Here is a 72,089-nt window from a genome sequence, read left to right on the forward strand (position 1 = left end):
TTTCTTTTTCACATTTAATCAAGAAGAGGGTGGAGAGCACTGAAAATCGCTAAAATGAATGACACGTTGTAGAAAAAATTCGATAAATAATGAACACATAAAATATGTAAATAGTAATTTTAGGGCTCAAATTTTTTGTTTGTGCAACATGGATGTAATTTTTAATGTAAAGGATAGAGTTGGAATTTAAAAAAATTAAAAACCAGATAAGGTGTGTTATTAATATTTTTTAGGTGTTTCTAAAAAAAAATTAGGCGTGCAAAAAGCAACCCCTATATTTTATAGGTAAGTTCTAATATTAAAAGATTATATAACATATGCAAGATTCTTTTCCGTTTTGTTTCTATCCTTTTAGCTCTTATTTTTTCTTGTTTTTATTATGGCTCTGTGTGGCATCTGTTTCTTTGTTGCTTCTAATAGCTTATTTGTAGTTGTTTGTTTGTAGATTTTATCTGTTGTTGTTGTTTTCTTGACTACTATTGGGCTGATGCCTCTATTTTATATATATATATAGAGAGAGTATTTAGTGAGAGGAGGGTTTTTTATGTGAGAGTGAGAGGAATGATTTTTAGCCTTTAGATTAAAATCAACCGTTAGGATTTAAAAATTGGTAAAAAACCCTCACGTGACTCCTTCCTTTGCATTTTCACAAACCTCTGTTCCCTTTCTCCGTTTTTGACTTTTTTCACAGGACACGTTCTCCACTACCCCACCGACGACAACGAAGCACCTCCATTGATGCCAGCATCATCGTCAAAATAAATTTGTAAATTAACCAAAAAAAAAAACATATTTAAGATTTGTGTTTGGGTGGCGAGTGCAATCATGATAAATTATATTTTTGTGAATTAATGTGATTGAAAATAAATTAACCCAATATAATTCACATAGCATATCACAATGCGGTAGATTATATGACATATTTTTAAACTAGAGGTTAGAACACAATGTTAATTTTCATTTTTTTCATACATCGAAAAACTAAGGCTTAATACATCAGAAGGCCCCTGAAATTGTAAAGGGAGTCAGTTCCAGGGCCTGTAAAATTTTCGCATCAAATTGGGTCCCTATGAATTTTTTTTTAATTCAATTAAGGCCAAATGGTGTTAGACCTCAATTTTGTCCTAGTCATCAATTACACGTGGCTTTTATAATTTTTTTAATTAAAAAATTAAAAAAAAATTAATTTCAACTCAATTATTTAATCAGAAAAAAAAAAACTTAATAAAAACCTAATCTAATAATCCCTTAACTAAACAATCTAATAATCTAAATAATAATCTAATTATAACCAATCCCTAATTAAACCCTTTCATCCCCAAATTGAACTCAATTACAAATAGGCTTAATTGCACTTTTGATCCCCCACCTTATTCAATCGTGTGATTTTGGTCCTTAACAAAAATAATTAGCACTTTGCGTCCCCCAAGTTAACTTCTTTTTGCACTTTTAGTTTTCCGTCAACTTACATCAAAAAACTAACAGAATATTCCTTAAAAAATTAATTAAAAAATAAATTTAAAACCTTTTCGTAATCTTCATCTTCTTTCTTCATCCAAAGAAAACAAATCCGGATTCTCCACACCTTTCTACAGAAAATAAAAGCCAAACCTTTATCCTTTCAATTTTCCATACACTATCATCTTTTCATTCTCATTCTCTTTACTCTCGATGCCACCACCCCTTCCTCTCTCCACGTTGGTGCCAAGATTCTGCTTGTCTGATCATGGAGAATGGAAGATCTAGGGTTTTGGGTTTTTTGCTTCTCTAATCCTTCTCCGATCTGGATTCATGGAGAAGGGACAATCTGGATCGTAGATCCAACCATACCCTTCGAAACCCTTCAATCTGGATCGCAGAGCCAACCAAAGCCTCCTCCACCGCATCTTTTTCAAGCTCGACAAGCTCCTGATGTGAAATGGATGGAGATGAGAAAGAGATGGAAGAGAAAGGTTTCATTTTTAGGGTTAAGATAAGGGTGATGACAGATTAACAGAGAGAAGAGAGATTTATGGTTGAAGATATGGGTTTGCCGGATTTATGGTTGTGTTGTGGGTTATTGGGGTTTGAAGATATGGGTTTGCTGGAATTGTAAGTGTGTTATGTTCTTATGATTTGAAGATGATGGGGTTGTGTTGGAATGAACCTTAATTTGGGGCTGAAGGCCAATGAATTTCGGAATGAGTTTTAGAAAGAATACATGGTTTGCTGGATTTGAATCCTAATCATGGCTGCTCATCTTGCAATACAAATGACTACGTATTAGAATGATAGTAAGTAGGATCTTGTGCATAGGTAGGGGTGGGATAATTCGTGGTGGGATTTGGATGATGATAATGTTGTTGGTCATTCAAGGCTTCTGATTGGAAATTAGAGATAAAAGATTTATTTTTTGAATTTTTCTGGATTTTGGGTTTGAAGATGATAGAGGAAGAAGATGAAGATCATATTTTTATTAGTTTTTTACTTTTAATTAATTTTTTAAAGATTAAAAGTTAGTTTTTAAACAGAAGTTGGACGGAAAACCAAAAGTGCAACCGAAAGTTAACGTGGGGGACGCAAAGTGCTAATTATTTTTGTTAAGGACCAAAATCACACGATTGAATAAAGTGGGGGACCAAAAGTGCAATTAAGCCTTACAAATATATCTTCCCCATCCCCAAATTGAACTGTGACAAGAAATCAAACTCTCCTTCTTCCTCCATCACCAAGAACAACAACCAATATCAAAGATTCCCTAAATCAACATATGATCACTAGCATGCTTCACTTCATCTCCAAGATTCCCTTTTGCCATCAACATGAGAGTATATGCAGCTTCTTGCATAAGCGAATCAAACCCTCAAAATGGCTTCTGGGTTAGCGTTTTGACGAACGCCACCGCTGGCATCGAAACAAGGTCATCGTTGACATCAACCGTCGCTGCGGCGGCAGCAAGACCCTTGGCGCTCGTCCTATTGGCAATGACGGTGGCGGAATCCACAACCATCTTCTTCTTCTTCAACCCCTCGTCGTGCGAGATCCCAACAACAGCCGGCGGCGACCTGTTCCCGTCATCGAGATGAAGAATCTCCTGGAGAATCAAATCGAACGGCGTCTGGAGCGATAGCGGCGGTGGCGCGGTGGAATCATTGACGGAATCGAGGGTTTCCTTTAGGGAGGATCTGATGCGGTTGAGGAAGGTGAGGGTTTGTGATTTGGTGTGGCGGTGGTCGAAGATGGCGAAGTAGATGAAGGGAGGGTCGATGAGGAAGGTGTAGGTGCGGTTGTTGACGGTGTGGGAGAAGAGGGAGTGGGTTGAACCTTTTGAACCTTTTTTTGGATAAGCCATAGTTAATAAATAAAGCACAAGAGGTGCTGCTCAAACAGGTACCAGTTACAAGAGAAATAAAAAACAAAGACAGGGGAAAATGAAACAGGGGAAAAGATAGACAAAATTCAAATCAAAATAAAAAGATGTGCAGGTTCACGCAGCAGCATAACAAGCAGCAAGTTTAGCATATCAGTAGGCACAGGTTTGCAGGAGAGCAAAAGCAAATCAACCCCCCATGGTCGTTTGAACCTGAACCATGGTGTGCGAGGATGGTGCTTGATCTTGCATTAGTGATTATTAGATTAGGTTTCTATTTAGATTATAGATTTTATTAATTTTTATTTTTTATTTATGCTTCAATATATGAGTTGGTATTACAAAATAAAGTTTTAGAAATTTTCAGGTAAAAAATAATTCCAAATGCCACGTGGAAAAGCTGAGTAGGCTAAAATTGAAGCCACTTCAGCATCAGACACACTTTGTCCTTAATTGAATTAAAAAAAAATTCTTAGGGACCCAATTTGATGCGAAAATTTTACAGGCCCTGGAACTGATTCCCTTTACAATTTCAGGGGCCTTCTGATGTATTAAGCCAAAAACTAATGTTAATTTTCTTTTAACTTGGTTAGTTATAAATAGAGGAGGTGTAGTAAAAATGTGCATTTAAATTTTAAATATTTAGTTAATAAATTTTATTTTTAAATGACTACATTGACAAACATATGCATTTATATTAGAGACTAAAATAAGGTTTTACTTTAAATAACTTAAAATGAATTAAGTTAAGTGATGATTCTTTTTATTAATTATGTTATATAGGTACTGGACTGGGCGAGACCTCCATCCCTTAAAGGGACTCACCTAGGGACAAAGAAGATCGAATAAAGCGGAACCGTCAGTGGTGAAGGAAAAGACTTAGGTAGATTAGGGTTTCACCTAGGGAGATCACTAGCGGCGGTCGAGATGTGTAAGGGAATTGGGCCAAGAGCAATATTAAGGCTCAACTAGCCCCGTTAGTGAAAGAATTAGGGCGCTCCATGTAACCTCCCTATAAAAGGGAACTTTGACATCATTGTAGAGGACTTTCTGGCATTTTTATCTAAAAAGATTAGGTTATTTCCTCATTTCTCTGCTAGGGTTTGGGGCCTATACCTTTCTTGAGTGTTCATTTCGGAACGAATACTAACGTGTAATTTATTGTAGAAACACTAAAAAATGTGATCTAACTCATTTACAGAAAAACAAACTGTATTGACCCAAGCTACCAATAAAGCTCATGGTCCACTTTCTTCTATTGATGATTAATCCAAGACTTGAATGAGCATTTCAACTCCGAAAAACACTGCATCAAAGATTTGAACGAAATGTTCAAAATGAATGAAAGCGAAGTGGAAAATGAGGATTTGTTAGAAAGTTGTTTGTTAAAATTTCTACTCAAATGAATTTGATTACATTTAATTAAGCTTTTTGATGCCGCAATACATGCTTAACAGTTAACATATTTGCTTGTGCTTTCCACTTGTAGCCTGTGTATTGCTTTTATTTTGTCCTGTTTCTTTGTTTATTTCTTCCCCTTTGTTTTTCTTGCCAGTGACTCAACTGGGAGAGCCTGTTCCCAGTATTTTCTTACTTTCATTAATAGAGATTCATTTTGCTGTAAAAAAAAAATACATACATAACATCAATAAACTAAGATATCATCCTCAATATAATAAAAATATATACCTACAAATATAATCAGTTACCATTCAAGTGAAGATATAAAAAATGTTATATATATGCATATATATATTTATTTGATTACATTTGGAATATATATGAACAATGTTTTAAACTTAATGAATTCTATTAAATTGTAGTCAAATAATGTAATTAATATTAACAATGTTTTAAATTTATACATTCTCACACATTATATTATGATCTATATAATAAGCATAAATTCCTAAGTTTGATCATGAGTAAAATCTTAAAGAGCTTCAACACAAAAGAAAAGAGAAGAGAAGTAAGGTGTGTTGAATGTGACAACCAAATTCTCTCTCTATATAGATCGGCGAATTTAACCGTTGGGCAAACTTTTGATAACATATGAAAAGGATAATTTACTAATGGTTTAAATCGTCTTTAATTGGGTGGTGCCATAATGGCATTGATTGATTACTTTACCAACGACTGAACCCATAGGAAAATGGTCGGTGGTAAACTCATGACGACTTTGACACTATGTTTGGTGGAAGAGACATAGGCAAGAGAGAGATAGAGGAGAGAGATAGGGGAGAGATAGGGTAAACACCCTTGTTTGGTGGAAGGGAAGAGGGAGATAGAGGGTGAAAAAATGGTGGGACCCATCACTTTTTTGGGTCTCTCCAAATTGGAGAGAGATTGGGTTGATGCTTGTTTTTTATTTTTTTTTCCAGATTTTCGTACTTTTCTGGGGTCTGAAACCGTTATAAACTTCTCAAAAACCACCGGTATTCGTTCATTTTGGCCTGTCATTTTTTTTATATTTTTATTAGTTTACTGGCGGTCTGACACCCCCAGAAATGTGTCAAAAACCGCCAGAAATGCACCACAAATAAAATAAAAGTATTTTTAAATAAATAAGGTATATCTCTCTCTTCTCTATCACTTTTCTCTTTTTATCATACCAAACAACCTCTAAATCTACTCTATTTCTCACATATTTCTCTCTACTCAACTTCTCTTTTCTCTACTTTAATTTATCTTTCCTATCTCTCTCCTCTCTACCAAACAGAGTGTAACCTTCGGAAAAGGACGTCGGTAACCCCACCTTCCAAATGTTCCCACCATTGACCTCCAAGCCTTCTTGCTACGTACTGACGACACTAACATCACTATTGTTTTTTTTTTATTTTTCATGAGGAAACAGGTCGTACCGCTGGTTAGGTTGTCCGTATTAACGAGGGTTGTCGATAGATTTCTGATGATATGTAATAAGCCGTCTGTAATAGCCAATATTATTGTAGTGTTAGAATTAGAGATATCAAAATTACTAATGCACGCATATACCCGCGGATACAAACTTGTGGTCGGTAAAATCAGTCGCTATTTGTGATTGAAATAGTTCGGTCACTAAATTCGTCGCTAAAGAGCAAATTTCTGGTAGTGCCTGTAAATTTATTTAATGGATATTTTCTCTACTATGTTATATTCTTACCCACGGGTACCTGGTACCTTATATAGTTATATATGATATGCTCCTAAATATACATAACGATTTTTCATAATTTCAATTTTTATATGTACTAATTAATAATTAAATAAATAGGTATATAAGTTAAACAATCAAGAAAATTAATAAATTTGTGTTTGGACTTAACATTATGACATTGTTGTAATTTAAAAAAATTATTTATGTAAAATTTAATTTTAATTTACTTTTTCTTAATAACTATTCACAAATATATAATCTCAGGTAAACATGGATATTCATAAATATTTTAGAACCCATTAAAAATTTACTTAATGAATATCCATGCACGTGAGTAAATAGCGGCTATGTTTGTGGATTTTTACTTACAGAACTGATGATATTTATGCACTATTTATACCCACTTGGACCCATTAACATCTTTAGTTAGGATTCATCAATATAACTTGCCATAAAATAATTAAGTTTGAATTTAAAAGCATATAAATTGAAAATAAAGTGATATGCATGGTTCAATGCATGTGTAAAACTCTTTACAATATGTAAATTAATTTTTCAACTAGTTTTATCAAATATTTTTAATTTAATAACAATTTTAATACATTTACACGCACTAACTCTTTTGTCTCACTTGCACTTAATTTTTTTTATCTCTCATTTTTGTGTCACATCGATCACTCATCATATTTCTTAGTATTTCTTATTTCTGTTCGATCCCTCTTCTATTTTTATCTATTTCATACGAATGTGGGTGGAATGGTGTGAACTCCTCATTTCTCGTTCAATAAGCTTAATTTTAATTTCTATAAGCGACTATATCAAACTAATTAATTAGTGCAGAACATGACAGATTGGGAGTTTTAATTTTAATATATATTGAAAAAATTGCCTCTCACTCATTTCAGCCACATTGAAGACTCCTCATTTCATCAACTATTGGAGTATTAATCTGATTCTAGATTAGTTAGTTTGTTAAGTTAACTGATAATTAGTTTTACTTAATTTGTTATAGTCAGTTAGATACAGCTGGCATGAGCTGTTAGGTAGTTAGTCAGTTAGATACAGCTGGCATGAGCTGTTAGGTTCAGTTTTGATAGTTACTTTATCTGTATAAATAGCATAGTTGTACATTGAATAAGATAAGAAATTCATTCTACAATTCTCTGATTCAATATGGTATCAAGAGCACTCTGAATTTTCTTCCGCTTCGTCTCTGTTTTCATCGCTCTTTTTGAGCGTTTTTCTTCATCTTCTTCGTGCTTGCCTCTGCAACACGAGCTTCAGGATCATGGAGAATTCCTCCAATCCGTTTTTTCTGCACCATTCTGATAACCCTGGCTTGATTCTTGTGTCTCAACCTCTCAATGGCGAGAATTACAATTCCTGGAATCGTTCTATGATGATCGCTCTCAGTGTGAAGAACAAGCTTGGTTTCATCAATGGTGATTTTCCACGACCTGCAGATGATGATCCGCTTCTCCAGTCTTGGATTCGTAATGATCATGTGGTCATGTCTTGGATCCTCAACTGTGTATCCAAGGACATCGTCTCTAGTGTCATCTGTTGTCGATCTGCAAAGGAGATCTGGCAAGATCTTCAAGATCGTTTTCATCAACCTAATGGTACTCGGATCTATCAGTTGAAGAAGGATTTGCTGAATCTTCAACAGGAATCGCTCACTGTGACTCAGTTCTACACCAAACATAAGGCGATTTGGGATGAATTGCAAGATTATCTTCCTCAACGAAGCTGTGTTTGTGGTGAAAATCGAGTTCTGCTCGATTATTTTCAACAAGAACAGATCATGCACTTTCTGATGAGCCTTAGTGATTCGTATAATCAGATTAAGAGTCATGTTTTGCTGATGAATCCTTTGCCTCCTATGAATCGCGTTTTCTCGATGGTCCTGCAAGAGGAGAAACAACGCGAGATTGCTGCCAGATCTGCTGATCTGAATTCTGCTTTTGCTGCTCAGGCCACAAACTCTGGGAAATCTGGAAAGAAGGATCGTGACAGGCCTCTTTGTAGCTATTGTGGAAAGCTTGGTCACTCAGTTGATCGTTGTTTCAAGAAGCATGGTTATCCGCCAGGTCTCAATTTCAAGAACAAGTCTTCTGCAGTTCATCATGTTGATTCATCTGAAGTTTCTGGATCATCAGTGCCTCAGGATCCTCCTATTACATCAAGTCAGTATCAACAATTACTGTCTCTGCTGACTGCACAACTTGCAACTTCCCCGATGCCTTCTTCGTCCACTTCTGAGCCTCTGCAGATTCCTTCACCAACTGATCTTAAAGGTTTTGTTTTCTCTGCTTCTTCTGATTTTTCTCACAAAACTTCTGTTTGGATTCTAGATTCTGGTGCTAGTTGTCATGTTTGTTTTCACCTTTCTAGTTTTGAGTCATATCATTCTGTTCGTTCACATACCATTTCTTTGCCTGATAATACAAAAGCTCGAGTCACTCACATTGGTACAGTCAAATTAGGGAATTCTCTAATTCTTCACAATGTTTGTTATGTGCCTACATTCACTGTCAATTTGTTGTCTGTTAGTGCTTTGTTAGAAAATCCAAAGTATTCAATTCATTTTTTCCACAAAACTTTTGTGATACAGGAAAACAAATTGAAGACGATTGGCAGGGGTGACACCCACAATGGTCTTTACTACTTGCACGCATCTTCCAACAATGTTTTTAGTGCATCAACCTCACCTTTATCTGTTTTGAATTCTCTTTGTAATCAATCTGTTTTTCCTTCTCATTGTAACAAATCCACTTGTACTGCTGCATTATGGCATGCACGCCTAGGGCACCCTTCCTATAATAGGCTAAGTTTGTTGTCTTCTACTATTCATGGTAAGATTCCATCTTCTATTAATGAAAATGTTTGTCCTGTTTGTCCTCTTGCAAAGCAAAAACGATTGCCTTTTGTTTCTGAAAATCATTTTGCTAATCATTCTTTTGATTTAATTCATTGTGATGTTTGGGGACCTTTTCATGTTCCCACTCATGTTGGCCATCGTTTTTTCCTGACCATTGTTGATGATCACTCGAGGTTTACTTGGACTTTTCTCATCAAGCATAAATCTGAGGCACCACTTGCAATTATGGCTTTTTTCAAGATGGTGCAAACACAATTTGGGAAGGTCATCAAGATGGTTCGCACTGACAATGCTAAAGAGTTGCAGTTGACAGCTTTTCTTGAGAAACAGGGCACTTTACATCAGTTTTCTTGTGTGGAACGGCCACAACAGAATTCTGTAGTGGAGAGGAGACATCAGCAGTTGTTAAATGTTGCACGATCATTGCTTTTTCAGTCGCATATGCCGCTTGTTTTCTGGGGGGAATGCATATCCACAGCTACACATCTCATCAATTTGATTCCAACACCGAATTTGCATAACAAGTCACCTTCCACATTGTTGTATCAACAAGATCCGTCTTATGACCATTTACGAGTTTTTGGGTGTCTTTGCTTTTCATCTACATTACCCTCCACAAGGCATAAATTTTCTCCTCGGGCTGTCCCTTGTGTGCTGGTTGGGTACAAGCAAGGATACAAAGGGTACAAATTATACAATTTGACCACTAAGACTTTCCATATCTCTCGCGATGTGGTGTTCAACGAGAGCATTTTTCCTTTCCAAAATACACGGCCATATGTGTATTCTCAGGATCCTTTTTTGGTTCCACTTCCATAAGTAGGCCTTTCAGTACCACCATATGATGTTCCACAACCTGAATCTGTACCAGTCCCTTCAGCAGATCACATTCCTGCAACTCCTTTAGTTTCTGAAATAGTGGCACCTTCTCCTGATGCAATAGTCCCACCCCTTGCGGTCCGCAGGTCCACTCGTGTGAGACATCCACCAGGGTATTTGGCTGATTATGATTGTCCACAACAGACAACACCTCATCCACTTTCCACATACTACTCTTATGACAAGCTTACACCTTCTTACAAGGTCTATTCTGTCAAAGTTGCATCCCACTATGAGCCAACTTATTTTCATCAAGCAATTCAGTATCCTGAGTGGCAGCAAGCCATGCGTACCGAATTAGCTGCTATGGAAGCAAATCAGACATGGGATGTTGTCTCTCTACCTCCTGGCAAACATGAGATTGGAAGTAAATGGGTTTACAAGCTCAAACTTCATCCTGATGGTTCCATTGACCGACACAAAGCTCGCCTTGTAGCTAAAGGCTACACCCAGCAGAATGGAATTGATTACATGGATACCTTTTCCCCTGTTGCGAAGATCACTACTGTTCGCATGTTACTTGCCTTAGCTGCTATGTACAAGTGGGAACTATTTCAGCTAGACATTAACAACGCTTTTTTGAATGGTGATCTATTTGAAGAAGTATACATGAAGATCCCTCAAGGATATGATGTCAAGGGGGAGAATCTGACATGTAGATTGAAGAAATCAATCTATGGCTTGAAGCAAGCTTCACGCCAGTGGTTCGCAAAGTTCTCTTCTGTTCTTACTCAACATGGTTTTCAGCATTCTTATCATGATTACTCATTATTTACCAAAGGGTCTGGAGACACTTTTGTTGTTTTACTGGTGTATGTCGATGACATTATTGTCTCGGGTCCTAATGCCACAGAAATAGACTCAGTCAAGCAATTGCTTAAATCCGCTTTCAAGCTGAAAGATTTAGGCAAACTGAAGTTTTTCCTTGGCCTGGAAATAGCATATTCTGCTACTGGGATTTCTTTATCTCAACGGGCATATGCTTTGAGTCTTTTGCACGACACTGGATTCACCGATTGCAGGCCGACATCTTTACCAATGGATCCTAACCTCAAGTTGTCTTCGGATACCAGACCTGAACTGGCTGACTCATCTCAATATCGCAGGCTCATTGGACGCCTTTTATATCTTACCATTTCAAGGCCTGATATAGCATTCACTGTGAACAAGTTGAGCCAGTTTCTTTCTAAACCAACAACAACACATTTGGATGCCTTGCATCACTTGCTGCGGTATTTGAAAACAACCCCTGGCCAAGGCTTTTTTTTTCTCGGGCAGCAACCCCCTCTCTCACAGCTTACACCGATGCTGATTGGGGTAATTGTGTTGATACTCGTCGCTCCACAACAGGCTTCTGCATATTTTTTGGTTCATCCCTCATCTCATGGAAATCCAAGAAGCAAGCCACGGTGTCTCGTTCTTCTGCCGAAGCAGAATATCGGGCACTTGCAGCCGTGTCTAGTGAACTGAAGTGGCTCCAAGGCTTGTTACGTGATTTCCAGGTCCCATGTTCTTCAGCCATGGTGTTATGTGACAGCCAGTCTGCCATCCATATTGCGTCTAATCCCACATTTCACGAAAGAACCAAACATATCGACATTGACTGTCATTTTGTCCGCGAGCTGGTACAACAAGGTGTGCTCAAGTTGATTCATGTCAGATCCAAACAGCAGCTTGCAGATGTCTTAACTAAGCCTCTGCCCTTGTCACCTTTTCAACCTCTTCTCTGCAAGATGGGTTTGCTTAACATCTACACTCCATCTTGAGGGGGAGTATTGGAGTATTAATCTGATTCTAGATTAGTTAGTTTGTTAAGTTAACTGATAATTAGTTTTACTTAATTTGTTATAGTCAGTTAGATACAGCTGGCATGAGCTGTTAGGTAGTTAGTCAGTTAGATACAGCTGACATGAGCTGTTAGGTTCAGTTTTGATAGTTACTTTATGGCTTAATTGCACTTTTGCTCCCTGATCTTTCACCTTTGTGCGATTTACCTCCCTCATCTTTAAAATGAGCGAATTCCCTCCCTCTTCTATTAATATGTGCGATTTAGGCCCTTCCGTTAGTTAGCCGTCCAATTACTAACGGCGGTTGCTATTTTCACCCTCCCTTTTACTAACCACACCCCCATATCAGAAATAAAAATAAAAATAAAAATAAAAAAGGAGGTAAATTGCACAAAGGTGAAAGATCAGGGGGCAAAAGTACAATTAAGCTAAAAAATAAAAAAATAAATGAAATAAATTAAATAAATTAAATACAATTAATAGAAAATAAAAAAAAAACTGAAAAAAAATATTTTTATAAAAATCAAAGAAAAAATAATAAAATAAATGAAATAAGTTAAATACAAATAATAGAAAATGAAAAAACATTTTTATAAAATAAAAAAAAAAGCTGAAAAAAATATTTTTATAAAAATCAAAGAAAAAATGTTTTTATAAATTCAAAGAAAATAAAATATTTTTTTTAATTGAAGATAGAAATTTAAAAATAAAATAAAAGAATAATTATTTTTAATTTAGTGTAGGTGGTGCAAATAGAAACAAATTCTTCTTTTATTTTATTTTTAAATTTCTATCTTCAATTAAAAAAAATATGTTATTTTCTTTGACTTTATAAAAACATTTTTTTCTTTGATTTTTATAAAAAAAAATTCAGTTTTTTCTTTGATTTTATAAAAATATTTTTTCATTTTCTATTAATTGTATTTAACTTATTTCATTTATTTTATTATTTTTTCTTTGATTTTTATAAAAATATTTTTTCAGTTTTTTTTAATTTATAGTTTTTTTATTTTCTATTAATTTTATTTAATTTATTTAATTTATTTTTTAATTTTTTATTTTTATTTCTGATAAGGGGGTGTGGTTAGTAAAAGGGGGGTGAAAATAGCAACCACCGTTAGCAATTGGACGGCTAACTAACGGAAGGGCCTAAATCACACATATTAATAGAAGAGGGAGGGAATTCGCTCATTTTAAAGATGAGAGAGGTAAATCGCACAAAGGTGAAAGATCAGGGAGCAAAAGTGCAATTAAGCCTTACTTTATCTGTATAAATAGCATAGTTGTACATTGAATAAGATAAGAAATTCATTCTACAATTCTCGGATTCAATATCAACTTCCGGATCCTCCACCCTGGTTTAATATTGGTTCATCTCCAGCATGTTAATTCCACGATGAGATATTCCACCTGCTCCACCAACCACCACCTCCGCAAATTAATTTCTAAGATCTCAATGCCCTAGAGATCTACTCCGTTATTATTTCCGTTATTCTAGAAGTTTACATACACCTTAGATCACTAAATTATTGGATCTCGTGCTCCATGATTTCAACTAAAAAACAGGGTGATGCTAATCACTACTCTCTCCATCTCATAAAAAATGTTGTTTAAAATGATGACAAAGAAAGTAAGTTTTTTTTTATAGTCAAATGTTAGTTGTGAGAAATGTTAGTAAATTAATATATCTCTCCTTCGGGTTTGAATCTGGGACCCTTCACCTCACCCAACTCTTATGTCTCTAACTGTTACCACTTGAGCTATCCTTCGGGGACACAGAAAGTAAGATAATAATTATTAATTACAGTGTTATTAAAATACATGTATTTAATTTTACTAGTAACATATGCAACTATTAAATTCTATCTTGGATAAAGAAGAATGCAGTTGATAAAAAAGAGTTGTGATTGTTTAATATAAAAGTGTAAGTGAGATAAAATTTATTAAATGAGAATTTAGATAGAAAAATTATTTCCTCCGTTTCACAAAGATTGTTGTTGTTTGTCTCTCTTTATATTTTCCAAAATGTCTCTCTTTATATTTTCCAAAATGTTTATTGTTTTATAAACTGAAGACATTTTTTTTTTGTTTTTACCAATTATATTATCATTTAATAAATTTTTTCTCACTTATCACCTTTAATATCAACCAACCACAACTCTCTTTTCAAAAAAAGCAAAAACCAACCACAACTCTCATCTATCAAATATTACTCTCTCAGTTTCTATATATCTATCACTATTCTAATACTTTTTTTGGCTTAATATCACTTTTGGTCCTTCACGTATCACGATTTGACAGTTATGGTCCCTCATGAAATTTATTAGCCTACAATGTCCCTAATGTTTACTAATTCTTGCAATTTTGGTTTCCCATCAACTTACATCCAATTTCTGACGGTTTTTGATTAAAAAATCAATTAAAATACTAGAAGTCATTGATTTTTTAATTAAAAACCTTTAAATATTGGATGAAAGTTGACAAAAAACCAAAACTGCAACAGTTGGTAAACGTGAGGGACGTTGTGGGCTAATAAATTCCTTAAGGGACCAGAACAGTCAAATCGTGATAAGCCAAGGACCAAAAATGTTATTAAGCCTACTATTTTTGTTCCTATTTATTTGTCACTTGTACAATTCCAAGAGAGTAGTAATCATGTATTACCCATTTTACCCTTAACTTAATTTTTTTTGAAAGCAGAAAATTTATATATACTATATATGAAATGTTGAGAAACAACCACTCTCAACATGGGTATAGTACCTAGCTAGCATAAAGCCCGACAAAACCCAACCACTAGCAGAAGAACCTCATAAAGAACCTCTAAAAGCCTCACACGCACAAGAGAGTGCTACAATACCTAGCAAAATCTCGAGAGACTAACCCCTTTAGATAGATCTCAACTAAAATCGAAAAGTAGAGACAAGTTCAACTGAAAACGGAACATGTCTAACCGCTCGATACCTGCAAACAGAGGCCCAACCAATAAGAACAGACCAAAACCCCACCAGAAAAACAACTATTGCTATAATCAATGACCAACGACGACATCAATCAACAACTTCAACAACACCACGAAAGCTGCCTCGGCGACATCTTTAGGCCTACAACCGCACCAATCAAAGACCTCCAGGAAAAAAAAACTCCATCAACATAGCTAGAAAATCCTCTTTATTTTGGATTAGAGAGTAGGTCGATCTCAATGCTACACGGAAGGAGGAACCCCAGGACATACCAAAACCTTAAAGACCACTTCGAAGAACAAGAATCGATGATGCAGGCAATGAGGCCGGAGAGGAGCGAAGCAAGGGACCACCAAACGGGCTTGAAAGACTCGCCAGCACCAGAACAGGATCAGGAAACGCCGTGAACGACTCTGGCTTCAAAGTGAAGCTCATACATAAAAACCACCATGTTAGTCTGCAACAACGTAAAACTGGTTATGCTTCAGTGAACTCTATTGGGAAAAGCTTGTTTCTTAGTGCTAAGGAATGGCCAAATTACATGTTAGTTCAAAAATAACTTTTGATTATGCTCCATGGTATGTGAATCGAAAGTTATTTTTTTTTATCAATTTATTCTTCAATGACTTCAGCAGTACTAAGTCCCTCAAATTCTTTCCGGAAAGAAGAAAAAATGATCAGAAAAAGTACCACCTCATAGTTCGTGAAATATTGAGATTCTTACATAAAAACATTCGGGACGAACTCAACAATACACATATGCTTGATGCACCGGGATATGACGCCATGTTGTAGGAAGCAAGGCTTGGAATTATTGAGTTCATAAATATAGGAGCAAGAAGAAAACAAAAGAAAATAGTACAAGAATACCCTAACTTGATGGGAACAAAACCCCACCGCAACACCAACCACGCCTCAACTCCGACTTGCAAGACCTTCCCCAGACATCATGGCTCCTCGAACCGGCTCAAAGCCAAACTCCTAGATCAAAACCCTCGAACACAGAATTGCGGAACCCTGCGACCATAGAGAGAAGCCAAACGACGGACGAGAACAACACAAAGCCCAGAGTGAAAATGTCGGCGGAGGAAGGAGCAGAAAGTTAGGAGGCGAGCACAACCTAGATCGGAAAATCCAAAGCTTCGCCATCGTGACAAGAAGGGAAATCAATAAGGGTGGCCCGCCACTGTAGTGAAATCAAAAGGGTCCAGCACCGCGAAAAGGCAAGGATACTCGGTCTTAGAAAGGTCAGGAGGAAACGAATGGTATGAAGACGACAGGGGTTGCCGCCGCGCACCGTGGCGGCGCGACGACCACCCAAGGAGGCTAGGTAAAACATGAAACAGAGTAGAGGAGGCAGAGCTGCTAGGTCAAGTTTGTGGAATTATCTTGGTGTTATCTATTCTAATCAAGATTCTGTTTCTCTTTCTCTTCCGGTCGCTACCCCTTGTTTGAATATGGATATGGAAGGTGTGATTGAGTTTGACTTAATGGTGGTAGATAAGTTTGAATAGCCACAATTAATAAGAGAAATAAATAATATATTAGTAAATTAAATAACAATTTTAATAAAAAAATAACATTTTAAAATTATATTATCTTGAAAAAAAAAATCTTGAGATAGATTAAAAAAGAATATTTGAAGATTATAGTATTAAATATAAGGCTTAAATATGTTTTAGGTCCCTATAAATTCATGACACATTTGCTTCCGTTAAGTGATTCAGCACTTAATGGGTGGAAGGTAGGACAAAAAGCTCAGTATTATGTTCCAAATATGATCAGTGTGTTCCAAAAAACAATTGAGGGGCTTAAGCCAAAGACCCTTAAGTTTTTAGGGATCGAAAACACATTTAAGCCTAAATATAATTAACAATTAAATAATAATAGTTTTTTAAAATATATATCTTCTTGCTTTAAAAAAATTAATGTAATTTTTTTACAAATTAAATTTTTAAATACTTAATATCATAGTATATCATGATTTACTTAGAATTTGGGTTACGCCAAAAAGTCTTATATTTTTTAGAAAGCAAACTAAACAATATTATTGATATTGAGTACAAAATGCACCAAAAAAAATACATCACAAAAGTTGCTGGCTGGATTTTGCTTCACTGCTTGCACTGATTTTGGAGCGGTGGTGGCTCCTTCTGGCAGAGGATATGGGCGAGGGGGTTTGGGTGGTGGCTTCGTATCTCAACCAACTACCACTATTCCACCCTTCTCTTATTTGCTCGGAGTTTCCCTATATCTCCCTCGACCTTTCCTATGAGATCTTGCTTCAATCTTTGTTTGCACGCGGCTCCGATATCTTCTACTGCGCTCTTGAGATGGGATCGCCCCTCCTTCACGCCGCCAATTAAATCCTCTTGCAATCGCGCTTCCCTCCACGTTTCCCTCCTCGACCTCTCTCGCGACCTCGTCACCAAGGCTCCGAGAGGTTTCTTTTTATGGATATGATGATTGGGTTTCTTTCAACGATTTGGAGGTTTGCTCGGCTGAGAATGGTCTCTCTTTTGGAGGTCATACTACAGCTAGATAGGAACTCATTTAGTTGAACAAGTTGATGTATTTCAAACCCAAGAGGTTGTGGTCATTGGTGTGCGTGTGATTTGTTGCGATGGCGTTCAAACGACCTACTCCTTGTGGCGTCAAGAATTTAAGGAAGTTATGGCTATGTTTTGTTTTTGTTTGGTGTTGTAGGTTTGTTTCCGGAGATCTTTCTAAGGGTCGCGACAACAGATCTATAGGCGGTTTGGAGGTTTTGATAACGAAACTATCAATTATTGGTTGTTGTTTGCTTGTCGGACCTTTTCGTTTTTTAGTTTTTATTTATTTTTGACTGGTTATGTTTGTTTAGGATCTTGGTCTTAGCGCTTTGACATTATGTTGATTGTTTTGGTCTTTTGGTATACATGGCTGGATTGAGTCCTTGTTTTGGCAGGTTTCTTGCGGCTTGATATGATCTCGCTTTGGTTGACCCTGTCGTTGTTTTTCGATTTCATACGGAGACCTCTCCTAATAGGGCTTGGTGTTCGTTTTGGGGTTTTTTTATGATACAAGGGGTGGTTTGTTTGTGGTTAAAATATGTTTATGCTTGTGGGGTTTGTTATTGAGATTTTAGTGAGTTTTTTATGTAGAAGTTGGATTTTTGCTAATTTATTTTGTTGACTGTACTTATTTTATTGAGAGAAGTTTTGAAGTGGATCACTATTAAAAAAGCTATTATATTGTTTCATGGTCAAAAAAAAAAATTATTGAGAGAAGTTTTTTATATTTTTTTATATATTTCAATATATTTTTGTCGCAACCAGGGTCGCGGCGGGACGGCGAATAAGAGTTTTGAGATCAAAAGAGTCACCACCAATATTATTAACATGGAAAACATTGGAAAATCCATAAAAGTTTGGTCTTTGAAACTAGTTTGGATCCGGGAGCCGATTACGCGTGGGGAAGGTATTAGCACCCCACAGTGTCCGTTTATAAAAAATGGTGCCTCTAGTTAATTGTGCAAAATATTATAGCTTTGAAAATATTTGTTTCACCCCACAAATTATTTTGGTATTTTTTATTATTTAAGTAATATTAACTAATTTGCTAATTAAATACCCTTTTCAATATTTTTGCTGATTCAAGAAACATGATAAGGAAAGAGTATTGGAACTAAGAAAAGAATTTCTACTGTGCGTGACAAACCTGGCTCACTTTGTTCTTTTTTGTTTTTTGTTTTTAACAATATATAACAACTAAAAGATATCAAGTAAAAATCTATCAAATAAAAGGAAATAACTAAAACCTATACTAATATAACTAAAGAAATATCTAGAAGAAGAGAAATTTAAATTAAGAGGGGGGCAGCGTTCAGGGAGAAAAGAAGAAAGGAGAAGGGCCTTCTTATTTATGCTCAAAATTTTTAGTCACAAGGGCCGCATATTGAGATTAAAATCACAAAGATACATAAATGAATTTGCAGTGTTACATTAATTTGTGCAAAAGATGAGATAAAAGAATGAAGAAAGACAACAATTACTTGATGATAGAACCAGTTTGTAATTGTTTTCTTTCCACTGGATCTGTGACAAAGCTCTCTTCTTCCGCACTGTCTATTTCACTCTCAACACTCTATGTTCTTAAATTTTTTCTCCATGTTCTCACTGTCCCCCTTTTTCACTTGATGACTACTGCTGATATAGAAGAAGGAGTTCAGAAAATTGCCAAAATAGCAAACGGTGCATTTAATTCTTAGCTTGATTTCCTTGACTTTCATTTTCTTGATCTGGCTATGCTGCAAGTTTTGACAATGAAGCACCTTGAAGCAGCAAACTTGGACATTTAGCGCACTGAATTGAGATAGTGGATTTGGACTCCATGTCAGACTATTTTTCTTCTCCTTTGTTACCGAGCATTCTTCATTTTCTATTGTTGAAATGCTTCCAAGATGACCAGCAAGTGGTTTTGAGAGCATTTAATGGGATGCAATTTTTCAACAAGATATCTTCAACTTCACTTGATGTTTTCAGCAGCAAATCTCTAGGCCTCAAAGCTAGTAGATAGCCTGCAAGAAAAATGGTGCGCATGCACCAAAAGTTCCTTTTTTTTTTTTGTATAATTAAGACTAGAATAAGAAAAGAATAAAAAAGGTAGGATAAAATTAGGTATTCACAGTTGCCCCTCTTTACTTATTATTTTACATGAAAATATGGGAAATAAGTGTTTCCGTATTGCCATGGTAAAATAAAAGTAAAGACATGAACTCTAATCTTATCCAATAGCAAAGAAGGAATATATGTCCAAAAGAAGATTAAACCTGGAAGGGGCACGAGGCCCTGTTGCCAAACCTGTAGGGGCACGAGGCCCGGCTGAAAAATAAACTTGTAGGGACACGAGGCCAAACTACAAAATAAACCTAGAGGGGCATGACGCCCAACTGCAAAATAAACTTGGAGAGGCACGGTGCCGAACTGAAAAATAAACCCGGAGGAGCACAGAGCCCAAATGAAAAATAAACCTGGATGGGTACGGAGCCCAACTGAAAAATAAACCTGGAGGGGCACGGGGCCCTGCTGAAAATAAAACCTGGAGGGGCATGGAGCCCGGCTGAAAATTAAACCTGGAGGGGCGTGGAGCCCTACTGAAAAATAAACCTGGAGGGGCGTGGAGCCCTGCCGAAAAATAAACCTGGAATGGCACAGAGCCCAACTGAAAAATAAACCTGGAGGGGCACGAGGCCCTGCTGAAAATTAAACCTGGAGGGGCATGGAGCCCTACTGAAAAATAAACCTGGAGGGGCGTGGAGCCCTACCGAAAAATAAACCTGGAAGGGCATTGAGCCCAACTGAAAAATAAACCTGGAGGGGCCCGCGGCCCTGGTGAAAATTAAACCTGGACGGGCATGGAGCCCTGCTGAAAAATAAACCTGGAGGGGCGCAGAGCCCAACTGAAAAATAAACCTGGAAGGGCATGGAGCCCTGATTGAAAAATAAACCTAGAGGGGCACGGGGCCCTGCTGAAAATTAAACCTGGAGAGGCATGGAGCCCTGCTGAAAATTAAACCTGGAGGGGCGTGGAGCCTTGCTGAAAAATAAACCTGGAGGGGCATGTAGCCCAGTTGAAGAAAAATTACCTGGAAGGGCACGAGGCCCAATTGAAAATAAGCCTGGAGAGGTGTGTAGCCCAAAAGGATTTGGAGGGGCACATGGCCCAAATGTATTGGAAGATGTTGTTCTGACTGGATGCAATGATTCAAAACTTGTGGATTTGGAACTCAAGAATTTTCATTTTGTCGCAATAAAAACTTTTGATTTGATTCCTTGGAAAACTTGAAGTCCATTAAGAACACATGTGGTTCCAAATTCAGGCAAACTCAAGTTGCTTGATCTCGACTTCTGCGAATAGATGTGCATCTTGCATCCTTTGCAAAACTTTTGCCTCTGAAACTTGACAAAGTAGGGTGAGCCCCTTGCCTTTTTTAATGCATGTTTATCTGAGCTGACTTACTGCTGGCATAGACATTTCCTAGCTGAACTTGATCTCTAGGAATGTTGCTTTGTGTTTTCAGCCAATTTGGAGTGGATTGAGAGCTCTTTGGCCTAACAAGTTAGTTCAGAGATTGAGTTGTTAAGTCATGTTTTTTAACTCATGCTATCTCGCTTTGAAGCATTATCTAATTAACATGCATGGCATTGGATGAAACATGATGAGATTAGAGGAAAGAGGATCACCCAATTATTGATTGGGGTAAAAGGAGAGAATACATGAAAGACACAAAGACTACCCCAATTTAGGAATGGTGACAAGTAATGAAAAACGAGCATCATGAAGCAAGTGATTGCTCTAGTTTGAAAGAACTTGATGATAAGAAAATTGATTATTAGTGTTTGATTATCAGAGAACAAATGATTGCCTTTATTTTGACTTTGACTAATGAGAACGAGACAACAAATGATTGAACTTTGAATGAGGAGCAGGGAGAAATAAATGATTGCCCCAGTCTCCAGTCTGGCGTGGATATGAGATGGAATAAGACTGTCCTGGTTTGGACTTGACTGATGAGCATGTTGCAATAGATGCTTGCCCCAGTTTGGCTAGGGATATGAGAGCCAAGACTATATGATTGGCTCGACTTAGGGAGCAATGAGTATTGGAATGAGCAACTGCCCAGTTACGACTCGATTGATAGGAAGAATTCGCAAGAACAAGCTGCTCTAATGAGAAGATGAATGAGTACATGCCTCAGATCAGGGTACAAATGAAGAGTCCTAAGGATAAGTTATTGTCCTAGTCTTAGAAAGGTGAGGTACAAAAAGGATAGGAGGCGAAGCTTAGATTATTCCCTAGTCTGATATGGGTGAAGAGAAATGGCTTGAGTAGTTGTCCCAGTTATGACATTGAGAGATATAGGAGAGATCAGACAATGGGCCAAACCTTAGGGGAAGCGACAAGCAATGAGCTGAGAAGTTGCTTCAGTTTAGGCAATGAATGGTAATCAAGTGATTTTTTTAATTGATCTTGGTTCTTATTTGAGATTTCCATGGACATGGGAAGAATCTTTTCTTGATTTTCTTCTGGCTGATTGGGCTTTGCCACAGCGTCCATCCTTGAAACACCTTTGTTTAGGCGAGCAATCAACAAGCATCCCTCACTTTTATCTTACCTTCTCATTTTTTTTAGGAGCTAATGAATCAGGTCATTTTGTCCTAGCATTAAGTTTGAGAAAATGTGGACAACCAATCATTGATCATATTGGATTTTACCAGGGTTGTAATTTGGCCAAGGGTTAGGGTTGTGAAAGGAATGGTATTGAAGGCCCAAATAAGTGTTTGAGGGTTAATGAAGACAAAGGATCATTAGGGCTCTGATCGCTTTTTAGCACTAATTATTGGGAGGATAGTGCTCTTCTTATGGTAGACCAAGACTTGCTTATGATTTTCCAACTTTGATATCTTCTTGCCTCTTTTTTTTTTGTTTTTGGCACTTTCTATTTTTCTTTGAATTTTCTCTTTTCTTGAAATGGAAATCTTAAGCAAGCTTGGTATTATTTTGCACTAACCCTACTATGGGGTGATCCTCGTCTGAGGTTAATATGAAGGAATTTTTTTGGCTCAAATAGGGTAGCAAGGGATAATGTTATGTGGCAAGGGAGGAGAAAAAGGGTCAAACTTCATCTCAAGTCATGATTGATCATTTTAAGGAGTTTAAGTCTTAGGACAAACTTGATTAACTTGATTCACTTGCTCATTCTTAGTTTTTTTTTTTCATTTTTTTGCCCTAACTTTTGCTTAGATCGCCCTTGCGGGTTTTCAACCTAACGGGCTTTTTATTTTTTTATTTTTTTTACAAATTGAGGGATGTCACTTGTGCTTGCCTGCCTAAAAGCTCCTATGGTGAAATATTTTTTCTTAGAAATGGACCAGTTTCTCACAAGGATTGTTTGCCCCGAGCATAACAAAATGTTTCATAGTGTTTCTTATCTCCTTCCATGTCTACCCATGTCCTTAAAAATCAAGCAAATAGGTTCTTCTGCACTTGAGACACTAGCTGGTACGGGACACTAGAAATGATTTGTGTGTGGTGGAAGAGAATAATGGGAGAATGAGATTGAGTGACAAAGACAACGAATGAAACAAACAATTGAAGACAATCAAAAAATGTCATGCAAGTTCCTTAGACAGTGTTTCAAAGAAAGCCAACAAGAATTCAAGCCGCTCAAGATCTTATTACAAGCTACCATGACAAAACAATTGGTTCATTCAAATCACATCAACTAACATATTAGACCATTAAGCTCAGATGCTCAAGTGGCATATGTTGTCTCCTCTACCTCCTTGAGTGAGTTGCATTCTCCAGTGAAGGATCCATGGGATTTTTTTTTTTGAGACTTCTTGATCAAGTGATTATGATGCTAGAATTCATCCTTCGAACTTGACAACCAGAGGGGTCGCGATTGTTTCAACTTAAGAGTAAAAACCGCTTCAACCTAGAAGGAGAGGGTTAAGTAAAGGTCAATGTGGTCGAATGGCAGCGGAGACGGTAACTTGATAGGATGAACATGTTTTGGAAACAGGGTTAGGCCATACAGATGTGATTAGGTTAAGATGAGATAATGAGATGATTCAAAGGAAGTTGATTGGAAAAAAGAGTATTGAGGTAAGATTTATGGATTGAGTGGGTAAGGATTGAGGGATTGGGCCAAACCAAACCTGGTTCATTTCCCTACTTGTTTGTGTTAGCCATGAAATTTTGGGTTTGAGTTGGGTTATGTTGAGGAGATAAAAATTTGAGTGATTGTGGTGGAGTTGGTTGGGTTATGGTGTATGGGGGTATTGGGTGATGAAGTTGCGGGTAAGTGGATGCAACAATGTATGGGTAAGGGATTTGAGGTGTGTTGGGTGTTTGGTAGAAGTGAGTAGGCCTTTGGTCGGTTTTCCACTTAGAATATCCTCTTTGATGAGCGATAACAACATTGGTTTCTCCAAACCCTGCGGAAGGTTCTTTCATGTTGCTTGTTGTGGAAGAATCTGCAGCGATCCTTCTAGTTCTCATGCCATTCTCCACTCTTTCCCCTATGATGACCATGTCAGAAAAGTTAGATGACACGCTTCCAACCATTCTATCAAAAAAGGGTGATTAGAGAGTGTCAATAAACATTGACGCAGTCTCTTTTTCAGACAAAGGAGGTTAGGCTTGAGAAGCCAACTCTCTCCATCGTTGGGCATACTCCTTGAAAGTCTCATTATCCTTCTTCACCATGTTTTGAAGTTGCATCCTAGTAGGGACCATGCCAGCATTGTACTTGTACTGCTTCAAGAATGCATCAGCCAAGTCTCTCCAACAACGTATGCGTGAACCATCCAAATGCATGTACCAGTTTAGGGCTCCTCCAGTCAAACTGTCTTGGAAGAAGTGAATCAACAACTTGTCATCATGGGCGCATGCAACCATCTTTCTACAGTACATGGTGAGATGACTTTTTGGGCATGTGGTTCCTGCGTATTTATCAAACTCCGGAGCCTTAAACTTAGAGGGAATCACAACATTTGGGACCAGACATAATTTCGCTGCATCACTAAAATCATGATTGCCACCCTCCATGGCTCGCATCCTTTCTTCCAGTATGTGCAGCCTTTCTTCGGATTGACCATCTTCGGAAAAGTGGTTTGGTGGAAAAGTGGCATGAGGTGTTGGCGGATTGCCTTGGGCATTGAGGTTGAGGGTATGTGGTGGAGGATCTTTAGTGAGTTGCGAGGGAGATATGCCTGGGATACATCTTGCCGATAAGTGTCCAAAGGTGGTAAATTGCTTGGCACATCAGCATGTGGAGGCGCAAATGGGAAAGGTACGTGGACTTGTGGCACTTCGGTGGTGCTGACTGATGGGCCTTGAGACTGGGCAGGGCTTACTTGAGTGGTGGTTGGTGGATTATTGTCTGTTTGATTGAGAACAACATGGGGTGTATAACCAGGAGGGAGGCTCTAAGGCAGGAATTCGACCTCGTGAGGCTGGGAGGTTTGCTGGAAGGGCATGTTGGGGTACACTGTTAGAGGCATAACTATCCCTTGCGGATGGACCCCTTGAGAATGCACATGTAAAGGAAAGAAGCCAGGTGGAAACTCGGGAGTGGATGATGGTCCTTTACTCCTTCCTTAGTGCTCCTCTTCTCTATCTCTTCTGATCGCTTCCTTGATAGCTTCCATGAACTCAGACATTTGCTCCTTGATTTGATTCATGTCGTCCCTCAGCTCTGCATTGATTTGAATTTGCTCATCCATGATCCTGGCTTGTGACCTAATCCTGGAAGGATGCCGAGGATACAACTTGCATGAACAGATGATTACCAAGCACAATAAGAGATAGAAGTATGTTCCCTTTGTGCTTAAACAGGGTTACACCACTAAAGTTGAGTATTTTCTAAGGCCATAAACCCTAATACAGGTGGCAAGCCAAGGTCGTACTACAAGAGTGAATTCAAGGATAAGTCTAGGCTCCCTGTAAAGGTCCCCAGATTGTCCTTATCTTAGAAAATAATAGCCTAACATTAGGACCAACCACAGGAACCATTGAGAAATGGTCACAAGATAGTAGTATCATAATGCCAGTAACAATCTGAGTGGAGAATCAATGACTATCAGGGAAGTCCCATATAGGAACCCCACAAGACAACATCGAGACCCCTTTAATCCTATAGCTTTCCAAGACTCGGGTATAGAGCCTAAAGTGTGTGCGAAGCATGTATTAGTGGAGGTGTGTGTAAGGAGCAAGGAGAAACCCTCCTAAAAAAGAAAAAGAACTACCCCATCTACAATAAAAAACAAATACATATATACAACATGCAGTTCATCCCAGTAGTCATCTACCCTAGTGCTTCATGCCACATCAAATATTTAAAAGACAAATAATGACTATATATATATAGACAAGAAAATAAATATGAAGCAAAAAGAAAGGGGTGAAACTAATAAAGATAAAACTTAAAGAATTGCACAATTAATCATGTTAGGCTTGACTCTCGAAAAAGTCCCCAGCAGAGTCGCCATCTGTCGCAACCAGGGTCGCGGCAGGACGACGAATAAGAGTTTTGAGATCAGAAGAGTCGCCACCAATATTATTAACATGGAAAACATTGGAAAATCCATAAAAGTTTGGTCCTCGAAACCAGTTTGGATCCGAGAGCCGATTACGCATGGGGAAGGTATTAGCACCCCACAGTGTCCGTTTATAAAAAACGGTGCCTCTAATTAATTGTGTAAAATATTATAGCTTTGAAAATATTTGTTTCACCCCACAAATTATTTTGGTATTTTTTATTATTTAAGTAATATTAACTAATTTTCTAATTAAATACCCTTTTCAATATTTTTGCTGATTCAAGAAACATGATAAGGAAAGAATATTGGAACTAAGAAAAGAATTTCTACTGTGCGTGACTTACCTGGCTCACTTTGTTCTTTTTTGTTTTTAACAATATATAACAACTAAAAGATATCAAGTAAAAATCTATCAAATAAAAGGAAATAACTAAAACCTATACTAATATAACTAAAGAAATATCTAGAAGAAGAAGAGAAATTTAAATTAAGAGGGAGGCAGCGTTCAAGGAGAAAAGAAGAAAGGAGAAGGGCCTTCTTATTTATGCTCAAAATTTTTAGTCACAAGGGCCGCATATTGAGATTAAAATCACAGAGATACATAAATGAATTTGCAGTGTTACATTAATTTGTGCAAAAGATGAGATAAAAGAATGAAGAAAGACAACAATTACTTGATGATAGAACCAGTTTGTAATTGTTTTCTTTCCACTGGATCTGTGACAAAGCTCTCTTCTTCCGCACTGTCTATTTCACTCTCAACACTCTATGTTCTTAAATTTTTTCTCCATGTTCTCACTGTCCCCCTTTTTCACTTGATGACTACTGCTTATATAGAAGAAGGAGTTCAGAAAATTGCCAAAATAGCAAACGGTGCATTTAATTCTTAGCTTGATTTCCTTGACTTTCATTTTCTTGATCTGGCTATGCTGCAAGTTTTGACAATGAAGCACCTTGAAGCAGCAAACTTGGACATTTAGCGCACTGAATTGAGATAGTGGATTTGGACTCCATGTCAGACTATTTTTCTTCTCCTTTGTTACCGAGCATTCTTCATTTTCTATTGTTGAAATGCTTCCAAGATGACCAGCAAGTGGTTTTGAGAGCATTTAATGGGATGCAATTTTTCAACAAGATATCTTCAACTTCACTTGATGTTTTCAGCAGCAAATCTCTAGGCCCCAAAGCTAGTAGATAGCCTGCAAGAAAAATGGTGCGCATGCACCAAAAGTTCTTTTTTTTTTTTGTATAATTAAGACTAGAATAAGAAAAGAATAAAAAAGGTAGGATAAAATTAGGTGTTCACAATTTTCATTCTAAAAAAAACTAGCTCAGTTATAAACCTTATTTTTGTAACTAACATTTGATACACATTATTTCTTTTTTGGTAAACAAAAGCCTAAAGAAAAATACAAAGAACCATAAGCTAGAAGTTACCTTCTCAAAAACACAGAGCCCGATAATCATCCGACAGAAGGGGGACGAAGGTCATCCAAGGGAAGCTCATGCACCAGCATACTCCGACCACCCACCGTCTCGTATCAGGTTGCAGGTAGCTGCGGATCATGCAGATTATGGAAGTATTATTTACAGTGTGCAAGAAAAATCTTTTTAACTTTCCATAATAGAAAAAGGCCTATAAAAGCTTTTAATGCATGTCAGAACAAAATAAAGCTTTTAATGCATGTTAGATAAGAAGAGTGGGATGAAAGACACCACAATTTAATAGTGGGTACGGATTTACTCACATTTATCTCTGTTATCTTTTTGAATCTAGACAATATCAACGCTACACTTTTTTCCTATATATTTTTTTTCTTGTGAATCTACGTAGATGATGTTAAAAAGAGTCTATATTTTTACTATTAATTACTTAATATTTAATATATCTTATTTATAATGTGGATAAAACTAATTTAGAAAAAAAAACGTTATTTTAATTTATAATTTATATTTCTTTTATGCAAATAAATTTTGTACATATAACATATATAGTGCTAGCCGTAATTTAGACATATGAATCATGGGTAGTCTTGAACTGTCAGCGTATCCACCACCATGTATATATAAATGGGCCTCCATGTTTTTTTATCTAAGAACTTTCGCAAGTTGCAGTACTCATTATTTTAAAATGAAATACACGGTAATATATAATATGTTTAAAAGCAACTCTTTTCAATAAGGATAATGTAACTTAATTAGCCATTACGGTAACAATCTCCAAAAATCTCGATAAAACCACCAGCACACAAGAGTGCTTTAGACCCTACGCACTTACCCTCTAGAATAGTTCTCATTAAAGTCAAAAAACAATGACATATCAAACCGCTCAACACCTCCATAATAGGAATTCAAACAAGCCAAGCAAACTAAAACCCTACCAACAGAAATCGACCAAAGCGCCATAGAGCTTGGAACAACCTAAGGGAAACAACACTAGACAAGAAACAAAACAAGAAACATAAAACAGTCAACAACCAACAACTTTTGGCCACACCACCAGAGACTCCACACAACCTCCACTTCTGCAACCGTAATGGACATGGATCCCCAGGAAGAACCCTACCAACATAGCTAGAGCCTTCTCCATAACTTAGTGTCACAAAGAGCAGGCTGATTGAAACCCTAACGCAAGAAAATGGATAATCTCTGCCGCGACAGCTCCAAAACCTAAAAAACATACCTAGAGAGAAAAGCACGGCGACGCGAATGCAAGCCCCAAGAGGAGAACAGGTAAAACACACCATCATAAACTAGAAACGACCCCGATCAGCACACGGACAACCCAAAACCTTCACCGTCAACCTCAAACAACACTCTAGAAGCCCATAACCATAGCGCCCGAAATATATTTGTGACAACAAACAACACAGTGCCTTCAGCTAGCCATAACTCCACCATGCTACACCCCATGAACATAGCTGGAAGAAGCACCAGATATGCGTCGACACCAAAGTTGCAAAAAGGCGGAGGAGAAAAAACAACATTCAGCACTCCGAGGGCACCAGATCCGAAACAAAACCCAAAAACAAGGTGTAGGAAGCATCAACTCTGGAGCATCAAGAAGAGAGGGAGGTGCCATTGAAAAAAAGAAGACGTAGACCATAAAAAACAAGAAGACCGCCGCTACGCAACCAAAACGAATCCCTGGCTGCGGAGTCAGATATGGGAAGGAGAAAAAACGATGAGTGGCGGCGCAATGGAGGGGCCGAGTCAGGCGAGAGAGAGAGAGAGAGAGAGAGAGAGAGAGAGAGAGAAATGAGGTTGGGATAAGGAAAGGAAGGGGAGAAAACGAAAAGGAGGAACCGAGGAAATGTTGTCGTCGCGCCAGAAGGGGGAGCAACGCGACGAGCACCCAAGTAGAATGCTTCACTAAGAGGGTTTAGAGGGAGAAAGTTTTAGATTGGCTCATTAGAGTTGCAATAATCTTAACTTATATTACATCCGTTTCTTATTAACTTTCCACATTGAATAAAAAAGTTTGTTCATATATTTATGTCCCCTTTGCATTTCAATGTAACATTAAATGATGTTTTTCCAAATAATATCCTTGTGGGTGTAATAAATGATAAAGGACAAAATACATTTCAGATGGTAAAATAGGAAAAAAAATTGTTGCGATTGGCTCATTATCTTATCAGTTATTTGAATTTGATTTAAGGGAATTGTGATATGGGTGTTGAGGGATTCTATTTTATCTTATGAGTTTAGATAAGACTCTATCTTATCTTATGGGTTTAGATAAGATTCTATCTTATCAGTTTAGATTATTATAATACTAGAGCCTTAACCCTAAAAGTCTCCTAGTGTGCATCACATCAGGTGTGTGCGGAGTGCGCCGCAATTTTACGGTGTGCGAGAGTACACAACAATAGAAACTTCTATTGTAAACACAACTGATTATTGAGAGAATCAATAAAGGGAGTTATACATACTCTATTGACGAAGAGGTAGGCTCAATTGGCCGAACTGCGTGACCAAAGTTTTCTATGTGGTTTATTCGTGCTTTCTCGCTCTATCGTACTATCTGAATCAAGATATCATTTTTCCAAAAAAGTGGTATCAGAGCGCCTGGTTCGCGGGACCGAGGCTGGTGTGCTGAAAGTATCACTTGACGGTGTGGTCAGGTGGAGTGTTTCGTTTCTCTTGGTAGAGCGAACGACGGTGCAAGGTTGGATATATTCCGCAGCGGATAAAGGTCATGAGGATTGCAGAAGTCACTGAGAGGAGAAACTGACAGATCTAACAGACACAGAACATGGTGTTGAGCAAGTTGGAGTTCGAGTGTTAGAGTGCAGCAGACATGTTGACCAAGCCAGTCACCACCATTCCCGAAAATCAAAGTCAAGATACTGAAGCAACAGATCATCACAAGGGAGATTGTTGGGAATTGGCTCATTAGGAAAATTTGGGGCCCACAAATTTTATTTTGAGGTCAAATATTCAGTTTATTAGGATTTGGGTTAATATAGAACACAATTCTAGAAATCAGAATTCAAGAGTTAAGCAGATGAGCCAACCCCAACAAAAATATACTCATAAAAATTAATAACATTAATTAGGTTCCTTAAGGAGATATATCACATGAGAAAGGTGATTTTATATGAGAAAATGAGAATAAATTATGACTGTTAGATCTAATCATGAATGATCAAGATTAAAACAATTTAATGCTCACATGACCACTTAAAAATGTCATGTGACTTTTTTAAAATGTCACATGATTTCATATTTTAATCTTAATCATTCAAGATTAGATCTAACTGTCATGATTTATTATTATTTTCTCATATAAGAACATCTTTCTCATATGATACATCATTGGTTCCTTAATAAATAAATAAATAAATATATATATATATATATATATATATATATATATATTTCTTCTCTCACTAGAAGATGTGAGAAGATTAAATGGAAACGGAGTAAATATGTTGATTGTATTATTTCATTATTTGTATGTACAAATGGCATAATTCTCTATGTGTTTGAAGTTTTTTAATGCGCATTAGACACAGTCCACATGCATGATTGATGGCATTATCATTTCTCTCTCTCTTCATTTTTCCGTCTCTACCCTTTTTGGTGTAATCCAACATTTTTCTTTTCTATATAAGGCAGCATACCCTTCCTCATCTCTCATCCCTTGTTAGTCCCATTATTCCTTCCGTCTAGATATTACTTAATTGCTTTAATTTCTTTCTTCATCAGTAGTCATGGTACTTGCTGGTAAGCTTAGTACTGAAATTGGGATCAAAGCCCCTGCTGCCAAGTTCTACGACCTCTTCGCAAAGCAGCTTCACGATGTTCAAAACCACTGCGAGAGAGTGCATCACACCAAACTTCATGAGGGCGAGGACTGGCATGAAGTTGGTTCCGCGCTTAAACACTGGACTTATGTTATAGGTAATTCTATATGTTTTCTAACTCAATCTAGCTATATGAAAATATGTGTTAGTCTAGTGGTAAGCAAGTTATACTTTTATAAAAGAATGAATACAAGTTCAAATTATCAGATAAACATTTGTTGAAAAAGGCATGCACTGTTCCAGATTAGGTGATCCTATCACTCAAAGAAAAAAAAACTATTATTTTAACTATGATCATAACTCTCAACTTATTTTCTCTTTCTTGATGGGTAAACTACGAATCTAAGGTTAATTATTTAGACATATATATGACTATGTTAAAAACTTGTTCACTCATGAATCATGTCTTTATAACAAACAATTAATACATATTATTTTGAATATATTTCTTATCTGCTAAAATTAATTTACAAAAGCTGTTGTAAATCATGTTTGTCTTGGTTCATTTACAAAACCTAAATATTTTTTATGATCACATTGATTCTTTAAAAGTTGGAGCTAATTGCTTTGTGGTCTTCCACGGATTTTGCTTATAGTTCATATGTCTAAAGATTTCGATGTTATTGACTTGTTGCTGATCATTTGGCTAGCCAAGGATACTCAAGAAAACATGAACTGTAGGCTGTTTTTTACTGACCAGAATTAAGCCTACTTGAGTAGCTAAGATGTTCTCAAGACTTCCATTCCTACTTGTTCTTCAGAATCGGTTTAAAGAAAATACATGTAACTTCTAGCTAGCTAGGGTTTATAAAATTTATATATTGAAGTTTTATTTTATAAGTAATAAGAATTATATTGAATAGAAATACAAGGGGTACTTCAACCCAATACAAAGAGAAAGAAGAAGAGGAAATATACAAACTAAGAATTAACATGTGCCAAAACAAAGATCCTACATATGACGAAACTACCCCACCTAATACCTCCTTGAAAATAGATTTAACAAAATTACAAGCCTCGTTAAAACCTTACTAGGATAAAACTCCCTTGGAAAAACCTAGTAAGGAAAAAAAGGATAAATTATAATTTCTATTACATATATTAAAGTTCTTAACAAGATAAACTATAAATCCTGGATAAATTATAATTTCTATTACATATAAATATCACCTAAACTTGTTTATGAGGTTAGTGGTATGCAATATACCCCTTCATGTCCCCAAAGACACCTTAAGTGGTAAAAGCTGGGATGGGAACATATAAATTTGGGAGGGAAAAATCCAATGATTAATATTTAAAGGAGAAATTTGACTTAAAATTATATTTGGTGATTCATATACGAATCCTCCATTTTATTTCTATTTTTATAATATTAATTTATTGAGAAGTTTGAAATTGATTAGAGATATGATTAAAATAGTGCTTATAAATGATAAAATAATTATCAATTCTAAACTAGTTTTTGGGACATATTAGGTGTAACCCGAATTCTATAAGATTATTAGAATCTCTCCTGTTTCTTTTCTTTCTCTTTTTCCCAGCTAGTAGTCTTTCTTCTGTATCTACTTGGCTGGCCAGTTGTAATCTCTTATAGTTTTCAGATATATAATATTTTGCTTATCCATAAAAAATGAGCCATCCACAAAACGCTCACTCATAAATCAGTTATTTAATTAGGTAGAGTGAGTCATAATCCGAATTCAAACAACATTAATTTATTTATCTTTAATTTTGATCTTAATTGTGAAATTAACAACAGATGGCGAGGTACACACATGTCAGGAGCGCATTGAATCCGTTGATGAAGAGAACAAAACAATCAAATACAGCCTCTTCGATGGAGATATCGGTCAGCACTACAAGACCTTTCTGCTAACCCTTCAAGTGATTGAGAACAAAGATGGCCATGATACTGTTAAATGGACTGTTGAATATGAGATGCACCATGAGGAGAAAGAACCACCACATGGTTGGATGGAGTACGTGCATAAATGCACTAGAGATATTGATGCCAATCTTCTCAAGGCATAGCTCAAGAAGTTATGAAGAAGAAAACAAATGGGCTTGGTTTGATGATAAGTGCTTATGGTGTGAAGTTTGGTCACCTACTTGTTTGCTTCTGTTGATCGTTTGTATGGAATAAAGATAAAGATGCATTTATATATTCGGTGATGTATGAAGAATATGTAATTAAATTATGTATGTTTAGAAGTTCATCTAATGCAATAAATAAATGGATGTTTGTGTGCTTTATTGTTTCGGAATTGTTTTAAGCTGATCTAAGCCAAATGTTCATTCAGAAGAGGGACTTAAGCAAAATTAAAAGAAGTTTAACAAAAGTAATATATATCAAGTTGCCACTAATTTAATTTGCACTGGGGATGGGTGTGCTCCCCATTAGTTAAATTTGCTTGGAAAAAAAGTTGCAATTTTTATACCAATAGAATATTGAGAAATAGTACTAACAACATCATGTTTTTAGAACAAAGTAATTGACCTTACTGTTAATAAGTTTTGATAATGCCGATGTTTTTTTATTTTGAAATGATAATACCAATGTTAGTTTTAGACATTAAGGTACTCCCTCCGTTCCAAAATATAAGTTGTTTTAGGTTGTGTACATTGTACTGTTTAAGAGTTAATTAATTGATAAATATTTTGTTAGAAATGCTCCTATTTAAAGTTGTTTATATCAAGGAAAAAGAAATGTTATTATTGGTTAAGTGAATAGTGAGAGTTGTGATAGGTGAAAATTGAAAGTGATAATTAAGATATATAATATTAAATAAGGATATATAAGGAAGAAAGAGAAAAAAAATGCATTAGTTTTGCAAAACAACTTATATTTTGAAATATAGTACAAATTTTAAAATAACTTACATTTTGAAACGGAGGGAGTAATGTTTAGTGCTACGTGTTAGTGTTACCACGGGATCTTTTGACTAATTGCAAGAATAGTTTATTAAAAATGAAATGTATTAAAAATGAGGTGTTAATATATTATTATTATTGTGGTGAAAAGATAATGAATGCAAGTGGAATTCTGACGTTGGAATGTGGCGAACTAAATTATTGGATTATATTTTATTCATATAAATTTGATTGATTGGGATTTGCATGGTTTTACACTTTTCAGAGAGAATATAGTGAAAATATACGCTGGGTTAGGATCGACAAGGGAGCACAAGGTGTCCCAAAAAAAAAGAATAATGTTATTTAATATCTCATTTTTACTGTTGGTAAATGAGAAGATGACAGAAATATTAGTAATATAATATATAATGAGATAAAAAATATAGAAAAATAACATAAAGAAAAATATGTGAAAATGAAATGAGAGAGAAGTAATTACTCAAAGAAAAAAGCAAGCAGAAGAAGACTTAAAATGCAAAGCCATATATGCTAGCTAAAAAGTTATAACAATTCACACTTCATGTTCTTTTCCGAGTATCTTTTTCAGCATTTCCAGCTACATCATTACATATCATAACGTACACATATTTCTCTCATTTCTCTCCTCATCTAAACATGGTGAAGGTCAGTGAAGTGAACGTTATTCTCTAAAGATAACTGGGCACAGCTAATAAAATTGAAAGAGCCAAGTCCCCCACCACCGACGGTACTCAAGAAGACTCCCCTGCATATACTGACTGAAAGAGACCACACGGAACATATTTGGGTCAAACACAAATGATCATCAAAGATTCTGCAACTAATGAGATCGATAATACCATCATGGACGAGACCCATTCAAAACTGAGTTCATTTCAACAATTGCCAGGCTTCCTGTAAACCACCCAACCACAGCATAATATTGGAGCATAATAAAATTACTACCCACCCCTCAAAATACCATAACAGGTTACAGGCTCCAATATAAAATGCCCATCACAAATAATGTTTGTTAGAATTTGTGTTTAGAATGCTGATTTGAATTTTAGTGTGTTTTATTTTACTTTATTTTTAAATTAATGAAGTTTAATTTATGGGTAGGTATGATTAGTTTGTAATCATAGAAGTTAAGAAGAGAAAAAAAGAAGTGAAAAGTAAAACTAGATTGTTAAATTCATCATCCAAATCAAGTGCCACAGAGGAAAGTAATTTTTTCACTCGTGACCCGCACACGTCAACAAAGAATTGAAGAATAAAAAAAACTTGCTACAATGTATTGTTAATTGTTGTATATTAATTGTTCCTTGACAGTTCATATATCATTCCTCAGAGATATAATTTTCCCCTCTCAAAATACTTCTTCCACTTTCTCCCTCTTTATGCTTGTGGTTAATGTTTTTTCTTCTTCTCCAGATCAAGAATATATAACTAGTTTTAGTTATAGCCTAGAATGGATGTAATAATGAATGGAGTGGAATTGGATATTGTTTGAATGTGGCGAAATCTAAATAAAAAAAATTCAACCGATAAATAAAAAAGTGTAAAATGTGAATGCGTGTAGTTTTCTCAAACAAAAAATAGTGTGGAAGATCTCTGAGGATTTTAAAAGTCTCTCATGGCCCAAAAACATATGCGGAAAGAATTGAGGTGCAGCTTGTATCAACGTGGCGGAGGAATACATAACGTGGTTACTGACGCATTGAATTGATATGATCTGTATGACTGTATGAATCCAGTGCAAGCAGACAAAGCATTGAATGCAACATCTAATCTGTGGGAGTCATATATGCTGCAGAGAAGGTACCCCATTCTCCAACAATCAACAATCAACGGTGTTGGGAACTTGGTGCCGGGGAAGATTAAAGAGATCAATAAAAGAAATTTGCTCCAACAACTCTTAGGATTAGTGTTATTAAACTCGGTCCGGTCAGGGCACTGGGTCACTGGTCTAACCACTGAGTCATTGGTTGAAACGTTTGACTCGGTATATATTAAATAATTATAAAAAATTATAAAAAAACTAGTACAAATGGAATTAAAAATTATAATAAAACTATTTCAATAATTACTACATAGAATAAAACAAATATTATTTCATTTTGTTATCAACATGTTAAGAATATTCTCACATTTTATTTTCTAAAACTCTTTTATCTTTTTTTTTTTGGAAAAACTATTTTATAGTTATATTCATTAAAGTCCAATTATTGTGTTTGTTGAGTCATAAATTCGTTAGGAACCCGTGGCCTTGGCTATACAAGTTCTTTCTATGGAACAACTTTATAAATAAATTACTACTGGGCAAGGTTTAAAAAACAATACTGGGCCTAAACAAACAAGCCCACATACTAGAAAACCCTAATACATTAACCTAAATACTAGTAGTTAATTAACATCCTTGTGTTTTGCCTCTGAGCCGTCATTTTGCCAAAGGGGATTGTATCTGTCATTCAACCACTGCAGTACTGTTGTTCCATGTTTCTTCAGCAATGGGATTCTCATCTTCAAGTCACAGATCTTGCTTCTTCCATCATAAAATTGTTTTTCTCCACCCTTCTCCCTTTCTAATTTCTCTTCATCTACAAACATCTCCATTTATGTTACAGATTTGAGTTTTTTTCCTAGTTTTTATGAGTTTGGAGCTGTGTCCGGTTTGACCATCGGGCGAGCCGAGTCACCGGTTTGATCTAAACTCGGCCGAGTTAAACGAGTTTTGCCGGTCCGTTTGCATGGCTAATCCGTTGCTCGACTCGAACCGGTCAGGGGTCCGGTTCCCGGCTCAACCGATCGAACCGGCCGGTTCGAGCCGAGTTTAATAACACTGCTTAGGACAGTCACTGACCAGATAATTGAGTTTCATTAAGATTTAGTTGACTCTGGGATTTTAGTGATACATATGGAAAAGAAAAGATTTGGTGAGAGAATTCATTGTAATATCCGAGCCTCAATGCATGTTAAGGATTATATTCGAACTAGGATTGAGCACGGGGTCAATGCACAGGGTCTTCATACGTGATTTTTTCTGGTTTAAGATCTAATTGAAATGTGTAGCAACTGACTGCAGATACGTTTTTACTTAGTATTACCAACGGTCAAATTAAAAATCGTTACATATCTCCCTATGTATGATATCTTTCATTAGAATACTTATGATGATCATTCATATATCAAATTCATGTTTCACGGTACACAATGTCGACACAGTGATAGAATTGGATTACAACCTTTAAAAAAGGCTTAGAGTGACAATACACCTAATATAGTCACACAATATGCTATCCAATGAGGATTATGTAGGATTGTTGAAAGTGAATATAAAAGGATGAACTTTGTGAAGTTTAATCAACAATACGCATTTAACGATCTCAAATCCAAACTATGTGAGAAGGAGAGGTGAGATGAAAGTATATGTAGAAAAAAAAATTGCATAAGATAAGCCAATAATGGAAAATTGGATTATTTATATAAATACTCTAGAATAGATGCTGAGGTTGGCTTGCCATTTTTTCTAGTTCATATTCGCAATCTTTAATTTTCATTTAATTGAATGAGCTTCTTAGCAACAACAGAGGCATAACAAAAATAACTATAAATCTATAGCTCCTATTTGATAAAGTGTCCTTAAAACAACAATAAATTTCTTTCTGCATAGACCTGGTTGAGTAAGAAACCTGGTGAAATGATGAATGCAATTCTTAGATAGCAATGTAGAAAAGGAAAATCATTACAAATATCATAAAATTTAATACTCTAAGAAAAATTGGACATAATCATCCTAAGGTGTAAGGCATTCTCAAACTCAATGAAGTAATTTGAGTGCAAGGTTTAAATGGAATAACTCCTTTTTTCATATAGTGCAATAGTTCCATTATTATGACTCAACATATAATGGCCTAAATCATACATGTAAAAGAAAGATAGAGTAAAAGAATGAAACGTTGTACAATGAGACATGGAACCTAACTGATTAAAAAAGGAACTTAAATTCCTTACGCTTAACTTTTCATCATAACTTATATATAATAGAGACACCAGTAAAAGAATGTCATGTCCTTCTACCTATCTGTTTTACTTTCCTGGCACTTAAATGAAATCGGAAAAAAGGATTGAAATAAAATACAAGTTTAACTTTGCATTTCTTTTTCATTTGTTTCAATACCCACTTTAGGAACAGACGAACACTGTATCAGGACAACAAAGCTCTTTGTAACTCCATTTCAAGTCTTAATGTACTTTGTTCTACTTACACTGCTTTGCGAAAGTTAATACAAAATTAACTATTCTATGTTCTGTATTGTGATATTTCTGTTGAATATGTAATCATTTTTGCTATACTGCCTTATAATTTCTTGTGTTATAAAAGGCTTTTCAAAGAGATATCAATCCGTCAATAATTAAAGGGATTCAGTGCACATATGGAGAGACCGAAGGAAGGTAGTTAGTGGAAATTGATGATGGTAGTTAGTTTTCTCAATTAAAACAATGGAAAAAAAAGACACCTACACACATATGTTAAGATCACAATTTTGTGAGTTTTGGTGAGACCATCCCACCACCTTTGCTTTGTTCTGGGGAACCAATGAAGAACACCATAAAAAAACCAGCAGAAGGACTTGGCCTCTGCCAATTGTGAGAAAAACACTCCTTAAACCTTCAACAATCACTGAAGTTTTAAGTTCTGGATTTGGTAGAAGACTCTGCACGGTTAGCAGCTCAAATGGCCACCATTCCAGGTTGCAATGATCAAATAAGGCCAAATCATGGTTCAGAATTAATGATAAAATAAAATAGGCTTAAAAGCATTTTTGGTCCCCCACAAATGTGATATGTGCAAAACGAGTCCCTAAACTTAAAAAATAGCATTTTTGGTCCCCAAACGTTACACTCCGTCAACAGTTTTAGTCCCTCGTCGTTTTTCCGTAAAAAAAGTAACGAATTTGAGAATAAAAATGCAATTAGACAAAAAAAAGTTAATTATAAAATAAAATAAAAATCAACAACCCAGAATTGTTCTTGAACTTCATCTTCTTCCTCTTCATGATGACCAAATCCAGCACCCCTATCACCAACATTCCTAAGCTACCTCCTCAGCCAGATCGGAGTCACCGCAACGCACCATCGTCGTGTCTTCAGCCACCACCACTGTAACAGAAGCGCATCACAGCCAGATCTGGAAAGACGGTGGCTTCACAATTCAGATCTAGAAGAGGAATGAGAATAAGCGGCAGAAGGGATTTTGAATGAGATGAGGAAGGGAGGACGTTGAGGGCGGGGTCGTTTTCGCGGTGGGTGCGTTTGTAGGTGGTGGAGGGGTGGGTGCTGGTGGGTGTGAGGCTGGTGGTGGCGTTGCTAGCTTGGTTTCGTGGTTGTGGAGGACGAAGCCCGAGTTCGTGTGTGAGAGCAGTGGGGATATGAGGTTGGTGCCGTATGGGAATTGCAATGGGAGCAGGAAGGTGTTTGATGAGGATGAAGGGTTGTTGAAGAGGTGTTTGGAGTGTAATGAGAATGACTTGCTTCGGTGTCCCAATTATTCATCTAATTGATGATTGCTTGGTGTTTGTAAAATTGTCACACTGGATGTGTAGCTGTTGCTGTTTTTGCAATTGCAGCTTGTTATGTGTTTTAGGTGTTGATGAATAATTTGATGAAGATGGAGGAGTTTGGGTTGTGGATAATGCTAGTGAGGATGATGATGATATGGGTTTGGTTAAAGTTATGTCATTGTCATATGCTTCAAAACACTCTTTGAATTTCATCTGATTGTTTTTTTTTTAATTATTGAATTGTATCATGAGCTGATTCATTATCGGTGTCTTCAGCTCCTTGAACAACATTTTTTTCAAGAATAAGAATAGTGTGTTTATCTCCCACAAGAGAGGGACAAAAAGAATAAGAACAACTTATTTTTTCTGGGTTTTCTGAATAAAATGATGAAGTTGATGGATGAATGTTTGAAGATGATGAATATTTTCTGGGTTTTTCAGAAAACGTTAGTTTTTTAACGGAAAAGCGAAAAAGGACCAAAACTGTTGACGAAGTGTAACGTTGGGGACCAAAAATGTTATTTTTGAAGTTTAGGGACTCGTTTTGCACATATCACATTCGTGGGGGACCAAAAATGCTTTTAAGCCAATAAAATAATAACATACAAATATCAGATTCAGATGTAAAAGGATTAAGGAGTTACTCACCAAAGAAATAGCATAGCCGAAGAATTCTCTAATCCCATGGAGAGCACCAATGAAATTGTAACCAAAGTCTTTTCACATTCAGCAAATATGAAGTACCAATAAATAGAGAATGCTACTCCTAAGTTACTGAATTCAACTTGAAAAATGTAGCAGCACTTGAATACAATAAATGTGGACTGTATAGGTTGCGTGCATAATGATATCAATCATGTAGTATTCTTCAGCCCATTCTAATCAATTTAATAGTGTTAACATCCTACTACAGGATTTGATAAAACATCATATGAATAGTAGCAAAATTCCTCCTAAACTTTAGATCTTGTATTTAAGCATTGTTATAGATGGCTGGGTACACTCACTGTCCTACCAGCAAATTGCCGAATGCACTTCTTGCAGCACGGGGGAGAGTTCTGGACATTAAATCAGAGAAGGGGATCGCAAACAATATGGCTAGCGGTAGTTTGGACTCTCTGGCAAACAAGGAACAACATTATTTTTAGAGATGAAGAGAAGGATGCGGAAAAGGTGCTGGAACTGGTTAAATTAAGGGCATGGAGATGGCTGACAGCAAAGAGTAAAGACTTTCATTACTCTTTTTATAATTGGAGTATAAACCCAAGGTACTGCTTGAGCATTCTTTGAGACCAGAATTGAAATGCTGATTGTTAAACTTTTGCTCTTGACCTTGTTGGCACTATCCCCTGTTTCGTGGACCTGTACTGGAGCCTGGAATCTTTTTGGGATAAGGAAGGAAGTAGCAAGAAGAATTTTGCAGCTGCTGTCAGTGTTGGCTAGCTGGTAGTTTTTGATTTTTTATTTCTTTGCTACGCTCTGTGAGCCTTGGAGGCCTTGGCTTGGCTGTCTTTCCTCTTTTCTTTCTTTTTTGGTTTCTCCTGTACATATCTTGGGTTGAGGTACCCCTAGTACCTTATTAATATAATTTTGCTTACCCAAAAAAAAAAAAAAAAAAAAAAGCATTGTTATACGATTCAAGGATTGCAAAAACTCTTGATTTATGTTGTTGGTTTCCACCAATATATTGAGCTGCAAAATCAACATATTACAGCAATGCTTGGCCCCTCATAAGGTTGGCAGGTATACACCAGCCAACAGGAGTTCACCTAGCTTAAAAAAGATGACAGTGTTATATAAGATCCAAATAGTAAAAAGATCATGAAACCAAAATTGTATATTTAGAAAAAATTACAGCATCCAAAGTATAAATTAATAGCAAAATCCAGTAATTATCTAAACCCTTCAACCAAATTATAAGACCTTAAAAAACCCACTGAATAGTAATTGTAAATCAGCTAGAGAAGCAACATGATAGGTAGAGGCTTCAATAGTTTAGATCTAGATACCACGCCACATGACCGATAAAGATACTTGAACAACTTGACAATCAGATAAGCAGCATGGCAGCCAGATACGACACCACATGACAAATAAAAAACTTCAACACAGTGACAATCATTTAAGGGAAGAAACAAAGAGCAAGAGTTGTGAATCTAGTGAGCATCATTCCATAAGTATCCTTCCCTCAACATGATCATAGACCAGTACCAATCATAATTGAGCCTAGCAGCCCCGAAGAAGGAAATTACAAAGACAAATGACCTTCATCCCATAGCACAAATATGTAGCTACCTTTTATTGATCATTTGACAACAACTCAATTTTAATCACAGTTCTTCTAAAAACAGACCACCGAAGTCAATCCATTGACATCTCTTCAAAATTAAAGTATCTTTGCACAGTATCGACATACAGTTCTCACTATTCATCTAAAGCATCAGTTATTTTAGCACTGCAAAGTAGGTGGCATAGAAGACATAATCAAACCATTAACTTAGATTCAAAAATTTCAATTAAAATAAAATAGACTATAAATTCAAACTTCTGATTTTCATATATCTCTTGGTGATATACTAATTTAAGGACATGTATAGAGAAGCAGAATAAAAAGAGATAAAGTCTGGTTTGTCAAAACATATATCAAAGCATCTAAAATAATCCATAAAATAAGATTGAAGAAACTTTGCACATTATAGAGCACTTACCCAAACATTAGTTGTTTTGGCACTATGACTTGGCCAAAACTATTGAAATGGTTTCACAAGAAAAAGTATAAAGTGTTTCAACTCCGTAAAAGGCAGTTCCAAATTTAATCTCCTTGTGGATGCTGTAATTTATACTTTGTAATTGAAGTATTCCAAAACATGGTTACAGTTCAAAATGTGCTACATCAAAATTATAAACCATTCTCCTAAGTCCTAAGTCCTAAGTCCTAATTTATGCAAATTTAGAATGAAAATATGATTCTCTGATTACTCCTCCCTTTCTTTCCATGCCATTTATACAAAGAAAAAATAATATACATGTCTTCTGCATCAAAGGCTCAAATAATAGAATCATATGAGAAAGAAATAGAAAAGACAACCCCCTAACCAATTACCATCAACAAAAGATAAGTCATCAATGTCAATTTAACATGGACATCATATGACTTCATGAGTGAGAAATAGAAGTTTACTACTTCATAAGTTTTAGATGCTACACAAGATGGATGATTAGTTGTTCAAAAAATCTCAAACCTTTACCTACAACAAATAGTACAAGTCAAATAAGATGAATTCAAATCTACAACATCACCCATTGGACAGGAAAATAGAAAACTGACTTCACCATTGCCATTTGTGCTCGGATCCGGTCGCGTTAAGCTGCATGTGATCATGTCAATTGGGTGGGTTTAAACTAAAGTATATAATAGAAGGTGTTCTCATGATCTGTATTGCATTCTTTACGGTAGTGGAGGTCTTAATGCAATCTTTACTGCAACATTAGTGTCTTCACATTCTGAAACACAAAATATTCAGTTCGTTTAGATTCAGTATTCAGTATATTTATTGCAGCATCAAATACTAATCTTATTCTAAGCATACATGAATCATTTTTAGGCCTATAAATATATCATAAATGATTAGTATGCAATTAAAATAGATTACTTGCATCACCCTTTTCAATTTTTTGATTAACTTAAAATGCCTTATTTCACTAACTTTGGCTTAATATCAGATTAGGATAGAGCCCGCTTGCCCGTGCGATGCACGGGTAATTTTATACCAAATTAGTTGTTAATATAATCATTACGTATTAGATACATATATGAAATAATACAATGATATATTTACTAAAACATATAATTTTAATTAGATAAATACTTATATGTTATTATTATCTTCCCTTTATGTCTCACTGTTTCATCTTAATTAATTGGATAATCATGCGATGTTAAGTTTGGTTCACCTTTACGGTTAGTATGAAGCTTGTGGGTGTAATCTCCGACACAATCTTGCATGTAAAAGATGTACGAATAAAGTATATAATATATGTTGCTCAAATGTTGGTTGATTGAATTAGTACGAAACCTTAAAGAAAAAAAAATTAAGAAATCATACAAACTAATTGTTGTAAATCTTTTGGAAAACTTCGTTGAAGACAATGTTCGGAACATCTTGTATAAATTGTTTGAGTAGAATGCTTGGTATAAAACCATATGAACATATGGAATGTGTGAAATATCTTTTATTAAAATGGTAGGACACAATAATTTGGTGGTAAAGGAACAACATTAAAACATAAAAGTTGTAACAATCAAGAGAAATTTTGGTTTCACTAATGTTGTGAAAGTATTCTTTTTGAATAAACCAATTTCTCATTTAAAATAAGAAATAGATATCACTGAACCTTCTCTACATACTTCTAAGTTCCACCTAAAAAAATTATACAATTCCTTCTATTGAAAAAACATGTGCTAAAGCTGAATTAATCTTCAATAGTATACAAAAAATTTCTTTTTTAATAGAAAAGAAACGACCACAGCCATGTCCAAAGTTATGTACCAACATTTTTATATTTTAAAATAACGTTGCTAAACATTAGCACATTAAAATGAATAAAATTTTCACAGAACCGGTCCTCGCCCTCCTAAGGTAACAATTGCACATATCTTTCTTTTCAATTTCTCATTTAATAGAAAGAAACGACCGCTGCCATGTCCAAAGTCATATATTAATAAAACCAAAATTTTAATATTTTAAAATAATTTTATAAGCATTGGCACATTTAAATGAATAAAAATTTCACTGCGAAAACTAGTCCTTGCCCTCCTAATATCAGAATTGCACATATCGGCTTGAACTCCTATATCTTCAACACACTGCATAAATATTCCTTCTTGCTGATTACACAATTGCTTCTGCAATGACAAATCCACATTGTGCAATAAACCATGCTTGATTAAGTTTGTGAGTGAAAACTAAAACATAAAAATTGGAATTATAAGATTTTCAGCGTTTCAATTATAATATTTTCTATCATTTCAAAGGCTCAAATTTAACAGTTTAAGTTGAGCACCTTACTTAGAAGTTATAAAAGCATTGATCTTTGTGAAAACCTTAAACATAAGAACTGGAATCCTACAATGCTAACATCTTGCAGTATTAAGCTTAGCTTACCCACTGTAGACCAAGTATATATTTATTTCACCATTACATTTAGTACCACTTCCATGTACTTTTGAAGAGGACAAAGGAGGAAGAAAAACTGCATTAACCTAATAACTAAACCATGTGACAAAGGGAAAAGAAGTTCCAAAGGACTATATACAGAGAAAAGAAATACACAATAAGCGAATCACCATAAAGAGAAATATTCCACTTATTAGTTCACCAGGAAGCTAACTACAATGGTGATACATTCAAAACTACCTAAGAGTGAACATTAGAAAAAGTAAAAAATCAAATCAATCACTGCAAAACTATATCATCAATTGTAATAATTCCAAAACAATTCAAATTAAGCATAACCCTCCTGATTTTATATTATGCTGGTCCTAGTTTCAAGTACTTCAGGACTAATTAGACTGGTGAAGTTAACATTCAGGAACTAATTTGTTGGACAAAATACAACCTTTAACATGGTTTACATTATTCATGGGCTAACGTAAATGATGTTATATCTCCATTAGTTACTAATTTGACTAAAAACAACCCTGAAGCAATATAACATGAAAAGCTACAAATCAGAATTACTTGCCATCAATCAGAAGTGAAGAAATAGCAACACATATCAACTCAAAAAAAAGCAGGAAAAGATAACAAAACTAAAGGAAGCATTCTACCAATTTCTCATCAAAGTAAAGCAAAATGAAAAATTTAAGAACAAAAATTGATAAGAAATTTCAGCAAACGGACCAGGAAAAAAAGTCTAGAAAACAAAATGTCTTAATCACTGCACAAACTGGAAGGAGAAGGATAGCAGGAAATCTAAATGAAGAAAAAGTTGTGAAAATTTAAGATAGCACTGAAGTAAACATGTTAAAGCCCTCCACTTAAAATTGTTCCTAAGAAAAAAAATGTCAAATAAGCAAAAGATGTTAAGAAGAAGCGAAGCAGGATAAGAAGGATCCAGTAACAAATAACAAATGTGAAAAGAAGGAATAATAAAAAAGTGAGTCTATACCGAGGTGTAAAAAATGAGAAGGTCTTAGAGGAAAAACACCTATGATGAGTTACTTTAAGACAACCAATAATGAAAAGAAGAAAAAAGTGTTAGTAATTTCATGGAACTTACTTGCAAAAGTGGCATCCTCTTCTCCATGCCTATCCTTCCTCATGTCTTCAGTCCTTTCATTTGATATTCTGGTGGGTTGTAATTAAAATGAAACATCAAAGAAGCACATAACTAGTTAGTGAAATCAACAGTAATGTCAATATGTGTTGTATAATCACTCAAACAGGAAAAAAACACTTGTAGCAAAACAGGGTTATGCAGAAAAGAAAGAAAGAAAAAACTTTTAGGAGAAAATCAATCTTTCATTTACTTATTATATAGCCACAAAGCATTATATATAAGTAGGTGAAATACCTGGACAGTTTGTACCAATAGAACAATCAACATTTACACGAAGACCATGCTGCTTAAGACCAGCCACCAAATCCTCAGTTGGCCTCTCTCTCATTCGGGGAGCCCTACCAAGTATGTAGCTGAAATATAGAAAACATGACATACCTATTTAGACTCAAACCAACAATATAAGGCATTCTATGACTTACTTGGTAGAAGGATGCAATCAGCAGGAGAACCTAGCAGTTTGAACTTTGAACAATTAAGAAATGATGATTTTTGAAAACGCATGAACATTTACAAAAGGAATTAGGGAGAAACAAATACTCGAACTACGGATAATTAGTAAAATCAGTGAAGGGAGGACCACTTAACAACATGCAACATAAAATAAAAAAGGAAGCTATTCTTGAAAATGAAATCGGATTCAATAATAAAAGACATTTTATAATACAGATTGTGAGTAATAAGGGCAATACACAGACACAAACACAGAAACCTGAATCAGAATCACAAATCATTTGTTAGAGCATGAGGAAAGTTTTAAATCATGGATTACAAACTTACCTCTTTCATAAATTTCTTATCACTGTTACATTACATCAGTCATTCTTGACTTGGATCTTCTGCTCCTTAAGCCTAACAACCCTCTAAAAAGTATGTACTTAGGCTTATACAGTTTCTAAAAAGCTTATCTTGCAACCTACACATGTTCTCTTCATCATTAGGCATTTTATAAAGCCACATCTTTTAGCTTTCAGTTTTAAAATCATAACTTTTAAGGATTTGATCAGAACCTCAATAGCAAATTGCCAAATACAATTTAAAGTGTAACTTATTGACACTAAATTAACAAATGAACCATCAATGGTATAGAAATCTTAAATCCAGGGAAATATATTAAAAAACATCAGAAAATAAATATGGTAATTTTCCATAGATGGTCTCTTTGAACCTTAATTTCATCAATATCAACAATCATTGGTAGGTGACAACAAACAACTCACTAAATTCAATCAGTTAAAGATATTATTGGACTATTAGATATAGGCATCAACCAACCTCTTCTCCTTTATAAATGGATCTAAAGACAACTATTGTTGCTTGACCATCTCTATCCTGCACACAAAGGATTTTTACATATTAATCTTTATTCACTTTTACATATATGAGAGATATATAAGGGAAAAAAAAAACCATATATATGGGAGATAAGTTAGAAGAAAAACCATAATAAGTGAACGGGGAAATGAAAAACACAAAAGAAAACATAAGAAACAGTGAGTTAGAACAATAACAAAATACATACCAATGAAGAATAGCAAATTCTCTACCTTCTGCTCCCTCTTGCTCAAGACCAAGCTACCACCTTCTCTACAAAGCAATAGATAACCTCATTTTGTCCCATCTTGCAAAAAAACAACTTATAAGCATCAGACCCTTTCTAACGATGAGAAGAAGGCAAGGGGGTCAGACCCAATTGAGTAGTTGTGGTAGGAGCATTCTAAGAAATACATGTAGTGTAGTGGAATGAGTGAGATAATCAAACAATTGTGAGAGTATTTATACCAAATTTCAACTGAAGATGGACATGACACAAGTTATAAAAATCCAAGAGTTGGGGATAAGATAGACAACTCAGCATGCTTCCATACCAAATCCCCCAAAAATCAGTGAGATGAAATCTAGGGCAAATCTTTCAGGAAACTGCATGTAGTCAACAATATAAGATAAAAAATTCATAAAAAGTACAAAATTAGGAGGAAACGTATGAGAAGTGCTAAACCAAGTACCAAATCTCCCCCAAAAATGCACATCTTATCAACAATATCAGATAAAAATTAATAAAAAGGACAGAATTAGGAGGAAACGTATGAAAAGTGCAATGCACCAGTTCAGAAAAGAACTGTTATGATAGCTTACCCACGTAAGAGTTGACAGGGTAACGTGATGGCCATCACCGGAGAATAGTGTTCTGCGCCGAGTGACGTCGGAAATCGCTGGAAACGGGAAATCTGTGGCATCGGTGACGTCGATGAAGCAAGAAATAGTGAAAAAAGAACGAAAGGGCGGCGGCGGCGGCGCCATCTGGAAAGAGAGGGAGCGATAGCAATGGTGCTCGAATTAGGTTGTGGTGAAGGTGGCGGCGTGATTCTAACAGTGAAGAGGTGGGCGGTGGTGGTGGGTTTGAGGGGAAGGAACCGGGTTGATACGGTGGTAGATGATTTGGTGGTTGTGGCTCGGTGGTGATGGGAAGAGAGGAGGTGGTGGTGGCGCTGGAAGAGTGGAGGTGGCCGTGCGACAGCGCTGGAAGAGGTTGCTATTGGAGGTCTGTTGGAAAAGAGACAGAAGGGGTAGTTTTGGGAGATCCGGTAAAAAAAGAAACCAAAAAGAAAGACACGTGGCAAAACGCTATTGGAGGTCTTGTAGGAATAGTGAAATGCAAACTTGAGAATAAGAAGTAGTAGATTCACCATTGAGTGAGTTATAAAACTGATAGAAGAAGGAAGTATATTAGTGGAGAAAAGAGAAATTCATATGCAGACTCATAACAATCACTCCTCCATGTTGCCATAACTGTTCAAGTACTGGTACTATAGTTTCAAGTTGTTCCTTCATATTTCCAGAGGTGTCCTTAGGCTATGGATGAAGAAAAAAAATGCATAGCAAATAAGTTTGCCACTTTATTATTAAAATAAAGTCACAAAGCTATATTTGCAGTTGTTCTGTTAAATATTGAAAATGTAAGAATATAGTCAAGCAGTTACCAACTGGACTGGGCGAGACCCTAGGGTCCCTCGCCCAGGCGTGCTAACTCGGGGTGATGCGCGAGCCAGGGAGTTGGGCCTTTTCCTGGGAGGCCCAACTGGCCCATTAGGAAAAGTTAAGGGCGCCAAGCCCAAACCCCGAATGTATAAATAGGGAGCGGTTGCCAATTGTAAGGGACTCTTAGCCCATTTGAGAAATAACAAGATTGAAATTCAGTTACTTTCTCTCTCTCTAAGCGGTTACGCTCTTACTCTCTCTAGATTCTCACATCACGATCATTTTACTCTAGGTACCATACCTCATCTCTGTGTTCTGGGATAGAACATTTGGCGCCGTCTGTGGGGAGCGGTAGATTTTGATTCCCGGATCACGTGGATTGTGATTTGATCAAGAGAAATCTGATTTTCTGTGCAATTTTACTTCGATTTTTGGATTTTCGGTAAAGCTCTAGTCATCCGACAGAACTTGATGGAATCGCGTTGTCAACGGTGAAGCGAAGAGCTAGAGCAGGGACGTGGCTCACCACCGCGCCGCGTAAGAAGGAGGTTGCGCCGTGAAGAGGAGCACCGTGCATGGGGTGATGACCTCAGGCTGCAAAACGATTGTCTGCAAGAAGAATTGGAGTATTATCGCCTCAAGCAGTGGGGCGAAGAAGTGAGGGAAGCCGAGGCCGCTGAGAAGGTTGAGCCATTCTCAGCGGCAGTGAGGGAGGTGGCTGTGCCGGATGATATGAGGAGTCTTGACACTTACCTCAACCTTCGACTACACAGTCGCAAACCACAGAGCGGTGCAATCGATTGAGGCGACGAGAGAAGAGAAAGAGGTTGAAGAGAAAGACAAAAATCTGGGAATGAGCTTGATGTCAATGGAGCAAGAGAAAGAGGTTGAAGAGCAAGAGAAAGAGGTTGAATTAGGGTTCGATTTTGGGATTCTGGGTAATTTGATGGGGAAATTGTAGATTAATTTTGGGTTGTTTCAGATATAGTTAATTAGATTAGATTTTGGACTTTGATTAGGATTAGTTAGATGTTAGGGTTAATTAGGAAATTTTAATTAATTAAAATTGATTTGTATTTATTTATTTTTTAAATATTTTTTTCTTGACACGTCAGCCTCATTTATCCAGTCAGCATGCCTATTCATCACTCGTCGGAGCTCCGGGCTCCGGCGAGGATCTGCTCCAGACTTATTACAAACAAGAGGACCTAGATTTGTAAATTTTCAGGGAGGAACTAATTTCAGACGGCGAGACAAAAACATGAGCCAAGTAGACGATTAACCCTAATAATAAAACGTTCCTATTAAAGAAAGTATGTAATTACCAGTCAACCGCGTGGAAGATATAAAAAGAGATCACAAAATATTTGGAAGGACCAAGTAGTTGCTATATTAAATTGTAACTATCACATTAATCTCTCACTATCCGTACGTCATCCCCGTCCCATTGACCGGCATGACAGCTAACTGATCAATGAATAACTTCGTTTGTTGCTATATCAGTATATTGATTGACCATAATTTAGATTATCTGATAAGATCATATAATTGATCATGCTATATTTATATATATTTTTTATAAAATATATATAAAGCCCCACTTATTTTTTTTTTGGTACAGAAGCCCCACTTATTCAACATACATATATAATTAATAAATTAATCTCTTTTATTTATATACACGTATATTGTATATAGAATTTCTATTTCTTTAGTTCTACTCTCCGGAAAAACTTTTGTTGAGAAAAATATATATGCGTTTTTCAACCGGGTGGTGGTATCTGTTAAAGACAAAAAAATCACTATAATTTTGTTTTAATTTATTGTTGTTGTTTGATTTGAGTCCCTTGCAAGTTGCAACTAAGAATGAATTACTTTTCCTCTTGTAAAAAAAAAAAAAGAACAAAAGGATTACATTATGAAAAGATCTAATAAATTTGGGATCTAATCCTGAAAAATGAATGTTGAGAGCAAAACATTTATACGCCACCCCGAGAAGACGCTCCTCCACTAGAGAAGAGCGATTTTGTTGAACCCACGAATGAGGTAGTTGACCTGTCACATAGGGTTCATACCCAGGCTGCCATAGAGTTTAAGAACTAAGAAGGACTAGGAGCTGGGGCAGGGTTATTACCTGTCCCGAGGGGTAAACGGTATGTTTCACATATATAGTATATTTTTTGTTTAGTTAAATGAAATTTATATGTTTATTGGGTGTAAAACATTAAGTTTAAATTTTTGTAGGTGGTATCCATCAAATGTGGAGACGAAAATTCCATCAAGTTAGTCATCTGAAAACAATTTCGTCACCCTAGCTATCCCTCATACACTTTCCTTTCTACAAAGGAGCATCAAGTGGCGAGAATAATTTCATGTAAATTATGCTTTATAATTGTTGCATTATTTTTTATAAACAAAGAATTGTATATAATAGAAGTATAAATGGTACTTCAACCATTTACAAAGAGACAAAAGCTTAGAGACAAAACTCAAGCAATTGGCAAAACAAGAAAGAAGAAGAGAAACTATATAGACAACTAGGCACTACACAAACACACCAGCTCAGCCATCCAAGTAGAACCAGCAGACCAACCAATCTTTACGACCTTTACAAGAATAATTGTTGCATAATGTTGTCTTCTCTTAACTAACACCATTTATAAACTTCTCATGCAATGAAAACTGTCTTGGCCTCCCCAATAACAAGCGCATATCTAGAAGACATTTGCACAACGATGCGCAAAATGTCAGGACTCACAAAAGCCTAGAAGGTCAGCGTTAGACCTTTATAGATGAGGGAGGCCACCACAAAATCTTATTATATCAAATAGATGTTAAAATTGATTATTTAAATAGAGAGCATCTTCAATGCAAGATTCTTAGTTCTTATTTTTGAGTTAAGAACTAAGAACTGAGTTATTAACCACTGGAGGGGATGACGTTGAACCTAAATAAGAACTAGGTTCTTAGAGCATCTCCAATGCAAGGTTCTTAGTTCTTATTTTTGAGTTTAGAACTAAGAACTAAGAACTTTACCATTGAAGGTGCTGACATGGAGCTCTTAGTTCTTAAAAATAAGAACTCAGTTCTTATATAAGAAGTTTTACTTTTTGAGTTCTTAGCTTAAAATATTAATTATTTCTCTCTCATCCAAATTACTTTATTACTTTATTAGTTTTTTTTTTACTTTAAGAAAATAAAAAGTATAAATAATCACTACAACAAATTTGCCATATAGCCACAGACATCTTTAGTGACAGTGGTAAAAAGTGTGGGTATAAGCAACATATACTAACGGACATATTTTAAACCGTGGGTATAAGTACTGTATACCAACGGGAACTTATTACCATCACTAATTCTTTTTAGTGACAGATACACAACTATAGGTATAGGTATAGATATTATATACCCACAAAATCTTTCTTTTTATCGCTAGATGTTTTACTGATACCTTAATTTTTTTAACTCTGGCCCTTCTTTTGTTTCCCGGAAATTCTCTCTCAAATTTCATTTCCCTCCCATAATGTGTTCATCCCTTAACCCTAACCACGCTGTCACTCAATTTCATCATCGCTCCTGGCCTCGCTCCTGGTCGCCATCTTCACCGATCTGTCTTCTCCGCGGTGGACTCCGGCGACCGTCGCCATCTCGTCGTTCAACCAAACCTCCATCTTCATGAGTTTGAGCCTTTGGGTAGCAGGTTCTCATGGCTCCGCCCTAGCCATAGTGGATGTTGGACTCATTCACTAGGAGAGGGGCGAGAAGCTCAAGGCCCTCCATTTCCATCCCAAGGCTGCTGAGCTTGGAAACCCTTTCGAACAATGCAATTTAGGGATTTCGTAACTCCAAGGGTTTACACTGACTCTTCCACACAGTAGAACCTTCCATTTTTTATGCTCAATTTTCTATCGTGTTGTTGATGTTCCTTTTACTGATATTGTCCAGGTTATTTCTTCAAACAAGAATGTCAGGTACATGTCTCTGTTGATTTTTGTTTCATTATTTTTGTTGCTGTTGGTTTTATCTTTCCATTTCTCCTCTGTTTATGAGATGCTCTTATGTGATATGACTTACTATCATTTTTTTTGCTTTTAGAAGAGATGGAAAAAGCTAATTAGAAACTAGGATGCAAATAGAAGAACGTGAAGCCTTTGATTGTTCACGGAGGCAAATTCTTACTTGAATGTACAGTTTTAGCAATTCTTGGGTATGTGGAACACCTGCACTACAATTCATAATACATGAATGATTTTGATCTTACAACTAGTGAATTTATCTTATAATAGGAGGTAGTTGAAAATTTTGTCTTGATTTTGTCTTATAGGAAGAGAGAGTAATGCTAGTGATATGGGAAAAAAGGGGAGTTAGTTTGCTGCAATCAAGAAGGTTTTCACACACTGCCCAAGTGGAAGGTAGGTAGTTAATGCAAATTCCTTCCTATCTATAAAGAAAAATGTGAAATTTTGGTTATGTTGTTGTTTTTGGTTATGTTTTTCATTTGGCATCTTCATCATGATGTCTAACCTGTTCTGTTTGGATGCTTGTTTGTGAATGTCATAATTGATTCTTCACTTTCAAAATCAACATTTTAGTGTTTGGATATTTTCTTTGACAATGAGTTCTAGCTCGAAAATCAATTTTGGGATGAAACTATAAAACCTTAGCTTCAGCAATGGATAATAATCAATCGTAGGAGTAGGATTTCACAACCTCACCTTAGGAAAATCACTTTCCTAGTAATTGTATTATATATTTGAAAATTTACTACTTCATTTTCAACTCACTTTATCACAGTCAATTGTAACCAAATCAGTTATCACACTACTGATCCAAAAATGCAAAGAGGATAGGGTCACTGTGAATAAATTTGTTGAAAATCTAGTGACAGTGAACTGTTATGGACAGATCTGTGGCAGAATTAAAAATTTCATTCTTTTGGTTTACAAGCATTATAGATGTATTATGATGTTTCACATCTTAAAACACATCTGTAAAATATAAATTAGGTTCCTCATAACTAGTAACAGATTATTAGAAATATTGCAAATTTATCTAGGAAGTTACTTGTCATTCATCCAACCACTCTAACATTATATTGCTTTCTGCATTAGTTTTAAGATATTATGCCTCTTTTCTCTGAACTTTAAAGCAGGAAGCAACATCTACATGATGATGTTTATTTTATGTGTAAGCTAGTGTTTGCATAACTCTTACTTTAAAGTTACAGCAAGTTTTGCTCCAATTTGAACTTGTTTGAGTTTCTACGCATCTGATATATCTAATCATTTTTATCAATATAGTAGGATTCAGATAGTAAAAACTCAAAAGAGAAGAAGAAGTGATAGGAAAACAAAGGCATGGAGAGACCAATTCTTTCATCCCCATCTTCAGGGAGCCAAGTAGCATTGAGAAAATAGTTGGGGACTTTGAAAGAGAGCAACAACAGAACCAATATGCCTCAGCTACTAAAATCCAGGCTGTTTATAGAGGTTATATGGTAAGCTTTTATGTTTTTCTTGTGAATGCCTTGTTTTCTCAATTTAGGCCTTTAAAACAGTACCCTTAGAGACATGTTATGAAACTAAATTAGAAACCATACAATGAAAAGAAGTATTTAATATATTAAAAATCTACATAGCATTGTGATAGAATCCAGCAAAATCTGATAATGTTGATTATGTGTTGAATTTGTAAACTGACATGTCCTTATGCATTTAATATGCAGGATGCCCAAAGTGCCATAAATGATATGACAGGTTAGACATTTTATTATCTCCCATGCTGTTTGTTCCTTGCTTCTATAATCTTGAAATTCTTACATAATAATCTTCATGTTTTTTGTCTATCAATTAGATAATATGGTCTTTAAAAATTTAATTCTCAGGATATTAATATTTGGGGGAATGTTTATCCAATGCTTGTGGCTCTTCCTTACCTTCACCAAAGCAATGGTTGTGTTATTATCAATGCATCAATTGCAAGCCTTTACCAAGATGAGTTTATATGGTGTAAGTATAATAGTTTATGCATTAAGTTTGTCATTCTCTGTTTTCTTTATGATTCTCTGTTCTATTGCCTTTGGTACAACTTGGCTTAGGAATTTCCAAAGGCTAATGGGATTGGATTCAGATTGAAATCGTCTACAAGTGATATTTTTTAGTTAGCTACCAACTTATTTTTTCAAATTGGGTTGTTATTCATGCTATTGGGAAAAAAGCAAATTACCCTATATTTTGAGTTACTTTATGTAAGCTTTGTTATGTTGTTTTCTAGAATAAAGTAGTATTAAGTTTTATCTGATGCTTAGATATGTTTATGTTTGATATGTTTACATTATTTTGATGTTAATTGTTTTTGAAAACTTGTACAATTGCAGCGGTTAGAAGCCGCCGCTAAAAAACATTTTTTTGTAGTGCTAATACCTATACCAACGGAAGAAGTCGTAGGTATATCTCGAAGTATTTTCCTACGGCTTCAAAACGGTCACTATAGGATATACCGACGAAAATTTATCCGTGGGTATAGCGAATTAAAAACCACGAAATGAGATGTCCGTCGGTAAAGGTTTTTTGGGTTATACCCACGGTTTTAAACCCTTTACCGATAGTTTTCTACCGTTGGTATATGGCAAATTTGTTGTAGTGAATGTGGTTGGTGGGACCAAATGAATAGTGGTAAGAACTAAGATCTAAGAACTAAGAAACCATGGTTGAAGCAAAATTGCTTGAGAGTTGCTTAAGCACATGTGGCAATACGGGCCTACATGAATAGTGCTAAGAACTAAGAAATAAGAACTAGCATTGAAGATGCTCTTATATAAGAAGTTTTACTTTATGAGTTCTTAACATAAGAAATTAATTTTTTTCTCTGACATTCATTTAATTTAAAGTATTGAATTAACATTTAAATTTAAATCAAAATTATATGGAAATAAAAAATATTAATATAATGGTATTGTGGACCGGATGAATAGTGCTAAAAACTAAGAACTAAGAACTCATGGTTGGAGCAAAATCTGCAAAGAGTCGCTTAAGCAGATGTGGTAGTACGAGCCCACATAAATAATTTTAAGAACTAAGAAATAGCATTCGAGATAAAGTAAAATTAATTTTGTAATTAAGACAATCCAAGATTTCAAGAATCTTTCTTTCCTCACCGCATTTTGCAAAATAAAATTTTGTTATATCTAAATATTGAGTAAACATTTACATGTTCATTAAAAAAAAGCACATTGAAATTTAATATATGAAGAACAAACTATTATTGATGTTATTTATATATAAAAGCTAACATAATGCATATTATAAAAAGAGAGATTTGTTGGTCAACTAAGAAAAGAAAGATATACTTGCAAGTTACGTTAAGACACTAAACAGATTACAGAAATGGACCGCATAATTTAATAGTGGCAACGAGTTATCCATTTTGGCCATTTTTTATTTTTTTTATTTGGCTTAATTACATTTTCTTTTTTGAAAGAGGCTTAATTACATTTTCATCCCCTAATATAATTTATGGATGATTTTGGCCCCTCTAGTATTTTCGCTTAACTAGATGCTCTCATTTTTTATTTTTTATTTTTTAAATCAAACAAATTTTTCCAACCAAAAACTATTGATGAGCAATGACTCAGCAATATTTAGATCCTCAAGACAATACGGTGAAATCTATGGTGTCACCCATATTTAGTCTTGAAGCAATTTTGCCCAAACCAAAAAAACAAGCAAGAACTTTTTGCAGTACAATCTTCCTAATTCGCATATGAATTAGCTAGCCAACCTGCAGGTCTATAAATTCAGATTCAACTTGATCAACCGCCTACGTTATGCCATCGCCTCATATCATATATACCATTAATATTTAATATAATATGAAACTCATAATATTTATATATTTATTTTCTTATATGTTTAAATATTTATTATAAATATATATATGACCGGTACTTAATTATAGAAATTTAATAAAAAAATGATGAATATATGAATAATGCAGTGCATTGTTGGACACTCACATTTGTGACGATTTTTGACCGTCACAAAGTGTTCTTGCACTTAGAAACCGTCACAAATAAATGTGTCAAATAGTAATTTACCATCTTATACGTTTGAATTTGAGTACAAGTAATTAATTATTTTAATAAATATGCATTAAAGTAAACATAATCATAATTTTTTAAGAGTTTAATGGATATGCACTGACAGTGTAAAATAGTTTTACACAGACATCCAATTGAATTCCGTCAAATCAGAAAATATCTTATTCTTTTAATTAAAATTAAAGTCAAATGTAATTATCTCTCCTATGTGACATGTTTTGATTGGATGACTGTGTAAAACTATTTTACACTGTCAGTGCATATCCATTAAACTCATTTTTTAAAGAATTGCTATGTTATCATTTATAAATGTTATAATGATGTTATTGTTTAAATATTATATACTGTTGAGTTTTATCTATACAATGTCAAAGGAAATTAAAAAAAAAAAGATAAACCGAAAAATTCAATTAATCCAAAACGTTATAAATTAGTTTCGATTGATTGGAGCGATTTTAATTTAAGGCAGATTAATTCGATGATAAAATAACAAAACTGATGACATTGGCACTCACTCGAGGCGCGGAAGGTTTCTCTGGTGGCATTTGGATCTTCTGGTCCAAGAGTTGGGGATCAGTTGAGGTATTGTCTTCCCACCGTCAGCTGGTCCACGTTCGTGTTACTCCCCGGAGTGGCCAACCGTCCTTTTCAGCTTCGTTTGTGTATGGGAGCCCTAACATGAAAACTGTAGGTTTCGATGACTGTTTCGTGGTTGAAGCGGAAGGTTTCTCTGGTGGCATTTGGATCTTCTGGTCCAAGAGTTGGGGATCAGTTGAGGTATTGTCTTCCCACCGTCAGCTGGTCCACGTTCGTGTTACTCCCCGGAGTGGCCAACCGTCCTTTTCAGCTTCGTTTGTGTATGGGAGCCCTAACACTTCCATCCGTGAGTTTCTTTGGCGGGAACTGCGTCGGATTGCCTCTCAGATAACAGAGCCTTGGATCGTCATGGGAGATTTCAACTCCTACATGAATGCTTCTGACAAAGTGGGAGGTGCTCCCCCTAATTTGTTGTCCATGAGTAAGTTTAGAGACTGTATTGAGGAATGCTCTCTTTCTGATCTTGGGTTCAAGGGTCCTCCCTTTACCTGGGAGGGTAGAGGTGTTAAAGAGAGGATTGACTGGTCTTTAGGGAATGCTCACTGGCTTGCGTCTTTCCCAGAGGCTTCAGTTCTTCACCTTCCTAAGCTTAAATCAGATCATAAACCTATGCTTCTTCAACTTTGTAAGCCCCAGGAAGATATGACTATTCGCCCTTTTAGGTTCCTTGCAGCGTGGCTAACTCATGAGGATTTTCCTCGTCTCGTGGAATCCTCTTGGAACAATCATGAAGCTTGGACTCCTGCTTCAGACAAGTTGAGGGAGGAAGTGACTTCCTGGAATAAACATGTATTTGGTGAGATTGGTAGGAAAAAGAGACAACTCGTGAAAAGTTTAGAGGGGATTAACAACCTCCTTCGCAGACTCCAAGGTAGTAAATTATGAGCTCTTCAACGGTTGGATGAAACCTGAATCCTTTGTCTTCCTTTACAATACTGCTAATAGAAAATGACCAAGGTGGTCAAGTTCCCATTCAATGACCCAACTTTTTATAATTATATTGTGCATATTACATTAGCTCTCAAGAAGGCTAATACAACTGAAATCTGATACTCCGGGAATCCTTATCCTAAATAGCAATGTCCTAGAGATAGCATTGATGTTACCTGTGAATAATGGCCAAGAAGACTTGTAAATGAGAAATCATAACTTTAGAATACCTTCCTTATGTGACAAACCAATTACTCAAAGGTTTTTGTAGAAGCTAACCCAATCTCCAACCACAAAGAGGCTAACAAGTAACAATTTAATCAAGTAACTCCATATCGAACACTTAAGCATGTTATTGATGAGCACGATGAGTAAATTTACAGACCATCGCATTATTTGAAATTTCCAAAGTCATTTCCAATCATTTCTTCATTTAGAACTCCTTAACAGACGCATGAATGTCCCCTAATCCAAAGTCATTTGCAATTGGAAAGTGTCACCTAAATGAAATGACTAGCTAGAAACAGGATCATATTATTTTCTTATAGTTCAGTTCATTAACTGTAAAAAAATCTCTCACAGTTTCAAAAATAATTATCTATCCTAAAACAGATTAAGAAGTATATCCATTTAGAATCTGTACACTCCCATGGAAGAAATGTATGAAATGCCTAAAACTGTCGCATCCACTAGCTAAATGATGAAACAGTATTAGCCATAAATCAAATTCCTGAAACTTATAGTGTCTTAGTAAAATAAGAAACATGAATTACCATTGCTTTCAGGTCTTCTTCTTTGGTCTTCTCCTTATAGCAACTAATAATTCAATTATAATCAACCAACACTTTCTAATCCCAGAATCAGAACCTTTGACATAGTTTGCCTAATCCCTGCATAAACAAAATCATAAACTATCTTGTAGCTGTAAATATGACATCTTTCCTCAGTGGATTAAACTTTCAAAATTGAACGAACCTGAGAGAATTTGGAATGTATAAAGTTAAATTACCCACTCAATCAACACCAAGCATTAAGAGCCATAAGAAAGTTGATTCCCCCAGGGAGGTAAGCCACATTGTGAGGCTTCGTAAGCATCGCATCTGAAATCAGCTTCGCGACATCACCTCTCCGCGTCCTGCTGCTCCACGTGTTTCTGGTCAATGGCACGCAAATCTGAGCGGTTGGACTAGCAGGCAGATTTGAGCGGTTGGACTTTGGAGCTTCTCACGACGCCAATCTGAAAACAGGGGAGAGTGGGGCAAGATGCGAATGAGAGGGAGAGAGAACTCGCGATGCTGCGAAGTGGGTCGGCGCCTCCGACAGGGGACGGGTACTCGAGCGCGAATCTGAACTCGCGGCTGCCGCTGCCGGTGTCGAAGGACGATTGGCGGTTCGCGCAGCAGATGAAGGGTGGCTCGAAGATTGGAGGGATCGGGCATCGGAGGACTTTGAGTGGGAGGGTCAATTTTTTTCTATGATGATGGTGGAAGTGAGGGGGGAGTGGGGGTGCGTCGTGAGTAGGTTTCGACTTTCGATAGATATTTTTATTTTCGGAAGTTAACCTATATATTCTAAAGCGCTTCTACAGGATAAACACTATTAGGTGAAAAAGATTTCAAAGCACTTATTTATAAAAACGCGCTTTATGGAATTTTCCCTGATTACTTAAAGCATTTTTTGCGAGAAACGCTATAGTTAGCCTTATAATTTAAAGCGTTATTTTACCGGAAACGCTTTATAATGTTTTCATCAGAATTTTAAAGCGTTTTACGTAACAAGCGCTTTATATGAGGCGTTTTAGAAAATCATTTCTGGCGTAGTGTAAGCTTCAGAACAGGCTTTGGAAGGAGTATCAAGCAGTGTTGGTCCAGGAAGAGCTTCTTTGGAAACAAAAATCTAGAGTTGCTTGGCTAAATCATGGAGATAAGAACACTCGGTTCTTCCACACTGCAACAATGACTCGTCGTAAGCGGAACAAGATCGAAGCTTTGTCGAATGAGGAGGGTGTGCTGGTCACCGATCCTAGTATCCTTCGCAACATGGCAGTGGATTTTTTCCGCCGCCTTTATACCAACTCGGAGGAAGCCGTAACCTACCATGTGAGGGGTGCTTTTCCCCGTCTTGCTGTTGACGTGATTCGGGACATCTCTCGTCCATTGGTGGCCGAGGAGATCAAGCAAGCGGCGTTTAGTATGGGTGCCTTGAAAGCCCCAGGGCCAGACGGTCTTAATCCTTTATTCTTTCAATCGCAGTGGCATGTCATTGAAGAGTCTGTGGTGTCTTTCATTCATGATTGCGTCCAGAGGCCAGAAAAAATCCAAGAGGTAAATGATACCCTCATTGTTTTAATCCCTAAAATTGATAACCCTCATCTCTTGTCTCAGTTCAGGCCAATTGGACTTTGCAATGTGATCTACAAAATCTTGACTAAGACAATTGCCAACCGCTTGAAAGGAGTTCTAGGGGACTTGGTTTCCCCAAATCAATGTAGTTTTATCCCCGGGAGACATAGTTCGGATAACATCATTGTGGCTCAAGAAGTTTTCCATTCTATGAGATTCTTGAAGCGTAAGAAAGGTTGGATGGCTCTAAAAATTGATCTTGAGAAGGCCTATGATAGAATTGAGTGGGGTTTCTTACTGGATACCCTTCTAGAGGTAGGCCTAGATCGGAAGTTTTGTGATTTGATTCTCAGTTGTGTTTCCTTAAGCTCTTTCCAAGTTATGTTTAATGGTGGCAAAACTGAGAAGTTCTCTCCCTCAAGGGGCCTTCGCCAAGGAGATCCCCTTTCGCCTTATTTATTCTTCCTTTGCATGGAGCGTTTGGCACATCACATTCAGAGGGAGGTAGACAACTCTCACTGGAAACCTATTGTTCTCTCTAAACATGGTCCCCCTATTACTCATCTCTTTTTTGCAGATGATCTTTTACTTTTTGGGGAAGCTTCTTCTTCTCAGGTGAATATCATGATGAGGTGCCTAGATGATTTCTGCAAGGCCTCAGGTCAGAAAGTTAGCACAGAAAAGTCTCACATGTATGTTTCTCCCAACGTACATCGAGGAGAAGCTCAATCCTTGAGCAGATTGGCGGGCATTCGTCTTACTTCAGATCTTGGAAAATACCTTGGAGTTCCTCTTCTCCATAAGGCTCCAACTAGGGCTACGTATAACTTCATCCTGGAGAGAACTCAGAAGCGTTTATCTTCCTGGAAAGCTTCTACTATGAGCTTTGCAGGTAGAGTGACGCTTGCAAAGTCGGTGGTGGGTACCCTCCCATCCTACTGCATGCAAACTATGTTGATCCCGAAAACTGTTTGTGCTAAGTTGGACCAGCTTCAAAGAAACTTTGTGTGGGGCTCTGAGAATGGTGCCCGGAAGGTTAGTCAGGTTAGTTGGGATACAATTTGTAGCCCTAAGAAGCAAGGGGGCCTTCGCTTTTGGAAGACCTCGGACTTCAATGAAGCTAATCTAATGAAGGTTGGTAGGGGGCTAATCCACCAACAAAACTCGTTGTGGGTGCGGGTCCTCCGGGGCAAATATGGCTGCGGGAAGAAAACTTTACCAGAGGTGACTAGACATAACAGGGAGTCCCTTATCTGGCGTGGTGTCCGTGCGACTTGGGATAAAGTCTTGTCCGGTTGCTCTTGGAACATAGGGGATGGTACCAGTATTCGTTTCTGGAAGGATCCCTGGATAATGTCAGGGCATGTGTTGCATTCCTTGGCCACTGATATCATTCCTCAACCCGATCTTGATCTTCCTTTGGCCGATTTCTATGATACTGAAAGGGGATGGAGGGTTGATCGTTTTCTTGACCTCCTACCGAGCGCTACAGTGGATGAGATCGTCACGTTTCACTCGGTGCAAGCTAACGGGGGTGCAGATGAAGTCGCGTGGAAGGGGACCTCATCTGGTGCGTTCACAACAAAATCGGCTTATGACTTGGCATGTAGCGTCCCTCCTCATCGCGATGAAGAGAACATTTGGAAGCTAATTTGGCGAATAAAAGGCCCACAACGTGTGCGCGTGTTCCTTTGGAAACTTTGTAACCGTGGCATCTTGACTAATGATATTCGCGTTCGGAGGCATATGAGCACTTGCGATCTTTGTCCTCTGTGTCGCACGACGAGAGAAGATTACATCCACCTCTTTAGAGATTGTGCAGAGGTTCGCTCGTTTTGGTTGGCAGCCATGGTAGGAAGAACGTCGCATGCGTTCTTTGCTGCGGACTGGGCTACCTGGGTAGCTGGTAATATCAGCGGTCAGTTTCAAGGGAGAGCCGGGGTCGAATGGCCTCGCTTCTTTGCCTCAGCCCTATCTTCCATTTGGAGAATGCGTAATGACTGTGTGTTTAATCAGTCTACCCATGATGCTTCTCGCGTTTGGAACTTCCTGAGATCGCTTGGCATTGAGCAAGCGGCTGCCTCCTCTTCCTCGCGCGCCCCTCTGTCCATGATCCAGGGCCAGCAACATGGAGTCTTTGAGTGCAGCCCAACGCGTATTCCCTCTTCTGGTTGGATTAAACCTGATGCCAACTGGGTTAAGCTCAATGTGGATGGTGCAGTTAGTATTTCTCTCCAGGCGAGCTGCGGAGGGGCTGTTCGTAACGCCGATGGGAGCTGGATAAAAGGTTTTAGCTGGAATTATGGTACCTTTGCTTCAGCTAATGTTTTTCTCACTGAATTAATGGCCGTGAAGACAGCTGTCGAAGCTGCCATGAGTTTGGACTTAACTCGCGTGATTGTTGAATCAGATTCCTTGGATGTCGTTGATCTTCTCCAGTCGGCCGACCTTGGTTCTCACCGTTACAAGCAGATTGCTTCTGATATTCTCCACCTGCAGCGTGAGCATGGAGCTCTAGTTTTTCAGTATGCTCCGCGGGAATGCAACTCTCTTGCGGATTACATCGCTAAGTTTGGCTTATCTCTTCCTTATGGGGAGCACTGGTTTGACCACCCTTTTGGGGAGTGTCCTAATCTTCTCTTGTTAGATGCTCCGTTGAGTAGCTCTCCTGCTACTCTTGCTTAGCCTTTGTGCCGGGGTTCTGTCCCCTCATCTGTAACCAAAAAAAAAAAAAAAACTGATGACATTGGATCATATAATAACTAAGTAAAGTTAAATTAATTTTTTTTTTGAAACGGAAAATAAAATTAAATAGCTAACATGATAATTCAATTCATGTTTGTTCGGTGAAGATTGTCATTGAAGGGATTCTCTGCTAGGGTTTCAAGTATACGATGGACATTGACGGCGAGAACGTGCCACCTGACGGCGGAGACGGCGAGGCAACCAAGAGGATGACTTTTCGTGACAAGCTAATGGGGGGAGCGACTGCACCAGCTCCTAAGGTGTTCAAGGATCTTGTGGATCAAGGGAAAATGAAGGTTAATCTTGTGAATGGCAATCGTCTCCTCCCTCAAGTCACGACTGATAAGGAAGTGATTGAGGAGATGTGTGCTCCATGGCGGGAATCTTTGATTGTTTGCCTTTTGGGGAAGAAGCTTGGATATAGAACTATGAAGGTGAAACTTGCAAACACTTGGAGGCTCTCTGGTGACTTTAACCTCCTGGATGTCGACAACGGGTTCTATATGGTGAAATTTGACATGAAGGAAGATCGAGAGAAGGTCATCAACGGAGGCCCGTGGATGATTTTTGACCACTATTTGGCTGTTTTGACTTGGAGCAGGGAGTTCGTTTCACCTTTGGCCCGTGTTACCAACACGCTAGCTTGGGTGCGCATCCCAAGTTTGAATGTAGTTTTCTATGATGAAAGCTATCTCCTCTCTGTGGCCCGTGTGATTGGGAGACCTATAAAGGTGGATATGAACACGTTGAATGCGGATAGAGGAAGGTTTGCCAGAATTTGTGTGGAAATTGATCTATCACTGCCAGTGGTGGGTAAGGTCTGCATTGAAGGCTACTGGTACCAGATTGAGTACGAGGGACTCCATGTGATCTGCTCTAAATGTGGATGTTATGGCCATCGGAGTAGAGAATGTACGGCACCAACGCCGGTGGCGGAAAAGGCTCCAGATGCAGGGACAGGAGCAGGCGAGGCTACGGCGAAAGAAAACCCGGTGGCGGAGGTCGTGACGCCGCCGAATGGTGAGCCAGGTCAGGAACAAGTCATGGAGGGCCCAACCCAAGGCGTTGCCATGGCCCAAGGAGAGAACATTCCGTCAATTGAGGATGCCATTAATGCAGGCGCTGCGAACAAGGAGATCCCAAGTCTGATTCTTGATGCCGGGTTCGAAATTCATGGAGAATGGTTGACTGTGGTTAAGAAAAAGAAAAAACTGCCTCCTAGAACTCTGGAACGTAAAGGGGGGGCGAATCATGCAGACTCCAAGGGAGTAATGATTGGCAAATCAAAACGGCCTCATGGAGCACGAAATTCTAGTGATGTTGTTGCTGTCTCTAATTTTAAAAAAAAGGTGGGGCCCCCTAATGCCTTCAATTTCGTTGCTGGTAGCTCCAGCCATGCAGCTGGAAAAGTCCAAGCAATTAAAAATAATAAAAGGTCCAGAATGGTGGGCCCAGATGATTCTCAACAATTAGCCATTCAGGATTCTTCCACTCAAGAGGTGTTGCTAAGGGAGCAATCAAGTATGATTAATGATGACTTAAATGTCAATGATTCACTACGTAAAATTGGTGCACATGTGCATGCCTTGGGTAATTAACCATAGCGTGTGGGTCCCCTATTCATATCATTTTTTAATGATAGGATTTGAAGATTTTAATATTTTCATGTGGAATGTTAAAGGAGCTATTAATGCCAATGCACAATTAGCTCTGAAGGATTTTATTCGTGTTAGAAGACCTGATGTCATTATCTTGGTAGAGACTCATTGCCGTTTTCAGCGTACTGACAGGTTTTGGAGAGGGCAGGGTTTCAATCCTGTTTGCCTAGAGGAAGCTGTGGGTCATAGTGGGGGAATTTGGGTCCTTATTCACCAAAGTTCCAAGGCTACAGTTACTCTCATTGACTCTTTCTGTCAAGCTGTAACGTTTGATATTGCAGTAGGAGCCTATGCTTGGACTTGCTCGGCTGTCTATGCGAGCCCAACAGTGGTGCATAGGGATTCTCTCTGGGATCACCTCTCTATTCTTCGTACTCAGATTACCAAACCTTGGCTTGCGGTTGGTGATTTTAACGAAATTCTTTACCCTTCTGAGGTAAGAGGGGGTGCTTTCCTCCCTGGGCGAGCGCTTCGGTTTTCCTCCGTGTTGGACAATTGTGATTTGTTAGACCTTGAAGCCAAAGGGGGCCTCTTTACGTGGCACCGGAAAGAAAGAGGTATCCTTCGTATTTCTAAGAAGTTGGATCGGGCTTTAGCTGATAGTGAGTGGCGGTTGTCTTTCCCTGAAGCCTTTGTAGAAGTCAAAACTAGAATGGACTCGGACCATAACCCCATCCTAGTAAGGTTCAATGCACCGGAGGAGCGGAACAGAGACCGACCCTTTCGTTATCTTGCTGCTTGGTCGAATCATGATGAGTATAGGAGTGTGGTTTCTAATGCGTGGCGTGGATCAGGAGGTAACCTTCATGACAAAATCCATCGGGTGCAGACTGATTCCATGTCCTTCAATAAGCATACTTTTGGTAATGTGTTTCAACGGAAAAGGCATGTGGAGGGAAGACTTCGTGGTGTCCAACGTGATCTTGACACTAGGGTGACTTCCAGTATGGTTCAACTTGAGGAGCAGCTGCAATTGGAATACAGGGGTATCCTTAGGAATGAGGAGCTTCTATGGTTCCAAAAATCCCGGGAACAATGGGTCAAGTTTGGTGATCGCAACACAGCTTTCTTCCACACTCAAACCATTATCCGCCGGAAGCGCAACAAAATCCATAGGTTGCAATTGGGAGATGGTTCTTGGAGCTCTGATGAAGGGACTCTAAGGAGTGAGGCCGAAAATTTTTTCAAAAATTTGTTTTGCACTGCTCCTGATATATCTAATGCTCATTTTCAGGTTGAGAATATCCCAACAATCCCGCACGATTGCACAAAGGATCTTTTGGAGCCGGTTTCCAAGGCAGAGGTCAAGAGGGCCCTTATGTCCATGAAATCCTTCAAGGCCCCAGGCCCCGATGGCTTCCAACCAGTGTTCTTCAAAAAATATTGGGACATTGTTGGGGAGGATATTTGGAGGGTTGTGAGGGATGCCTTTGTGACTGGCTCTATTGACCCTGCTCTGGCTGAGACCTTGATCGTTCTTATTCCCAAGGTGGATGTGCCGACTCAGATGAAGGATTTAAGGCCTATAAGCCTTTGTAATGTGGTGTACAAGATCATTACCAAGGTGTTGGTGTCTCGCATTCGTCCTTATCTGGATCAAATCATTGGGCCGCTTCAGTCTAGTTTCATCCCGGGTAGGGGTACAACCGACAATGCTATTTTGGCCCAGGAAGTTATTCACTACCTTGATCACTCCATGGCTAAGAAGGGTTCCATGGCTTTTAAGATAGACTTAGAAAAAGCCTATGATAAGCTATCTTGGGAGTTTTTGGATGGTACTATTAAGGACTTTGGCTTTCCTGAAGTTACTTGCCACTTGATTATGAATTGTGTGACCTCCTCAAAGCTTGCTCTTCTGTGGAATGGTTCCAAGCTTCCTTGGTTCAAACCGGTTCGTGGCCTCCGGCAGGGTGACCCTATGTCCCCTTATCTCTTTGTTATGTGTATGGAGAAGCTTTCTGTGCGTATTCAGAATGCTGTGAGTGCGGGGCTTTGGCATCTGATTACTATGTCTAGAGGGGGCCCCCCTCTTTCTCATATTCTTTTTGCAGATGATGTCCTCCTCTTCTGCAAGGCGAAATCATCCCAAGTGGAGGTGGTTGCTAGTATCCTGGCTGATTTTGGTTCAGCTTCTGGCCTTATTGTCAGTGCGGCAAAATCCAAAGCTCTTTGTTCTAAAGGTGTGCCCGCTGCGACTCGCCATGAGATAGCTCTTTCCAGTCCCATTCGTGTGGTTAGAAGCTTGGGAAAATACTTGGGATTTCCCATGGTGAGTGGGAGAGTGTCCCATGGTGATTTTAATTTTATTCTTGATCAGGTCTCTCGCCGTTTAGCGGGATGGAAGTGTCGGCTTCTGAACACAGCAGGTCGTATTTGCTTGGCGAGATCGGTCCTTACTGCTCTTCCTACCTATTACATGCAGGTGGTGTGGCTACCTCGGAAGATCGTTCATTCTATTGATAGAGCAGCTCGAAATTTTATCTGGTCTGCTTCTGGTAATCGCGGATGGCATCGGGTTAAATGGGAGGTTGTCACCCAGCCTCGTCAAGATGGTGGTATCGGTGTGCGAGACACCTCTTTCGCAAATACTTCCCTCTTGGGGAAGCTTGTGTGGACCTTGCTGCAAGATCCTGAGAAACTTTGGGCGCGTGTTCTCTCCCATAAGTACCTGGGCTCGAAATCTATCCTTGATGTTGTTGCTTCGTCGTCGGCGTCAAGCCTCTGGAAAGGCATCCTGCGTGCTCGCGATGTCCTCAAGGAGGGTTTCCGGTTCAAACTGGGCAATGGAACAACCTCAATCTGGTACCATGACTGGAGTGGGCAAGGTTCGCTTGCCACCACGCTCCCCTTTGTTCATATAACTGACACATCCTTGTCTCTTCGTGATGTTATTCGAGATGGTAGTTGGACTTTTTCTGGCCTCTATACTATCATACCACCAGACCTGCAGTAGTCCTTCCATGCTATTGTTCCGAGCATTGATGCTAGGCTGGTCGACTGTTGGACCTGGACGCATGACCGGAATGGGGTTTATACTGCTGCTAGCGCTTATTCTTGGCTCATCTCGGAGGCTGCTCAGCCTTCGTTTCCCCCATTAAATTGGTGCCTTGGAAGTTCATTTGGAAAATTGAGGCCCCGGAGAAAATTAGAGTGTTTGTGTGGCTCCTCATGCACGATGCTATCCAAGTGAATAATTTCAGGTTTCGCTGCCACTTGGTGTCTTCCCCAGCTTGTACCCGCTGCAACCATCATGTTGAAGATAGTATTCATTGTTTGAGAGATTGCAGGTTCGCTAGGGAGGTTTGGTCCAGGCTTGATGCTCTCTCTTGGCCTGGTTTTCTTTCTGGGGATATTTTCTCTTGGCTCTTGTGTCAAGCGCGCGGTACACATGCGTCCCTTTTCGCCACAGCAATCTGGGGGATTTGGAGGTGGCGTAACAATGCTCTTTTGGGTGACAATAGCTGGAGCGCGATGAGCACAGTTCAGCGGATCCTCCATGACCACCATGAGCACATTACCTATTTGTCATCAGACCTATCGAGTTTAACAGGGAGTGTGGCTGTGGCGCGGTGGAGCGTTCCCCCTGTTGGTAGGCTTAAGCTGAATACAGATGGAGCATTCGATCATGTTGGCACGAGATCGGGAATGGGGGGCCTCGTGAGGGATGCTTCTGGTTCTTGGGTGTGCGGGTTTTATGCGGGTGCGACTAGTGCAAACCCACTTCTGGCAGAAATTGAGGCTCTGAAGCTGGGATTGAATATGTTATGGGATGCAAATTTGAGATGTGTTGATTGTGAAGTGGACTGCCTTGATATTGTCCAGGCTTTAGCTAATAACACTTATCAATTCCATGTTCAGGCCTCCAACTTGCTAGAGTTAAAGCTGCTCTTGGATCGTGATAGGGATGTGGAGCTCAGGCATATCTCTCGAGATGCGAATGACGCTGCGGATTGTCTTGCCGGGTTGGGTAGTCGTCTTCAATGCTCTTATACCTATCTTGAGGTTCCTCCTCAAGAGCTTTGTCCCATCTTGGCTAGGGACTTATTAGCCTTGTAGTTCTTCTTCCTGTCCTTTAATTTTCCGATGTACCAAAAAAAAAATAGCTAACATGATAACATTTGTAACTAGAAAAAACACACTAAACTTGTGAATAATAAATTAGCTACTTATAGCTAACATGTGCATAGCTCAGCTAATTGGCAGTAATATGTTAATACTTAATACACAACCAAACAAATAGTGTACCCCTAATCAACCCCCTTCAAATGATTTATTCAATGTGCGAACACGGCCTTCCTACCCAACATCCCTCATCATTTCTAGACCTGAAAAAGAATATATAAAGATACAACTTTCATGCATCCTATTTTTTCGGTTTTTTCTATTAATTCACATTATTTATACGAGAAAAAGTTTGATGCACTAACGGTGTAAAGTTTTTTTACACCTTCAACCAATCAGATTTCAAAGATGTGAGAAAATCTCTCTTTTCATTTAATTTCTTTAATTGACATGTCACATCCTTGAAATCTGATTGGTTGACGGTGTAAAAAAAACTTTACACCGTCAGTGCATCAAAATTAAATTCTATTTATACATCACACATATATAATTCGCAAACTTATTTCTATTTAATTTTGTGAAGAACTAATTTAGCACTTAATTAATACCTTTTCATTTAGACAACATTGCTCTACTTTTTCTCTTTATGAATAGTTATATGATGGGTTTCTTGTAATTTGACTTATCTAAGAATTGTAAAATTTTAAATTCAAATCTTTCTCTCTCCCCATTTATTGACATTTTCCCTTTTTCTATGTATTCTCCTCGTCAAAAAAAATGTATTCTCCTTTTCTCCATGAATTAACAAATCCATCTAAAAGTCTTCAAAGTACCTGTAACAAATAAACAAAGGCTTAATAACATTTTCGGTTCATTTATCCCGATTTTATTGTTCTTGTCCCTCACGTTTATTAATTATTGCAATAGTTTTTTAACTTCCATTCAATATTTCACAATTTTTTTTATCCAAAAATTAATTAAAAAAACCAGAAACCATACAATTGTTAACCAAAAACCATACAATTTAATTTTTTTAATTAAAAACCATTAAATATTGAATTAAAGTTGACGAAAAACCATGTTCTATCCAAGAACATAGAGGTGAGGTATGGTACCTAGAGTGAAGTGATTGCAATGTGGGAATTTAGTGAGAGAGAGAGAGAGAGAGTGTAACCGCTTAGAGAGATAATATAACTGAATTTCAAGTTTTTATTTCACAAATGAGCTAAGAGTCCTTTACAATTGGTAACCGCATAGGCTTGGTGTTGGGCCTTGCGCCCCTAACCGTCCTTAGTGGGCCAGTTGGGCCTCTCGGGGAGGCCCAAACTCTTTGGCTCACTCACCGCCCTAAGGCAAGCGCCTCTGGGCGAGGGCCCCTAGGTCTCGCCCAGTCCACAAGTCCACAAGACACCGAGCTCGAAGCATGAGAGCTAAGAGTGTCTTAATAATCAAAACTAACTAATGCCAAAGCCTAGTGATCAAGAATGATTGCCAACATGGCATAGTAAGTAAAGCTAAAGCTAATTTCTGATTCCCTTCACAAGCCCCTCTCAGCCCACAAGTCCACAGGTAGGCTTGTGGCGACAGTGCTTGGTCCTCTCGCCCGATTCCAACTGTGATCGCCGTAAATCATGGTGGCTTGACGCGTGTAGGCCACATGCAACGCACCGAAGAAGTGCGAAGGTCAGTGAATCTGCAGAATCCCAACCGCTGCCCTCGAAACGTCCCCTCAAATCATGATAAAGCCTGTTAATTTGAATTTTGAACCAATCAGCTTCAGCCGTTGTAACTTCCCATTTAATGCGCCGCTCCCACTTCCACATATTCCCTCAACTGCAATCATTCCTCTGCCATCATGGTGCACGATTCTCCACCTTCTCCCCACGTCCATCAGCAACCATCCACAAAATTCCTCCACGCATCTCCCCTCAACAGCCACCCCATCCTATAAGGACGTTACTACCTCATCCTTCGCTTCTTTTACAACCTCAACTCCTAGCCACCCTCTTTGCTCAAAAAGACCCTTCGAAAAATGAGTGAATCGCCATTTTGGTCCCTGAGAAAGTAAGCGTCGATCATATTAATCCCTAGAAATCATTAATGGTGAAAAAAATCCCTGAGTGTGTTGACGTCGGTCATAGTAGTCCCTATCCATGTTTGGCCGTTAGTCCCTCAAACGGAAAAGTGACATAGTCACTTAAATTGACACGTGGCTGATCCACATGGCAGCCATGTAATATATAATAATAAATATTAAAAAATAAAAAATAAAAAATCAATTAATAATTAAATTATTTAAAAAAATTAATTAATAATAGAGAGAGTCAATCTGATGTACCAAATTTTCATCTTCTTCCATATCTTCTTCAACATCACTTCAACAAATCTTCATAAAAAAGATCAGAATATCACCTTCTTCCTCATCATCTTCATCACCAACACCAAGCCGGTGTAATCCCACCCCACCAACACCAAAGTCAACCCAACCTGCATCTTTCATCACT

At 37.3% G+C, this 72,089-nt stretch overlaps 4 protein-coding genes and 2 long non-coding RNA genes across 11 annotated transcripts; 5 read left to right on the forward strand and 1 right to left on the reverse strand.

The window, feature by feature from the left end:
- The first annotated feature begins 7,645 nt into the window (after positions 1–7,645).
- Positions 7,646–9,339, forward strand: LOC130720411 (uncharacterized). Its single transcript, XM_057571053.1, has 2 exons — positions 7,646–8,782; positions 9,100–9,339. Exons 1-2 carry the CDS (start codon positions 7,774–7,776, stop codon positions 9,129–9,131), a joined length of 1,041 nt encoding a protein of 346 aa, XP_057427036.1. The 5' UTR covers positions 7,646–7,773; the 3' UTR covers positions 9,132–9,339.
- Positions 9,340–31,212: 21,873 nt separating this feature from the next.
- LOC130718663 (MLP-like protein 34) lies at positions 31,213–33,647 on the forward strand. The gene is made up of 2 exons (XM_057569285.1): positions 31,213–31,491; positions 33,154–33,647. The coding sequence occupies exons 1-2, from the start codon at positions 31,302–31,304 to the stop codon at positions 33,423–33,425; spliced, it is 462 nt and encodes a 153-aa protein (XP_057425268.1). The 5' UTR covers positions 31,213–31,301; the 3' UTR covers positions 33,426–33,647.
- Positions 33,648–40,532: 6,885 nt separating this feature from the next.
- On the reverse strand, positions 40,533–47,929 carry LOC130720502 (uncharacterized). 2 transcript variants are annotated; one of them, XR_009013092.1, is made up of 5 exons: positions 47,694–47,929; positions 47,447–47,503; positions 46,406–46,524; positions 46,112–46,179; positions 40,533–43,333 (listed from the first exon to the last, which is right to left on the reverse strand). It is a non-coding gene; the product is annotated as an uncharacterized LOC130720502 (long non-coding RNA). The 2 variants fall into 2 exon arrangements; XR_009013093.1 differs by lacking the exon at positions 40,533–43,333 and adding an exon at positions 44,488–44,735.
- A 4,625-nt stretch (positions 47,930–52,554) lies between these two features.
- On the forward strand, positions 52,555–55,453 carry LOC130721525 (uncharacterized). Of its 5 annotated transcripts, none has more exons than XR_009013490.1 (7): positions 52,555–53,004; positions 53,099–53,124; positions 53,249–53,360; positions 53,478–53,565; positions 54,454–54,650; positions 54,879–54,909; positions 55,038–55,453. It is a non-coding gene; the product is annotated as an uncharacterized LOC130721525 (long non-coding RNA). The 5 variants fall into 5 exon arrangements; XR_009013491.1 differs by having other exon boundaries at positions 52,556–53,004; positions 53,252–53,360; XR_009013489.1 differs by having other exon boundaries at positions 52,556–53,124; positions 54,457–54,650.
- A 2,296-nt stretch (positions 55,454–57,749) lies between these two features.
- LOC130719379 (uncharacterized) lies at positions 57,750–58,733 on the forward strand. The gene has a single exon (XM_057570002.1). It carries the CDS (start codon positions 57,750–57,752, stop codon positions 58,731–58,733), a length of 984 nt encoding a protein of 327 aa, XP_057425985.1.
- Positions 58,734–64,014: 5,281 nt separating this feature from the next.
- On the forward strand, positions 64,015–65,463 carry LOC130719380 (uncharacterized). Its single transcript, XM_057570003.1, has one exon. It carries the CDS (start codon positions 64,015–64,017, stop codon positions 65,461–65,463), a length of 1,449 nt encoding a protein of 482 aa, XP_057425986.1.
- The last annotated feature ends 6,626 nt before the right edge of the window (positions 65,464–72,089 follow it).

This window comes from Lotus japonicus, chromosome 5 (genome assembly GCF_012489685.1).
Source record: "Lotus japonicus ecotype B-129 chromosome 5, LjGifu_v1.2".
NCBI lineage: Eukaryota > Viridiplantae > Streptophyta > Magnoliopsida > Fabales > Fabaceae > Lotus > Lotus japonicus.

What these genes read in the sequence shown, in the direction of transcription:
- LOC130718663 (XM_057569285.1), top strand. Translation starts at nt 31,302, where the DNA reads ATGGTACTTGCTGGTAAGCTTAGTACTGAAATTGGGATCAAAGCCCCT. An exon ending in ACACTGGACTTATGTTATAG is followed by an intron (nt 31,492 to 33,153) that starts GTAATTCTATAT and finishes AATTAACAACAG; the next exon opens with ATGGCGAGGTACACACATGT.
- LOC130719379 (XM_057570002.1), top strand. Translation starts at nt 57,750, where the DNA reads ATGACATTGGCACTCACTCGAGGCGCGGAAGGTTTCTCTGGTGGCATT.
- LOC130720411 (XM_057571053.1), top strand. Translation starts at nt 7,774, where the DNA reads ATGGAGAATTCCTCCAATCCGTTTTTTCTGCACCATTCTGATAACCCT. An exon ending in TTCACCAACTGATCTTAAAG is followed by an intron (nt 8,783 to 9,099) that starts GTTTTGTTTTCT and finishes TTTGTGATACAG; the next exon opens with GAAAACAAATTGAAGACGAT.
- LOC130719380 (XM_057570003.1), top strand. Translation starts at nt 64,015, where the DNA reads ATGGACATTGACGGCGAGAACGTGCCACCTGACGGCGGAGACGGCGAG.